Source organism: Dermochelys coriacea, chromosome 3 (genome assembly GCF_009764565.3).
Source record: "Dermochelys coriacea isolate rDerCor1 chromosome 3, rDerCor1.pri.v4, whole genome shotgun sequence".
Classification (NCBI taxonomy): domain Eukaryota; kingdom Metazoa; phylum Chordata; order Testudines; family Dermochelyidae; genus Dermochelys; species Dermochelys coriacea.
The window spans coordinates 30,893,582-30,965,670 of record NC_050070.1 but is presented as its reverse complement, the minus strand read 5'-3'; the positions used below and the strand labels follow the sequence as shown (position 1 = coordinate 30,965,670).

The 72,089-nt window shown below is 43.4% G+C and overlaps 1 protein-coding gene and 1 long non-coding RNA gene across 3 annotated transcripts; both read left to right on the top strand.

Moving 5' to 3' along the window:
* The first annotated feature begins 24,786 nt into the window (after positions 1–24,786).
* Positions 24,787–42,301, top strand: LOC122459222. Of its 2 annotated transcripts, none has more exons than XR_006279756.1 (3): positions 24,787–25,229; positions 40,496–40,649; positions 41,355–42,301. It is a non-coding gene; the product is annotated as an uncharacterized LOC122459222 (long non-coding RNA). The 2 variants fall into 2 exon arrangements; XR_006279757.1 differs by lacking the exon at positions 24,787–25,229 and adding an exon at positions 40,247–40,404.
* Positions 42,302–42,409: 108 nt separating this feature from the next.
* RRM2 (ribonucleotide reductase regulatory subunit M2) lies at positions 42,410–51,131 on the top strand. Its single transcript, XM_038397498.2, has 10 exons — positions 42,410–42,770; positions 42,854–42,931; positions 43,425–43,580; positions 44,352–44,468; positions 45,460–45,593; positions 47,626–47,720; positions 48,465–48,598; positions 49,015–49,119; positions 49,611–49,724; positions 50,217–51,131. Exons 1-10 carry the CDS (start codon positions 42,678–42,680, stop codon positions 50,367–50,369), a joined length of 1,179 nt encoding a protein of 392 aa, XP_038253426.1. The 5' UTR covers positions 42,410–42,677; the 3' UTR covers positions 50,370–51,131.
* Positions 51,132–72,089: the final 20,958 nt, after the last annotated feature.

Sequence of the window (72,089 nt, the reverse complement as noted above, 5' to 3'; positions counted from 1 at the left end):
CGTGACAGTTTCCACTTTTGGAGCAGCAGCATTAGTGAATTGTGGGGTCTCATTTTGGCCAGTGTAGATAAGAATAACTGGGAGTTCGCCTGAATAACAACAGAGACAGCAAGCACCACAGGTATTGGCCCATTGGAAACACAGCTGAAACTAACATTGAAGGGCACATATTTGATTTTCTACTGTTCGGGTGCTGAACACAGAGGGGATTTCCCCCCCAGAATTATTCCAAATATTTCAGTTTTAATGATCACTTATCTATTTGTATTCCCATAGTGTTCAAAGGCTCCGCTAAGAATTCTAACCCCATTGTGCTGGGCTCAGTACAAACTCTTTGGGTCCTTGCCCCAAAGATGTCCTTGAGGGGGAATCTGATGTGGGCCTCTTTTAAGACAAGACAAAATAGGCAGGTGTAATAAACAAATGGAGAAGGGACAAGGGTAAGAATGATAGGAACATGCTGTAACCTAGACTAACTGCATACACTGGTAGATGTTTCTGCAATAGTAATTGTTTCTCTATATTATTCTCTATATTAATAAAAATATCATTATGTCAGCAATCCATCAATTACTCTATTTCACATGTTCATTGGATTTCACCAGTTGCCACACAAGATGTCTTTTAGATGTATCTCTTTAAGAAGTATTACCCACTGTGTGTGAGTTTAAATAAAAATCATTTCACGTCCTTGCAGTTGCTCCCAAATCACTGTGGCTAAATAAGCAAATGATTGTCACCATAGCAATTGGGTAATTATTCACTGTAAAACCCAATGTGTTTAACTAACAACATTTGGGTAAGATCATAGATTCATAGATATTAAGTTTAGAAGGGACCATTGTGATCATCTAGTCTGACCTCCTGCACAACGCAGGCCACAGAATTTCACCCACCCACTCCTGCGAAAAACCTCTCACCTATGTCTGAGCTATTGAAGTCCTCAAATCGTGGTTTAAAAACTTCAAGGAGCAGAGAATCCTCCATCAAGTGACCCATGCCCCATGCTACAGAGGAAGGCAAAAAACCTCCAGGGCCTCTTCCAATCTGCCCTCGAGGAAAATTGCTTCCTGACCCCAAATATGGCGATCAGCTAAACCCTGAGCATATGGGCAAGATTCACCTGCCAGATTTAATAATGTTATTAAGATAATGTTGAACTAAAAAGAAAACGGTATAGAGTTTAGGCATAGAAGTTTCTGGTTATCAGGGAATAAGGTACAGATTATCAAGGGGTGCGAAGTTCGGTTTAGGAGCGGGTGGCATAAGGAATACATAATCTGCAATCTCCCCAATTGGGGGTAAAAGTTTAACAGGTCAAAGTACAGATATTGAGATTTGGGGGTATGTTGTCCATATAATGGCTATGCTCAGGTGTGGAATATAATGAGCGGATACCATGATGACGATGGATCTACCCTCATTTGGTGGGATTTGATGTTCAGTGAGTTTATGGTTCCAGTTCATATGGTCCAATGGAAAAAGTCTCTCAGTCCCTTTCCCATAGTTAATGCACGATGTTGTACCGGCTCACACCTCCTGGTACTGTCAGTGGCCGGTGATGTGTTCGATGTAGATGTCCCTGGACCATCGGATTGTGTCTGAGACCATGAGGCGCCGCATGAGCCGCGCGTAGCGTTGACCAATCCACAGGTCCGCAGCACACGCTCGTTGCAGGGGTCCCAAGCGCCCAGGGCTCCAACAATCAGGGCATCCATCTGCATCTTGTAGCCCTTTGCTCTCAGGGTGTCTGCCGGGGGGTATATTTTTCGAGCTTACGAGCTCAGGATTCGCAGAAGGCCGGGTTCCTGTTCTCGAAGGGGACCGTGATGTCGACGAGGATGATCTTTTTCTGGGCCTTGTCGATGACTACCACGTCAGGTTGCAACTGGCTGTCAGTACCGGGGATGGCGCAGTTTACGGCGACCTCCCCCAGGCACGGTGCGATGGCTTTCACCAGGCGATTCTGGATGGCGTTGTGGCGCAGCTGCCAGGCTCTGGAGTGGGGCTTGCAGCTGCACAGGACGTGGGGCAGGGTCTCGTTGGAGTAGCTGCACTTCCCGCAACGCTTGTCTCGGTTCCCGTGGTGGACGGCTCCGTTGAGCGGGATGCAGTTGAGCCGGGCGCGGTGGATGAACCCCCAGTCGGTGAAACGGGTGAAGCCGCCCCCGGCGAGGAAGTGGTTGCTGGCTTCCCACTTGCTGGTCAGTTCGAAGGCTTTACTCTGGTCCGGTTTATGCTTCAGAGTTTCCATGTACAGTGAGTGGATGGCTGCCTTCAGGATCCTCTCCAGCATACTCCTGGCGCTTGGGGTGATGATGGTGTTGTCGTCAGATCTGATCTGCGGCACCAGGACTCCCAGCACCTGGCGCTCCTCGCACCACTCCCAGCGGCAGCTGATGCGCTTCCCCGAGCGACGCGTGGCATTGTGAGCGCGGAACCACAGTGAAGCGATGTCGCCACTATCCCATCCAAATTCGCCATCCAGAGAACCGCTCAGGAATCTGGCGGTGTCTTGGTTGGAGGTGGCTCTGCCGATCCACTTCTTTGTTGCGTCATGGAGGGCGTTTGCTGCGATGTTCCTTACCATGACGTCGGGACACGTCAGCAGGCGGAAGGTGTGGGTGATCACTGCGATGTCACACAGGTCACCCATGCGGGGGACATTGGCACCGCCATGCCTGTGGGCGATATAGACAGCTCGTTGCTGGTTCTCTGGGGAAGGAACAGCCACTTCTTCACCAGCTGCTGGACGATCTTGTCTGCCTTGTTGAGGGGTACCTTCACCATGGTGGATCCCCTTAGGATGAACGAGATGTACTACAGAAAATTCTTTCCTGGGTAACTCAGATCCCTCCCAGGAGGCTTGTCAAATGGATCACTTGCATCTTCTTGCAGGCAAACTACAATGCATTATTCAGCTCAGTAATGGACTCGAGCTATCTGATTGAAGTAATCTGTTTGGCCCTTTGGATTAGCAGTAGCACACAATTCTAGGAGTGATTTTCTCTAAATGCTAACAGACAAGCTGTTGTTGTCTAGGCTGGTCTTCAGATGTGAAAAAACAAAGAATGGGTAAAATAGTTTTATGAGACAAAGGCCTAAGGGAAAGGAATGCATTTTCTTTGCAACATCTTGGTGCTACAGACTGGAAGGTCCTTTCTGCCCTTACAGAAGAAATTGTGCTACCAGTGCCACATTTTTAAGCCTGGTTTTGGCCAATAGGGGAACAGCGTGTTTTCCCTGACCATTCACTGTGGCACACGGACACTGTGGGCATGAGTGTGCTACGAAAGTGTAGACAGAGATGAGCCTGAACTGGCACACAGAATTTGAACCTCCTCCAAGTCTGGGAATGTTCACACCTGTATTATTACTATTATTTGTATTTTTAATCGCAGTGACGCTTAGCAATGTCAATCAAAGGCAGGAGCAGCAAAGCTCTCTAAAAATAGGGGGGCCCCCCCACAGGCCCATTCCCACCACCTTCTCCCAAGGCCCTGCCCTAGCGCAGCTCCTTCCCCTCTCAGCCACACCCCTGCACTGCCTCTTCCCCCCAAGACCCCGCCCCTCCTCACTCCTCTCTGCCTCCACCCCTCCATCAATCACCCTTACAGCTGGTAAAAAGTGGAAGGGCCATGGCCCCCTGGCCCCACCTGTTCTGGCACCCCTGATCAAAGGTCAGGCACTGTATGGAACCATAACAGAGAAGACAGGGGAATCTGGGTGTTCCAGTGGATAGGCACTGGACTGGGAGTCAGAAGACCTACATTTTATTCGCAGGACTGCCACTGACCAGCTGTTTGGCTTTGGGCAATTCTGTGCCTCTGTTTCCCTTCTGCCTATTCAGATTGTAAGCTCTTCAAGGCAGGGATTGTCTTTCACTATGTATGTGTATGGTGCCTAGCACAATGGGGCCCTTATCTTGGTTGGGCTGTAAGGCACCATTGTATTTTTAATAATAATAAAGTGTCCCTGCCCCGTGTGTCAGACAGGATGTGACTTTTCTCAGGCCCATCATCTATATGCTAGATCTAAACCAGGCCCAAACTCTGGGGAAGTTCAGTTGCAGTTCTAAACTTCTTGGCTGAGGCCAGCTCCAGGGCAGCCTACCCAAACCTCCTCAAGCCTTGGGGAAGTTCAGATCTGGATCCGAACACCTCAACTGAGCCTCTGTCTAGTTATGCAAGCTAAAAACCCTACCCACTCCATTCTGGGAAGCCCAGCTAGCATCAATGGGGATTCATCTCACTTATAGACAGCATGGTTGCAGTCAGAAGGATGGAGGAGTAACAATTGTAAGCTGTTTTTCTTATACAAATAACAGAGATGAGCCTGAATCTGAGTTTCCTACAAGTCCAAAGGAGTTTAATCCTGTATTCTGGTTCTGCTCCATTGCTAGTTAATAATACAATACTACAGAAAAAATTTGCAGAACCCACTCTCTAAATCAGGTTGTAAATCCTGGAACCTGAAAGGAATGTATGAAGGAATCACAAAACGTCATACTGTAAGTAATTTTTATTTACAGGGGAGGTTGAAGTCCGGCCTTCCAGCACTCCTAGCATGCACTATAACGTTGGCCAAATTTCAAATGGGCAGCCATCCACACAACAGCTACATCTCCAGCACAGAACTAGCCAGGCGTGCAATCACTGGGCTCCATGTTCTGCTGTTGTCATAAATCAGTAAGGACAGATGCAAGAGGCAGTCCCAGCACAAAGAATAATCATTAAGATGTTTCACGTTTGGCAGGAGATCTAGACTGATTGGGCAAGTCAGGGCTGGCCATGCTGAAAATAGCAACCTGAGTGTAGAAGAATGCGGTGCCTTCATACAGATAGAATTCCAGCTGCCAGGGGGGTCAACTGCACAGAACGAACTGTCTTGGGATCAGTGGCACATAGTGCCTGAAATCTGGGGGAGGAGAAGCATACAAAGAATGGACTTTAATGGTGGAGTTGGAGTATCCAGCTACCTTCAAATAAAGATGCAGTTACAAAGCCCTGGAAAGAAGGTGTAAGGCACTACTACTGGGATTGAATCCGAGGGAGAAAAGATGCCCCCACCCCTGAAAATGTAGTGGCAAAAGAAATGTGCCAGATTTCCTTCTCATGTTCTACTTTATCTTCATGCTCAGACACAGCTCCTTCTCTTCTCTCTCTCTCCTTGACCCTCATCTTCCAGGGGTCTTCACTCTCCAGAACTGCGGTGTCATCCTTGACTTTGAACCCTTTTTTCCTCCCAAAGACCAATGTATATAAATCTGCCTCTCACCAACCCTGCAACATTGTCCATGGACAATGCTGCCTCAACTCCAGCTCTGCAAAAATCCTCATCCATGCCCGTTCCTCTTCTCACCATGGACCCTGGTAATTCTTTAGCTGTTGCTAGCATGGTTTCAACCATAATCTGGACAGGGCCTCCAAGGATCAGTCCCTTGCAACCTTTTGAATTAAAGAGTTGTCTGCAGAATAAACCCTCCTAACATTTGGGAACAAATTCCAGGAATGTGGGACATGAACATCAAGTCTTTCTAGCACTTGAACAAACTGTCAGCACTAGTCAACGGAAGCAAATTTTTGTTCTGAAGATTTCTGTTTGCCAGAAACTGGGAATGAGCGACAGGGGATGGATCACTTGATGATTACCTGTTATGTTCATTCCCTCTGGGGCACTGGGCACTGGCCACTGTCGGAAGACAGGATACTGGGCTAGGTGGACCCTTGGTCTGACCCAGTAGGGCCACTCTTATGTTCTTATGGTTTTGATTTAATGTGCCCTAACATTTCAGGTGAGGTTAATGCTTCACCTATAATAACATTGGGCTATGTCACAGAGTGGACTGGACCCTTTAAGAGGAAGCTGTGGTGGAGAGTGAGAAAGGTTCCTGCAGGGAAGACTCTGAGTCAGCAGGGAGTTTGGGGACAGTACCTCAGGGAGAAGGGTCTTTGCCCAATTTAAGGCTGAGGGGGAAGCTATTTTGTGTTTATTTTTAACTCCTTGCTAATAAAACCAGATCCTAAGAAGGGTTGTTACTGCCTGGAGAGAAGACTTTCGGTGAGTCATTGAGGCGTCCAAGGAAGGAAACTGAGGCAAGGTGCCACAGAGCCACCCCAGGCCAGGAGTCAGTGCTCAGGTGGCAGCTGGCCCTCTGACAAGCTAAAATTCATTCCTGGTGTAACTTGAATAAAGTATAGGTTGGAATTTGGGAAGAATTTGGCTCTTTCAAACACAATCTATTAAAGATTCTTTAGAACCAACATCCTCTCCCTTCTGGCCCTCTGACAAGCTAAAATTCATTCCTGGTGTAACTTGAATAAAGTATAGGTTGGAATTTGGGAAGAATTTGGCTCTTTCAAACACAATCTATTAAAGATTCTTTAGAACCAACATCCTCTCCCTTCTATCCATTATAAAACAGCTTAGATTAAAATTTATTTTGACGAGGGTTTAAAATCATAGAATCATAGAATAGAATCATAGAATATCAGGGTTGGAAGGGACCCCAGAAGGTCATCTAGTCCAACCCCCTGCTCAAAGCAGGACCAAGTCCCAGTTAAATCATCCTAGCCAGGGCTTTGTCAAGCCTGACCTTAAAAACCTCTAAGGAAGGAGATTCTACCACCTCCCTAGGTAACGCATTCCAGTGTTTCACCACCCTCTTAGTGAAAAAGTTTTTCCTAATATCCAATCTAAACCTCCCCCATTGCAACTTGAGACCATTACTCCTCGTTCTGTCATCTGCTACCATTGAGAACAGTCTAGAGCCATCCTCTTTGAAACCCCCTTTCAGGTAGTTGAAAGCAGCTATCAAATCCCCCCTCATTCTTCTCTTCTGCAGACTAAACAATCCCAGCTCCCTCAGCCTCTCCTCGTAAGTCATGTGCTCTAGACCCCTAATCATTTTTGTTGCCCTTCGCTGTACTCTTTCCAATTTATCCACATCCTTCTTGTAGTGTGGGGCCCAAAACTGGACACAGTACTCCAGATGAGGCCTCACCAGTGTCGAATAGAGGGGAACGATCACGTCCCTCGATCTGCTCGCTATGCCCCTACTTATACATCCCAAAATGCCATTGGCCTTCTTGGCAACAAGGGCACACTGCTGACTCATATCCAGCTTCTCGTCCACTGTCACCCCTAGGTCCTTTTCCGCAGAACTGCTGCCGAGCCATTCGGTCCCTAGTCTGTAGCGGTGCATTGGATTCTTCCATCCTAAGTGCAGGACCCTGCACTTATCCTTATTGAACCTCATTAGATTTCTTTTGGCCCAATCTTCCAATTTGTCTAGGTCCTTCTGTATCCTATCCCTCCCCTCCAGCGTATCTACCACTCCTCCCAGTTTAGTATCATCCGCAAATTTGCTGAGAGTGCAATCCACACCATCCTCCAGATCATTTATGAAGATATTGAACAAAACGGGCCCCAGGACCGACCCCTGGGGCACTCCACTTGACACCGGCTGCCAACTAGACATGGAGCCATTGATCACTACCCGTTGAGCCCGACAATCTAGCCAGCTTTCTACCCACCTTATAGTGCATTCATCCAGCCCATACTTCCTTAACTTGCTGACAAGAATGCTGTGGGAGACCGTGTCAAAAGCTTTGCTAAAGTCAAGAAACAATACATCCACTGCTTTCCCTTCATCCACAGAACCAGTAATCTCATCATAAAAGGCGATTAGATTAGTCAGGCATGACCTTCCCTTGGTGAATCCATGCTGACTGTTCCTGATCACTTTCCTCTCCTCTAAGTGCTTCAGGATTGATTCTTTGAGGACCTGCTCCATGATTTTTCCAGGGACTGAGGTGAGGCTGACCGGCCTGTAGTTCCCAGGATCCTCCTTCTTCCCTTTTTTAAAGATGGGCACTACATTAGCCTTTTTCCAGTCATCCAGGACTTCACCCGTTCGCCACGAGTTTTCAAAGATAATGGCCAAGGGCTCTGCAATCACAGCCGCCAATTCCCTCAGCACTCTCGGATGCAATTCGTCCGGCCCCATGGACTTGTGCACGTCCAGCTTTTCTAAATAGTCCCTAACCACCTCTATCTCTACAGAGGGCTGGCCATCTCTTCCCCATTTTGTGATGCCCAGCACAGCAGTCTGGGAGCTGACCTTGTTAGTGAAAACAGAGGCAAAAAAAGCATTGAGTACATTAGCTTTTTCCATATCCTCTGTCACTAGCTTGCCTCCCTCATTCAGTAAGGGGCCCACACTTTCCTTGGCTTTCTTCTTGTTGCCAACATACCTGAAGAAACCCTTCTTGTTACTCTTGACATCTCTTGCTAGCTGCAGCTCCAGGTGCGATTTGGCCCTCCTGATATCTTTCCTACATGCCCGAGCAATATTTTTATACTCTTCCCTGGTCATATGTCCAACCTTCCACTTCTTGTAAGCTTCTTTTTTATGTTTAAGATCCGCTAAGATTTCACCATTAAGCCAAGCTGGTCGCCTGCCATATTTACTATTCTTTCGACTCATCGGGATGGTTTGTCCCTGTAACCTCAACAGGGATTCCTTGAAATACAGCCAGCTCTCCTGGACTCCCTTCCCTTTCATGTTAGTCCCCCAGGGGATCCTGGCCATCTGTTCCCTGAGGGAGTCAAAGTCTGCTTTCCTGAAGTCCAGGGTCCGTATCCTGCTGCTTACCTTTCTTCCCTGCGTCAGGATCCTGAACTCAACCAACTCATGGTCACTGCCTCCCAGATTCCCATCCACTTTTGCTTCCCCCACTAATTCTACCCGGTTTGTGAGCAGCAGGTCAAGAAAAGCGCTCCCCCTAGTTGGCTCCCCTAGCACTTGCACCAGGAAATTGTCCCCTACGCTTTCCAAAAACTTCCTGGATTGTCTATGCACCGCTGTATTGCTCTCCCAGCAGATATCAGGAAAATTAAAGTCACCCATGAGAATCAGGGCATGCGATCTAGTAGCTTCCGTGAGTTGCCGGAAGAAAGCCTCATCCACCTCATCCCCCTGGTCCGGTGGTCTATAGCAGACTCCCACCATGACATCACTCTTGTTGCACACACTTCTAAACTTAATCCAGAGACACTCAGGTTTTTCCACAGTTTCGTACCGGAGCTCTGAGCAGTCATACTGCTCCCTTACATACAGTGCTACTCCCCCACCTTTTCTGCCCTGCCTGTCCTTCCTGAACAGTTTATAACCATCCATGACTGTACTCCAGTCATGTGAGTTATCCCACCAAGTCTCTGTTATTCCAATCACGTCATAATTCCTTGACATCACCAGGACCTCCAGTTCTCCCTGCTTGTTTCCAAGGCTTTGTGCATTTGTATATAAGCACTTGAGATAACCTGTTGATCGCCCCTCATTCCCAGTATGAGGCAGGAGCCCTCCCCTCACAGACATTCCTGCCTGTGCTTCCTCCCGGTATCCCGCTTTCCCACTTACCTCAGGGCTTTGGTCTCCTTCCCCCGGTGAACCTAGTTTAAAGCCCTCCTCACTAGGTTAGCCAGCCTGCTGGCAAAGATGTTCTTCCCTCTCTTCGTAAGATGGAGCCCGTCTCTGCCCAGCACTCCTCCTTCATGGAACACCATCCCATGGTCAAAGAATCCAAAGCCTTCTCTCCGACACCACCTGCGTAGCCATTCGTTGACCTCCACGATTCGACGGTCCCTACCCAGGCCTTTTCCTTCCACGGGGAGGATGGACGAGAACACCACTTGCGCCTCCAACTCCTTTATCCTTCTTCCCAGAGCCACGTAGTCCGCAGTGATCCGCTCAAGGTCATTCTTGGCAGTATCATTGGTGCCCACGTGGAGAAGCAGGAAGGGGTAGCGATCCGAGGGCTTGATGAGTCTCGGCAGTCTCTCCGTCACATCACGAATCTTAGCCCCTGGCAAGCAGCAGACTTCTCGGTTTTCCCGGTCAGGGCGGCAGATAGATGACTCAGTCCCCCGGAGGAGAGAGTCCCCGACCACCACCACCCGCCTTCTCCTCTTGGGAGTGGTGGTCGTGGAACCCCCAACCTCAGGACATCGCATCTCATGCCTCCCAACCAGCGGAGTCTCCTTCTGCTTTCTCCCCCCAGACATATCATCTGGTCCACTCTCCGCATTGGTACCTGTGGAGAGAACATGAAAGCGGTTAGTTACCTGTGTCTGTGTTACTGGAACCCGGACATTCCGCTTACCTCTTCTGGAGGTCACATGTTGCCAAGCTTCTTCACTGGCCTCTTGGCTCCTCTGTGCAACCTGCTCTATATCTTTAGAGCTTTGTGCCCCTAGAAGGCTATCCTGAGTTTGGTCCAGAAAATCCTCAGTCTCTCGTATACAACGCAGGGTCGTTACCTGTTGCTCCAGACCTTCAATCTTCTCTTCCAATATGGAGACCAGCTTGCACTTTGTACAGACAAAGTCGCTTCTGTCCTGTGGAAGAAAGACAAACATGGCACATCCAGTGCAGGTCACAACAGCTGAACCCCCCCCTTCCATATCACCTACCTACTATGAGCTTCCTCAGAGACGTTGGCAAGATGTAAGCCTCACTGGGCTCACTCCAGGCGAACTCCCAGGCAAACTCCTGCTGTGAGCTGCTCTGCTGTCCCCGCTGCTCAGCTGGTTCGCGAGGCTCTGGCTATTTTTAAACAGCCAGGCTTCCCTGACGCAAACACACAGACACCCTAATGCCCGCCCCCTGCAGGCTAGCAGCCAATCAGACACTCACTCAGGCTCTCTCCCTGCCCTCCCAGCAAACACACGCTCGGATACTTCCTCAGCAAGCAAACACACACACTCGGATACTTACCAGTCCCAGGCAAACTCCTGCTGTGAGCTGCTCTGCTGTCCCCGCTGCTCCGCTGCCGCTCAGCTGGTTCGCGAGGCTCTGGCTATTTTTAAACAGCCAGGCTTCCCTGGTGGAGAGGTCTTTATATCAGGAAGCCATTCAGGAGATCCTAGGTCGGGTCTGACATTATGACTTATTTACCATGACCTGGTGGAGATAGAAGGCCTAGTCTAAAACCCTCTGAAGTGAAGGGAAGTCTTTCCCTTGACTTCAGTGGTCTTTGGTTCAGGCCCTGAGAGAATCACAGAAGTAATTTAAAATGACATAGTAGAAACATTGACCATGTTGATCAATCCTTGTACAAATACTTCAGCTTCAGAAGGCAGCTAATCATTTGTCCTCAAACACAAGTAGTAGTTCTTGGCTCCCAATCCTGTATTCAGACCGCTGATCTCTTGAATTATAGTAGTTCATTTATTTGTCAAACAGCACTCACCTGAAACAAAGACAGTTAAATAAAAGCCAGCAAGATACCTGCTGATCAGTGTGAGTGTGTAAAATGGTTACTTCACAGCAACCTTTCCTAAGAGTTGTATATGCACACTCATCTGTAGGAACACAGTGTGCAAGTATTAGATTGGCATAACCTCCTCATTGGTTTATCTGATGAGCTCTGGGATGTGCCATTTACAGCTTACATATTATCAAACTGAGACAACAGCATTTTGTAACTTGGTACTTGACATTCTGATCAATTACAAAAATAAACTATAATCATTAAACGCACTTTACTCATTAATAACATTGTTCAAACATTAGCTAATTAATCCACACAACACCCCAGGAAGTGAGTTGTTCTCTCTATTTTATAGGTGGCGAGAGACAGTGTTTAGGGGTAGATCGTCAAATGGTGTAAATTGTGATGGCGCCATTGATGTCACCCTATGCACATGATTGCACAATTGACTAGGTGTAATGTAGTTACAGTTACTGTAAATGATCATAGCTCCATTGTGTGGAAGAATTCCTTTCCACCCTTTCCAGGTGATCAACATGTAGTCTGAACCATGCAATATAGTAATCAGACTGCCTGCACACTTGACTGCAATTGTGAATAATGGGCCTAAAATGATCACGTCCTTTCTAAATTCCATACACAGCATTTGATATGACCTCCTGTGGCTGTGAATTCCATAGACTGAATATACAGGGTGAGAGGCAGTATTTCCACTTCTTTGTAACAAATGTATTATTTTATCTGAAAACATTTGGTTTTGGCCCAAAATTCATTTTTGCTCATTCATGATGCTTATATTATTAAACTTCTGGTCCCATCCACAAGCTACTAGGTATTTTGTAAGCACAGGGTCTGTCCCCAAGAGTTTACAGTAACTGAAATCCTGTAGCTTGTTCTTATCAAACAAGCCTACGCTTCACAGAAATGGCTTTGTCTTACTCCCATAGCCACAAAGGCAGTGTGGGAGAGGAGTACTTGTGGCACCTTAGAGACTAACAAATTTATTTGAGCATAAACTTTCGTGAGCTACAGCTCACTTCATCGGATGTGGGAGAGACTGTCTCTCCTCATGTTGGGCATAGCAATGTGTAGTTTTACAGGATGGCTCCTGGTAGGTAGGCCAGTAGGAATAAAGGGAACTTAGCTTCTTGTCTTATCACTTCATAGAGATCATGTAGGGTGACCAGATAGCCTGATTTTATAGGGACAGTCCTGATATTTGGGTTTTTGTCTTATATAGATGCCTATTACCCCCCATTCCCTGTCCCAATTTTTCACACTTGCTATCTGGTCATCCTAGGGTCATGTGAGGCCTTCATTAGTGATTGTCTGTAAAGCACTTTGAGATCTTTAGATGAAAGACCCTATAGAAATGCCTAGTATTATTATTGTCCTAGTATTACTGTCTCCTTTTACAGAGTTTGGTTCATAGGTATTGAGGTAACGTCTCAATGCCCACATGTAACACTTTAATGCTAATTGGAGATGTGCATGTGTCTACAATTTAACCTCCGATAGAACAAGGAATGGTTTCACAGAATGTTGATCCTCAACAACTAAGTGTGTTTATTCCATGATTATGGAGTAAAACTAAGAAAGAGGTACAGGATGGAAATGTGTGCAAAAAGTGCAGCAGCTCCTTAGTTCCAGAGAATCTAGCAAAAGAGAATCAAGCAAGAGACAAAAAGTCTGATTTTATCAAGAAGTGCTAAAACTGGGACAGAAATCTAGTTCTTTCAGATTAGATGGGTGATAAGAATTTTGCAGATTAGGATGCAGAGCTGAAGACTAGTAAAAATAATAGTATAATTGTTGTTAAATCTTTATGATCTTGTTTATGATACCTAATTATAATAACTGAGATAAAAAGTTGTAATTTTGTACTCCTGAACACATGAAGTAATAAATATAAATCAATTTAATGCCCAGGCAGCTTTAAACTGAATAGGCTAGTTAGATATGTTAAAAGAAAACTTTTCTGAATAGTCATTGGTATTTGAGAAGAAATATGATCTAATGGATAAACCAGTGGAGTGGGAGTTGGACCTGGATTCTATTCCTTACTCTGCCACTGACCTGGTGTGTGACCTTGGACAAATTACTTTACCTCTATTTTTTTCCCCATTTCTTATCTGTTTTGTTTGTAAGTTCTTTGGAGAAGGGATATTTATGGGTTTTGTGATACCAGTTCCATGCACTGACTTTGAGGAATGTTCATATGCTGAAGAATGTTCATACTGTTCAGAATGTTCAATATTTGAAGAATGTGCGTTAAAGAATGTTCATACTTCACTGTAAATCAAAATTATGCTGCTAAAAGTCTAATGGGTGTGTAGCTGAGTAAAAAAGGTTTTGATCTGAGTTCCTTTTCTCTAATGGATAGCTGGGTGCTGAATGTGATATAAATATCCAGGGGACAGAACCACAGCTGGTGTAAACGGGCATAGCTCCATTGAAGTCAATGAAGCTACACCATTTTACACCTGCTGAAGATCTGGCTCTAGATAGACAAAGTCCCAATCAGATGTCTCACAAGAAACAAGTGGCTGTATGAATTCTATGTTTAACAATATCTTTAAACTGTCTGCTGCTCCCCCAGATTTCAGTAATAGCAATTGTTGTTACTTAGTACTTACTGTAGTGTGTACACAGCACTCTTCTCAAATGGAGGCCAAAGCACATAGAACATATACCGTGACCAAGCAGGTCCATGGAGCTATCTCCATTGCAATGGAGAGATACACACAATTGAAAAAAGAGATGGATGCCCGCCCCCTTCCTAAAAAGTTTCACTTGAGCAGGTGTAAGTCTTCAAGAAGGGCTCCGTTGGATGTGGCTACACTGTACTGGTCTGGGTTACGGCACAACAAACTCTGCTAACTAGTCTTATTTTGTGAGGTTTTTCTTTCATGTAAATTAAAGGGGTGATCAATTTTGCTGATGTGGCTGGAGTTAGAAGAGAAATAAACACACTGGAAGACAGAACCAAACTGCAAAGTGATTTGGGTAGATAACAATAATCAGTCTCCAGAAGACATCAAAGAGCGTGCCACTTGAGGTCTGAGGTCTGTGTATAGCTCTAAATGAATACCCTTGTCCACAAATCTGAATTAAAACTGGCATCTGGCCTTCTTCACACAATGCATAATAAATAATGTCTTAAAAAATGGTTACTTGTCATTATTAATGACTTTTTAATAGGTCATTTTAATTCCTCATTTTAGGTGAAAGAATAATGTAATAATTTTTGTTCAGTGTGCTTTTATTAGGTATGCATGCTGCTAATGTCACCTTTACATACAATAGGAATTGAAATTTTTGTAAGTAAAAGACTAATACATTTTTAACAGCTACAGAGAAGCTACATTTACTCCACATAAAGGACCAAAATATTTCTTGTACATAGACATCAGTTTCTTACATATAAATAGCAAAGCAATCTCACTGGGTATCTCTCTTATTCCATGGTTCATTTATTATTAACAGAAGTATTGAGGTAGTGCCCAGAGTACTCAGTCAGGATGGGGGACCCACTGGGTATACAAACATGTCGAAAGAAACAGGGTATAGCTACATTTCAAGCTGGGAGTGTGTAACAGAGACAACTGCCACCTTCTGTCTCTAGAGCACCCCCTCATGGCTAGAGGTGCCCCTGCAGTGCTCTGCCTCTCTTTTCCCCGTCATCAGGGCTTCTTAAACAAACTCCACACCATCCAAAGGAAATTAAACCTTCTCTATCTAGGATCCAATTGATTCAGTTCTCTGGCCTACTGGACCTCCAAGCCCCAACCCCATCTTACTCTCTGCAGGCATAGCCACAGTTTCCTAGACTCCCCCATCCTGCAGCTTTCCGCTGCTTTTATACTGGAAACACCTGATTCCTTTGAAGTGGGACTCATTCAGTAATCAGGGTAGGGTTGGCAAGCCTCAGCCCTCTGGCCATAAAGTGTGAGCTACCCTGTAACAAGGTGTAATTCCCATCTTGAGGAGACATACCTGTGCTCATGCACTAAAAATAGAGTATAGCTGTGGCAGCAGGAGAGGCTAGCTGCCTGGATCACATCCCCATTCAAGACACTAGACATATAACTGGGTGGCCTGCCCCTTGTGCGGCCATGGCTACGCTCTATTTTTAGAGTGCTAGCTCAATGAGTGTTAGTGCGGGTATGTTTCCTTGAACTGGAAATTATCCCTTCACCTCAAAGCATAGACATACCCACAGTCTCTACCCTGAAGAGTAAGGACCTGCCAATACAATGGACTCCTGCTGGTAGATCCACCGCTACCATCTTTTGCCATGTTATCACAAGCCTCATGATATTTGGTGCTTTTTTAAAAGCCCCAGCTCCTTGAGTCATGTGATTATATGAGAATCTCAGCTTTCATTTAAAAATAAAAGTGTCTAGCCCCCATGGTTACAGAGACAGGTTTGAAACAGTGCAGCCTAAGGGCTGAAATACCAGAAACCAAATAAAAAATAACCAACATATATATATATATATATATTTTTTTTTTTTTTTAAATCTCATGATGTTGAAGCCAATCTCATGATTTTGGGGCCTCATTCATGAGTTCTGAATGCTTGGAGTTGGCAACACCATGAAACTCTGGTTTGCTCTGTTGGGTTCTAATTCTGCTTAGTTTTTGTTATATTATTAATGAATTAGCCTTTTAACCCTTGCCAGTGAAACCTGATCCTGTGAAATTCACATACTAATAAATGCATTCAGCCAATGATTTGCACATGCCCAAAGCAGGAGAGAGCCCAAGGGCTCTTTGCAGCAACTCAGAATGTTGCCATAGCAACAGCAGCATTACTTCTGAAAGAAGGAAATAGATTTTTGTTTTGTTTTTGTTCTGCATCTGTTCCAGGAAGAGTTCCCTCAAAAAGTTGTTTAAGTTTAAAATGAGAATCCAATCAGCTCATCAGACAAGATGCACATGGAAAGTAAATTTCTTGCCAGCAAGTCTTAAATTCATGCTATCTGCTGCTGGGCAAGTAAGAAACTGTGTTTGTGAAAAGCGCAGCAGAGGCTCAATGTCTTGATATATAGAACAAAAACGAATCACTTGGAGCTGTCATTTACACTTCTATGGTACCTGGAGAGCAGCTCTACAGTATAAGAGCCATGTGTAAAGAGAGAAGATGCCACATATATTGTGGACTCTTGACATTGAAACAAACACCAATTTTTTTTAACTGTAGTAGTAATTATAGATGGGCACAATTTTTTTGAATGAAAAAATGTTTCACCAAAAACTAGCTTTTTTTCCAAACTCAAAATGTTATGAATGAATTTTCTGTAAAGCCCTTTGAGATTCTTGGATGGAAAGTGTCATTGTTATACCTGGTGCTTGAACTGCATGCAAATGTAAATTAGTAGGCTCTGATGAGATATTTACTTTCTTGGTATGGAATTCTATAATACTTTGCTTTGCACTTGAACCATTTGTCCTGGGAGGAGCAGTGAATGTGGAATAACTGTAATAGGGTAAAAGGGTTTGTGTAGTCTACAGATTTATTGAGTCTGGTTTTATTGGAAGTGAGATTTTTCCCAGCTTCATTTAAGAGAAATATTTCAGAAATGTATATTGCTCTTGATCCAGGGGGAAAAGTTCACTTTTGAGTTATAAGCAGTCCACTCTCTAAAACATTATGTTGTAAAAGCATGCGAAGAACTGCTAAGTGCAGTGATGAGTAATCATATAAAATGTTACAGCTTCCTAATAAGTTATATTACGTGTTTTAAAGTGACTCACAAAGGATTTATTGACGAATGGGCTTTTATCTTTTTGTATGCTTTATGAGGTAAAAGGAAGTGTCTCTTTTTTTAAAAAAGAGGGAGAAAAGACTGGTTTTTTTACTGTAAAAAGACTGGTTTTTTTACTGTAGAAAAACCAGGAATGTCAAGTCTTGTCCTCTCTGGTTTTGCTGTAGGACTCCTTGAAGCTCTTGGATACATGGTCTCACTTCAACAAAGCAGATACTTTGTAGTTTGCCTTACGGATTACAGCTGTCAATAATTGTTCATATATTGAAATTTGGTCACTAATATAGCTGGGGCTTGATTCATTAAATGCTCAGAAATTTAGGACCAAAGCCTCAGTCTGGCATTGGAAGCTGTCTGGGAGTTAGTGGAGGGATTTGATTATGAAGCTGATGTGCTTATGGCAGCCTAAGCCACGGAGAAGGTGGGCAGCTGAATTCTGCATCATATATCACGTGTAAGTTGTTATTCTTCATGTCATCATAATTGTACATGTCAATGTCTGGACTATTAGAGTGGCTTTATTTTTGTTCTATCTCTTCAGAACCTACATATGAGCTGTTATTTTGTACTCTTAGTAAATAGGGGAATACAAATCCTATGTGTTTCCAGACAAAAATGAAAATGGAATGAAGGAATCAACAGAGAACACCACACTTCTGAGCAGCTGATGCCCCATGCTGCAGCCAGTTGTCTGAGTTAAATAAACTGTTTTTCTGGTAGATAAAATAATCTGCACAATCCATAGGAGTGGTCAGCTGGACACCAGTTGATTGGCTTGAAAAACTAAGTTTTTCAGGTCACTTACAGGCTATGGGCCTAATATATCCCTAATGTTCATTGACTTCCCTGGAATTTATTCACAATGAGGAATTTGGCCCAGTGCATTTTTGATTGTTGAACATTCAGCATCTTTTATACTGAGCCAATGGACAACTACACAGTGAAAGTGAAGAACTTTACTATGAGGAACCATAATTATATTTCTGTACTGTGAAAAGATCAGGAAACATGCTATGCCTGATCAGTTACTGATGTAACAGTGATGTTAAAAACTCAGTAATAGACTCCTGCTGATCCCATGCTCCTTAGCAAACGTCTGAAGCCCATTTGTGGAATTCTGTAATGCAGATGTAAATCATTATTGAACCGCTGCTGCAGGCTAAAAACCAGAGTGGAAATTCATTCATCTTGGTTTTTAGGAACACAGTGAAGACAGCTGGAAATACACAGACTAGACAAACTGATTCTCTCTAATATTTTGAAAATGTTGTTAGAGCAATAAAGGATTTGTTGGGTTTAAATCTTTTTTATTAGCACTTCCATATGATAGCAGCACAAACAAGTTACTAAAAGGCATGTTCTCCTCCCAGCACGGTAGTTGGTGGTGGTAACAGGAAATATTGTTCAGCCATAAGTCACTTCTTCATTTTCCCAATTACTAAGAGCATATCTACGCTACAAAGTTAAGTTGATGTAAGGCAGCTTATGTCAACCTAATTATGAAAGCATACACACTACAGTGTTCCACCCGCTGCTGTAACTTGCCTACTATGCCGACCTAGTAAATCCACCTCGACTAGAGGCATAAGGCTTAGATTGACATAGTTCTGGTGACGCTGTATCTGTATAGACACTGCGTTACTTGTGTCACCTGTTGGCTGTCAGGGTGGCTGACCAACGGAGTCATGAAATTGACAAGAATGTCAATGCCATTGCTGGTAGGGGCCCTGTTTTGAAATTGAACGGGGGGGGGGCTTGTTTGTTCCAGCTGTGAGCTACAGCAGTGCTGACATCTGGAACTTCGTGGCCTGGCACTGAGATCCCAGGCTGTGGACTCCCTGCAGAGTTCTCAGCTGCTGCCCGGTCTCAGCTCCCTGCTTCGCATGAAGCTCCCGAGTCCCTCCCATGGGTGGTGGGGAACTGAGAGCCTGGGTGGCTGCCAGGCTGCAGTGGGAGCTCTGCAGGGAGCAGGGAGTCAAGAGCCTGGGTTCTCAGCCCCCACACTGCTCCTCTTAAGTCAGTGCAAGCCAGGAGCGGTTATTCCCCTTGAGGCTCTGCTGTAGCATCGCCCCTTCTCCTCAAGTCCCCGCCCTTGCGCCTCCCATTCCGAGTCCCCACCCTTGCACTGCCCCTTCCCCTGAGGCCCCGCCCTCACACCACCCCTTTCCCCCACCCCCGCATTGCCTCTTCCGCCAAGACTCCCCTCCGCTCGCTCCTCTCCATCCCCTTCACCCCTGTCGCTCACCCTGCCTTATGGCCGGTAAGAAGTAGGAGGGCCGTGGCCCCCTGACTCCACCTGTTCTAGTTCCCCTGGTGCAAGCGCTCCTGGTGAGGACTCGCACCACCAGCAGGAGAGTTGTGTGGACATGAAAAGCCACAGTAATTTCTGCGGTGGCTGTAAGTTGACCTAACATAGGTTGACTTAACTGTGTAATGTAAACCTGGCCTAAATTTTTCAGAAAGAGGAACATGAGATTGACACTATCTTCCCCTCCCAAACACCAGGGATCTCTGCAGTGTACATAACTACTCCTAATGCCATCAAGGGGAGAATTAGCCCCTAAGGCTGTATCACTACTTCCATTGCAAATAAACTCCTCCCTTCTCAGATGCTTATAGCCCATCAATATGATTCAGCTTTAGTACTCCAGGTCTCTAGGCCAAAAGATTATAGAAGTCTTGGCTCTCTTGAAGTCAGTGGGAATCTTGCCATTAACATCAGTATAGCCAGGATTTCACCCTGTGGGTTTAAATACCATAGGAGATGTTGATCAGAGATGTGCAGGGAATTTCACTATGTTATGATGAAAAGTGCTAATGACTGCCATCAAGTGGGTCTTTGATCCAAAGACCATCACAGACCTGGTTAAATCCCGTGGGTGTGCTAACTCCTCTCTTTCAGGCTCAGTGGAAGGACCAGTTAAGCACCATTTACATAGTGAGATAGGTGGAAACAACAGAGGCCGCCACCCAGGGTGATGGGCTGCATGGTGAGGTCTGATCAGAGTTAAGCCGTGTGGGCCGAGGGCTTTGACTGAAAACACAAGGGCTAACAGTTTGGGTTCGCAGTGTGGGGGTGGTAGAGGCAGAATGAGTGACCCTGATAGGACGCAAAGAGAACTTTTTGAGTGCAGAACTTGCGGGTGAGGCAGACTTGGGGATTCCTGAGCAAGGAAACTGCTGCTGTTTGTTTCTAATGTGTTCAGGGAAGCAGTACTTTGAGTACATTCTTTGTTTATAAACAAGATTGCACCAAAGAATGTACCTGATTTGTATCATCAGTTTCTCCTCCTAGCAACCCTGTAAGGGCCTGCATATTGGCTAATTGCTCAGGCCAAAGACTGAGGCAACAAGTGGATAGTCATCAGTGGCATATGCTCCTCCCTTAAGTCATTATTGCAGAAAATGAGTAGACACTGATAGAGTCAAAGGTTTTGTGCAAGCTTAGCACATCAAGAGCATTCCAACACTTACAACACAACTGTCCCCCTCCTAATTTAGACTGTCACCAGCCTAGCAGATGAAAACTCACCCGCCCCTTCAACCATTGACAATTAAAATAATTCCCACTTTTATGCAATCTTTTAGGCTGCCCAATACACTAACATTTTAAACCCTTCCCTTCCCTCCCATATTCAAAAATAGCCATTTTTAAAAAAAGAAAAGGAGTACTTGTGGCACCTTAGAGACTAACAAATTTATTTGAGCATAAGCTTTCGTGAGCTACAGCTCATTTCATCGGATGCATCCGATGAAGTGAGCTGTAGCTCACGAAAGCTTATGCTCAAATAAATTTGTTAGTCTCTAAGGTGCCACAAGTACTCCTTTTCTTTTTGCGAATACAGACTAACACGGCTGCTACTCTGAAACCAGCCATTTTTAGTTGTTTCTAATTTAAATAACTGTAATAACCAAAACCCATTCTGCAAAAGTTACCAAGGATCACAAAAAGTTATATAAAAATATGAGCATGTGTTAGAAGCACTCAAAGCAAGGGTTTGCTAGCACTAAACATTTGACGGGGCTTTTGAAGATGAAAAATAAGGTCCCCAAAACACAATCTAAGAAATCAATTCCGCAAGGACTTCCTGAAAGATAGTGGAGTGCCCTCAAATTTCATTGACTTCAATGGGAGTTGTGAGTAATCAGTGTGTTGTCAGTCTTGTCTACAATTAGGTTTCTAAGGATGAGATTTCTATGGTAAATGTTGGTAAAAGTCAATTTCATCCCACACACACAACCCAAAGAAATTTTTTTTCCATTGATAACAATCAAAATGTACAGGTAGGCAAAGTAAGAAAACTGTTGCTTGAGAACTTATTAGAGTTTGATTTAAGGATATTTACACTCTATATTTTGACATGTGATGTTGAAAATTTGTGTAATGGTTATAAAGCTCTAACTTTTTGAATCTCTCTAGGTCTATTGTAATCAAATAATTATTGTCTCACTCATCTATTGACTAACATCCCACAACTGTGAACATTTAAATAAATAAAAATAGAGAAATATGCTTAAAAATAAACATTGATATTATCCGTCAAAATTATGAAAAAATAACAGTTGAATTCTACCAAGCCATCTATGATACGTCTGCTGCCTCTCAGGATCAGGCTGTAAAAGTACTTGACCCAAATCCAGCAGGAAACAAAATTCACAAACAGAACTGCATTCCAAGCCCCATCAGGAAGATGTGATTTTTGTGTCCATTGAAAGCTGTAAAGTTTCTTCAGTCTCTAGTTAAATTACAGACGCTTAATGGCAGTGGTGATGTTGCCACTGGGAGGTGACCCTGGTAACACTGGATTGAACTTCAAGAACACATGAAATGGACTTGGAGAGCACTGGTTAATGATTGCAGATGAAGATCACTGAGGCTGAAATACTTCACGTCTGGTTTTGTTTTCTGTTCCTTTCTACCTACTGGAGTTTCTTCTAATATTATTATTTTATTGTTACTGTAGCTCTTAGGAGCCCCAGTCATGGCTTAGGGCCCCACTGTATAGAATATGAAGAGATTTACAACTTGCAACTCATACAAGAATCCTTTTTTTACTGTCTGGGAATCATCACGAGGCTCTGTGTTTGGGAACACTGGTTTACAAACAGAAATTATGTAGCCTTCCCCCTATAACCTGGCCTAAATCCTCTTTGGCAAGATTGAAACCCTACACAAATATAGCAAATTTGATTAATGTACACACACAGTGACTTTTTAGGTTCCAATTCAACACAGCATTTAAGCATATTCTCAAATCCAATCCTATTCAGCAAAGCACTTAAGCACATTCTTAATTTTAAGCATGTGCTTAAATCCCAGTGAAGTCAATTGAAGTCAATGGGATTTAAACATGTGCTTATATGTCCTGCTGAATCAGGGCCTCACATAGTAAGTACAGGTTTCAGAGTCGCAGCCGTGTTAGTCTGTATTCGCAAAAAGAAAAGGAGTACTTGTGGCACCTTAGAGACTAACAAATTTATTAGAGCATAAGCTTTCGTGAGCTACAGCTCACTTCATCGGATGCATTACGACAGAAGAAGACGTAATATATAAAAATGTGATAGATTGTAACAGCAGTAAGCAACTACTAGCCTATATAGCCAACATTACCATTTCATTTCTGCTACCCTTTGGGGGCTATCATCGTAGTACAAGTGTATTACCGGGCCTAACTTGAGGCATTCAAGATCTCGATAGGAGAGAACAAATACCACGATCCCTTGCTGCCTGAAGCTTTACCTGTCAGCTAGGAAATCAGGATTTAAGCAGTTGGGAAGGCCTGGGAAAAGAAGTGTTTGTCTTGCAGTCATTTCTAAATGTGGCTTGGTTTGTGCTCAATCAAATTCCCCCAGAGCATGGCCTGGGAAGGTGCAAGCCCACTATTGAGAGTGCTTTCCCACTTCCCTCTACAGGATTCATATATGGAAAATCAAGGGCCTCAGATGGTATAATTCAGTGAGTTACCATTTATAGTGCAATACGGACTTATATCAACTGAAGAGCTGGCTCTCATTCTAGAATAATGAATAATAATGAATAATAGATCGTAGGGTGGGTCAGATCTGGGGGTTCTTAATGTTGTCTGGATCTGTACATTCTAGGGATTCATGTAAGGTATCAGGTAACACAAATCTTATCCAGCCAGTCAGTGCAGTGAGCAGAGAACAGGTGTGATGTGTTCACTTTGCCCTACCAACCTGTGGAACTCCTTGCCAGAGGATGTTGTGAAGGCCAAGGCTATAATAGGGTTCAAAAAAGAACTAGATTAAATTCATGGAGGATACGTCCATCAGTGGCTATTAGCCAGAATGGGCAGGGATGGTGTCCCTAGCCTTTATTTTCCAGAAGCTTGGAATAGGCGACAGGGGATGGATCACTTGATGATTACCTGTTCTGTTCATTCCCTCTGGGGCACCTGGCATTGGCCACTGTCAGAAGACAGGCTACTGGGCTAGATGGACCTTTGGTCTGACCCAGTATGGCCTATCTTAAGTTCTTATGTTTTTATGTAGGTGGCTGCATTCTGGGTGCTTCAGGGTGGCTTCTGCTAGGTGCTCAGCTAAAGCCTGTTCTAACAGCCTAGCTGAGAGGTTACAAAGGTGTGGAGGATCAAGGATAGATACAAATCAGAGTGGGAGGGTGCATTTTCTTTTGGAAGGGGAAAGAACTCTGATCTGGTGACTGATGTGCCTTGTGAACTTTGTAATTGTGTGGCATCTCATAAGACTCTCTAGATAATGGGGGTTAACCAAAAAAAAATCATTATTACCTTGCATGAGACAGCTTGTCAGAATTAGAAACTTTAAACTGGATCTGTTGTTCTTACCCTTGGCCAGGCGGGGTGCAGGGACATGGCTACACCAGAGTACACTACTGAGAAGGGGAGTGAAGGGAGCTACTGTGAAAACAGAGCACTTTATTTTTACACCATTTATGATGCAAGCACTGGCTTCTATCCACTTTAATTCAACTGTTTCTTCTCCACCAGGTGGCAGTGTTACCAAACACACCATTAGGTTCCAGAGTTCGTTGCACTCCTTGCATGTAATGACTTACTAGAGCTACCAGTTAAAGTATTGCTGTTTCTTTTACAACATGTTCATATTGCACACAACTGCAGACTGAGCTGCTTTGTTCTACCAGAGTGTCTCTCACTGCGTTCCCCCAATGCCCAAGAAGTACTCTACCAGGATACATCAAATGAATGCAGCACCAGACCCTGCCAGAACAACAAATGCAAAACCTGCAGCCACTGAGACAATGATCAATACCCCCACAACACACCTTTCAAGATGCCTGGGTCCTAGATGTAAGCAGGGTGTGAATGAGCTCTCTCCTGACATCTAGTGATGAGCTGGGGGAAAAGACTTCAGAAACAGACTTGTTTACACAGACATGCCCACTCTGCCTAGGTATACAGCATGATGAAGCTGCTTTTCCAAAATGATCACTTTAGGCTGGTGTTGGGTTACAAATCACTGTAGTTATTGAGTGTGGGGGTAATGACATGTTGTTATCCTTATTGAACGAGTTAAAGGGCAGCAGAACTGTACTTAATCTGTCCTGATTGAGGTCACCCTAAATTGAACATCACTTGCTAAGCAGGGGGAAGGGATGCCAAATCCCTGTGAGTATGTGATGTTTGTAGCTGGTGGTGGGAATGCTACTAAAAGAGTTCTAGATGTTATTTGACCTTTCCCTTTCCAGTGTGTATAGGCAGAGTAATTAGATTCAACTGAAAGCCATCACTGATAAAAAGGTTTTGGGATTATGCCTTTGACTTGGTGTTGTGGTGAAAGGAAAGACAATGCAGAGGTTGTTCTGATAGTGAGATTCTCTGCTACCCAGCAAACTCACTAAGAGCTGCAATCACTAAAGACCAGGGTGAAGGGGTAGAAACTTAGAACCCGGCATTGCAGAAGTGGCAGTGAGCATTCAGTGGTGGCAGCATGCAGCAGGCAGTGGCACAGCAAAGTGGTAGCAGCAAACATCCAGTTGCAGAGGTGCACAGTGAGCACAGAGACATTGCTTGATGCCCCCTCCCCCTTTTCTGGGGTGGGTGGTGAACCCCTGCAAACACATCTCTGAACTTCACTACCCAAGGACCGCCAACTGTGAGTGGGGTGCAGCAGAGGGAGCGATGTGCTAGAGGGACATTCATTTGTTGGACTTTCCCACTCCAAGGTGGGAAACTGAGGCAAAGGACACTGCTTAACATACAGTGGGGTTAGGTTTTGCTTATGGTGCATGCTTTTGAATGTGTTTGGAATGTTTTCCCAAACTAATGCTTGGTTCCCTTTCCCTTTTATTAAGCCTTCTCTTTTGTTACTCATAGACTCAATGCTTGTAAGAGGGGAAGTATTGCCTATTAGCTATGCCCAGGGCTGGTGTTTAGTTTTCCCAGATTACTGAGTTGGGGGCTGAGCTGGTTCTGTTTTGTATTGTTAAGAGGAGCCCCGAGATATTGAACCTGCCCTTTGTTAATGCTGACTCCACCTGGCAAAAGGGTTACTTACACATGCTTATCACAACGTGTGGTGTACCTCATCCAGTGCACTGAATGCCCCGATAACAACTATATGGGTGAAACCAGACAATCACTATGCTCTTGAATGAACTCACACAGAAAAATGATAAAAGACAAAAACACCACAACACCTGTGGGCAAGCTCTTTTCACAGAACAAAGATTGTTCCATATCTGACCACTCAGTCTCCATCCTTGAAACCTGCACAACACCTCCAAAAGATGAGCCTGGGAGCTTAAATTCATAACTCTGCTAGACACTAAAACTCACGTCTTCATAAAAATCCTGCATTTATGGCTTGTTGCAACAATCTGTTACCCATTAACCTCCCATATGACTGCAAAGGTGTTTTTGTCCAATGACTGCAGAGGTCCTATGACTGCAGTGGTGGCCACTTTCACCTTGAATGGTCCCTTACACTATGTGTTAATTACCTATGCTAAACAATCAGTTCCACCTTGTATTAGCTGTGACACTCTGTGGGCTACATTTGAAATGCTACAGCTGCACCACGGCTGAAGCACTTCTGTGTAGACACTACCTACGCCAATAGAAGGGGTCCCCCGGGTGCTGTAGGTAATCCACTTCCCTGAGAGACAGTAGGTAGATTAACAGAAGAATTCTTTTGTCAACCTAGCACTGCCTACACTGTGGGTTAGGTTGGCTTAACTATGCCACTCAGGGTTGTGGATTTTACACGCCCCGGAGTGACGTAGTTAAATTGACAATTTTCTAGTGTAAACCAGGCCTCAGTACCTTTCCCAGACCTGAAGAAGAGCGCTGTGTGGCTTGAGAGCTTGTCTCTCTCACCAACAGAAGTTGGTCCAATAAAAAATAAAAGGAGTACTTGTGGCACCTTAGAGACTAACAAATTTATGCTCAAATAAATTTGTTAGTCTCTAAGGTGCCATAAGTACTCCTTTTCTTTTTGTGAATACAGACTAACACGGCTGCTACTCTGAAACCAATAAAAAATATTACCTCACCCACCTTGTCTCTCTAACAAATGGGAAAATACCAAGCTTATAGCTATGAGTACAAAGAGGTGCTGGGAAATACCAATGACTGATAGGGAAGCTAAAGGTATCAGTGTAAAAAAAAATGTATGTCTAGTACGGTTAAGGACAATAAGAAAGAATTCTTTACATATATCAGGAACAAACAAACAAATCCTAGCAATGGTACTGGGCCAGTACTAAGAGAGAATGGTAAAATGGTCCGTCATGATGCAGAAAAGGCAAAAGTATTCAATAAGCATTTCTTTTTTCTGTATTTGGAAAGACATAGTATAATGTCTTCAGATCTGACAATGAAATAGTTCCCATTCCATCAGTAACTAGGGATGATGTTAAATAGCAACTACCTGTATTAAAACAAATCTTTTAAAATCAGCAGAAGTGGATAACTTGCCACCCTGGAGTGTAAAAAGAATTTGCTGAGAAGCTCTGAAGCATGAATGCTATTTTAAACAAATCTTGGAAACCTGGAGACGTTCCAGAGGAATGGAACAAAGCTAATGTCTATAAAGGGTAAATGTCAGCAGTTAATATGGTTTCAAATGCAGTTTAGCCTATGCCTTAAATCTTTCATTCATGTTGACTTGACTTGATTCAGCTAACACAACTGAAACTTAGAACCTTTTTGCCCATCCAGGCAGGACTGTAGGGACTTGGTGTGGGACTTAGGAGACCTGGTTTCTATTCCTAAGTCTGACTTAGTCTGTGGCTTTGGGAAAGTTATTGATCTCTGTCTCAGTTTCCCCCATGGAAATAATAGTATTTGACCTCCTTTGTAAAGTGCTTTGAAATCAGTGCAAATTATTGAAATAAGATCGGGAGAGGGTTGGTTTTATTCACTAGCCTTTTGCCAGTGCTGCACCCCAGCTGCCTGAACTAGCTGGGACCATTTTAGTCTTAACCTACCTCTTCTGATCCTGAAAGGTAACGGGATTCCTGAATTACTGCCCTGGTGAATCTGAGCAAAATAGCAATACTGCTTTTTCTCCTCCTAAAGAATGACAACAAGTTTGTCAGCATCAGCCTTGTCTCCTCTTTGTGCTCAGTGCAAGAGCTCTGCACGACTGGGCATGGCCCTTACTAAAAACCCTACAAACTCCTACTCAATAATTTGCACTGTGTAAAAGTCAGCCAAACCCTGGCATGCATGGTGTCTGATCAGGATCTAAAGCCAGAGAGCCCCTTCTGGTGACTGTACATGGCAAAACTGTTTTAAAAGAGAGGTTACTATCAGAGAAGTGATTGTAGATATGACACTTCCTGGATGTGGTCGAGTTATAGCTGCTGACTTTATTGACAGAAATAAGATTTCACTGCTCTTCATTCCTCTTGGCTGATTCTCCAGGGCTCAGAGAGGAAGAGCTGGGTTCTATTCCAATGTGTGCATCATCCGTGGAATTACTCAAGGGCCTAGTCCAAAAGCCCACAGAAGTCAATGGGAGTCTTCCCATTGACCCCCAATTTCCAATTGCAGGGCCAAACGCTGCCATTAGTTACACCCATGCATCTGCATTGCACACCGCTGCAACTGAGGGAAGAACCCAAAGACAATGTGACTACGAGGGCTGATCTTGGCCTGCAACATCCTAATTACTGGTGTTGGTGAGCACACTAGAAAGCACTGAAGCAGGAATCTAAAAGCTAAATGGAAGGCTTGGTTCTAACTGCCCCTATGTTGGAGCCCTTTCCTTCTCCATCCCCCGGCTGGTGCACTTGCTCAGGAAAAGGCCAGAATCCTGTTTTTGCACTCCTTGTGCACAAGGTGCAAGGAGTGATAGCACTGATTGGCATTATGCACACTAGAAACACCAGGGACTAGACCCTGCCATGCCCTCCCCCTCTCCTACTAGCTGGTGTTGTAAGGATGTTACGAGATGAAAAATAGGGGAAGGAACTAAGCACATTTTCCCCCAGTACCACAGAAGACATCCTGACAATCTGCTTCTTGCCACTGCTGCGGATGGCTGGACCTCTGCACCCTCTTCCAACCAGGGCTGTGGGCTTTAAAAACAATTGAATGTACATTTAGAAAATCCAGCTTTTTCCTTGGAATAATGAGCAATTTGACCAGGAAGTAACAGACACAAACATGCAAAGACATTTATAATTTCACACATAGAACCCCAGAATACCTGTGTAGAGCTACCCCAGGAAATTGCCAGTTATACATAAGGTGCACTGGAGATATTTGATCAGTGTTTCTGCTCAGCTTGCCTGGTCTTCTGAGAGAGTGCACAATATATGATCATTATGACCAGTTCCTTTCATCTGCTTACTCATATGATGTCGAGTTGTTTGGATAATGAGACTTCTGAGTCCAACCCTTGACAGGAAGGAGGGGAGTGAGGGAGTGCTAGATTTGTGTGTGTTCGTGTTATGGTATCTACGTGACTGGGTAAGCATGCATTCAATTACACTGGGAGGGATCAAACTGAGGTATGCTAATAAGGATGCTAGGATTATAAAACCTAAACAGCAAAGATTCTCTGGCCTCTGTCTCCCCCTTCTCCCTTGCACTGTGCTGTTTTGAACTCAACGTTTCTGCTCATTAGCCTTGTTCTGCCTTGGATTCTACTGAGCCCAGCTGAGAGCAGATGATTGAAGACCGGGGAGTTCTGATAATTTTTGATCACAGCCTCGGGAAATGTTGAACCCTGGAAGACTTTCTTGTCAAGCAAGTTGCTTATGGCATGTAAAGAGCAAATACCTTGTACTAGGGTTGATGTGGTCAATAGGGGAGAGGAAGGATACAAAGAGAAAGTGCCAATTGAACCAAGCTATTGTTTGCTTTCAAATTCATGTGAAAACATTGCAGGGGCAGAAATAGATAGTTGGAATCATTACAGAGGAAAAATCAGATCTGTTAGAAAGGAGGAATGGACAACTGAGGTGAGAGCAACCGTTGCAGAAGACCAGGTAGGTGATATACTGCATTCAAGTAGTACAGCAAATTAAAGGCCACCTAAAAACTTCACCATGACCACTATTTCACCCTACGACCACTCAGAATATCACAGCAACTCCGCTGCGCGGCTCCACTAATTAGGTGGGTGGCCCTTCGTTCTATTGTGTGTGGCCGCCCAGGCGCGCACCTTAGAGGGAACTATCCATGAATGGAGCTCGTGGAGCACTGGTGGTCCACGGACCACAGTTTGAGAACCTCTGCTCTAGAGGACAATTGAACATATACACACTAGCCAATTCATTATCATATATTAACAAAGAATGAATATGACTTTTACTATTAAGCCTCTGGAAAATAGATGCCTGAAGCATACTCACCATGTGCATGTGAAGCTTATCATAGCATCTAAGTAACCTTCAGCCAGAATTTTGATTTTCATGCCTGTGATATTGGTTCAAATAATGTTGCAAAAGCCAAGGATGCTGCATGCAGGGCATGACTGGACTAGTTTCCTGTACAGGATGTATTGTAACTTTTCACCTTCGGGTCATCCATGCTCTGCAACTAGCTTTACACCCAGAATGTAGACTTTGTAATGAGAGAGATTTCGCAGACCCTAATATAAATATAACTGCTTTTATATTTTTGTCAATAAATTCGGTTTAGGTCTCATCTAACCTTCTGCTGCTGATGCAAACAGGACTCTGCCAGGGAAGAAGAATACCATGACACTGACTAGAAATAGAAGTGAAAGTGAACTGCACTGACAAGAATTGGCTTTTATTATTCTTTCAATTGCGTTATTCTAAGACGTTAGTACAGAAGTAAGAAAATAAACAACATTAGTATTGACAGTGTGTGTCAACACAGATAGCTACATCAGGAATATGCCAATGACACAAACCTTTATGGATCATTTTCATCCAGGATAGACAGCTCTGACTAATGGATATCCCTGTGCATAAAGGAGCTGGACCTGGAAGAATATTAGCTACCTCAGTCTGGACTGAAAAAACAGGCGTTATTCTAAATTGGAAGAGCAAACCACAGCAGTGACTATCTCCAATGAAGCAAATACATTGTGTGTCAGCTGATTGCCTTTTATTCTTTGATTTTTTCATGTGAATCTGTGTGAGACACTAAAAATAGTGGTTTTTTTTTGTTTTTTTGTTTGTTTTTTACCAAAATGTAATTAAAACATTATTTTGCAATTTTTTTTGGTGCTTTTTATTTTCTGGGGCTGTCATGGGGCAGGAATGGCCACAGCTGGCAGAAACTGAACACCCTCTGTGGGAGCTCTTGGGCCTGTAGGCAACTGCTAAGTGAGTGGTTGGACAGTGGTGAGAATGAGTCATAGATATTTAGGTCAGAGGGGATCATTGTGGTTATCCAGTCTGGATAACATAAAACATCACACACTACTTTCTGCGTCAAACTCATAACATCTGCTTGAGCTAGAGCATATCTTGTAGAAAGAGATCCAGTCTTGATTTAAAGACTTCAGCTGATGGAGAATTCACCATGTCTCTAAGTAAATTGTTCCAATGGTCAGTTGCCCCTGCTGTTAAAAATCTGAACCTTATTTCAAGTTTGAATTTGTCTAGCTTCAATTTCCAACCATTTGATCTCATTAGGCCTTTTTCTGTTATATTCAAAAGCCATCTATGATCAGAAATCTCTTCTTCATGTAGGGCTGGGTTGCGACCAAGTCACCTCTTAAACAGCTCTTGGATGAGCTGGAGAGCAGCAGCTGCTGGCCGGGCACCTACTCTGAAGGCAGCACCGCTGCCAGTAGCAGCACAGAAGTAAGGGCAGCACTACCACAACCCCACTACAACAGACAGATTTCCCAGTCCGTGAATTTAATAGGGCCCTATCCATGAGACAAAAAGGAGGGAGCAAGCTGGGACTCGTATTATGGGGAACTTGAAGCTGAAATGGTTTGGGGGCTGTTGAAAGGAGATGAAGCCATCAAAAACGAGATGCTGGGGGTGGGGGGAGCTGAATACTGGGAGTGTTGTATAAGGAATGCTAGAGCTGGAGGAAGCATGGAGCTAGTAAATCAAGAGACGGCTAGTGACATTTGTCACGCAAAAATGGCCCAATAGCGCATGAGGCCAGCAAACCATTATGGTGACAGAAGGAGGAAGTGGGAGTGGGGATGAGGCCCATACATCACCACATCAACTGGGAAAAACTGCTGTCAACCCAGTTGAGGAGAAGCTGGTATCCCAAGGCACAATCAGGCTGTGAGCTACACTTCCAACAGGATGCCTAGAGTCCTTACATCAAGCTTAACTGGTCAGTTTGCAAATACCATTTAGCTTCTGATTTATTCACTGTCTCCAAAAGTAGGGAGATAGGAGAGAACATGAGCTCTGCCTTTTAACTGCCTGAGTCAACTACGGGACATTCCAGCCCCACCAGTCTCACTGGCCACCAGAGGATGCAGGGTAACGGGTGCCTTTGGATTCAACCCAAAGGGCTCCGTTGGATCCAATTCTGATTGTGCACTCACTAAATAGCAGTCAACCAATACAAATTATGTTATGGAGAGAAAAATCATCAGGTTAAGAGTCTGTATTTTAAATCATATGACTATTTAACTTTTATTTAAGAACTTTAGTTCGCTACCATAAAGGGCCTGATCCCACACCAGTAAAATTTGCATTGCCTTCAGTATGGGATCAGTCCTGAACTACCCATTGTCCAAATTCCCAATTTACATGAGCAGCTCCATGGACTGCAGCAGAGTGAAACTACATTTACAGTGAGGAACAGGGATAAAAACTTGACACTATGCCATCAGAAAGGGCTCTGCACTAACAATTTTAGCTGGCCGTTAAGGAAGCTAAATAGGTGGAAGCCATGTCTAAACAAACAAAACAACACAACAAAAAAACAAAAAACACCCCACTCCACCCCCGGAGTGTTTGTAAGGGTCTGTCTGTTTGCTGACAAAGATTATTTCAGTAGCTGTTCATTAACTACTGAGAGTCTCACACTTTGTCTTCCAGTAATCAGGTTATAGAATTGCTAATGAGAAAGGATTTGATTTAATGTATTAATGGGCCACACTTCTAAACACAATATCAACCTCAAATCTAGTTAATATAGAATGTTTTGTTCCGGCTTAGATTTCTCAGCTGAGGTTTATTAAAACAAATCATTGCTAATTTAAACAACATGACTGCACTCCTGCCAAAACAGTCACTACAGAGGCCTTGTAATTTATTTTGTATGGAGTTCTGTCTCAGGTAAGAAACATTGCAGTGAAAGTCAGACAGATCTCCATCTCTCAGCAATTACTAATGAAAATGGGGAGCCAAATCCTGGAATTACTACACATGCAAAATTCTCATTAAAGTCAATGAAAGGCCTGCATAAGGCCTGAAGGTGTGGAATGATTCCCGTGTGGTGTGAGGCATTCTCAACTACAACAGAAGTTGATAGGAATTGAGGATGCTCAGCACCTTTAAAGTCCAGTTCTAAGTGAGATTTGCAGGATTTGGCCTGTGATGGGTGGGGTCACAGAAACCCCCTTGGGACTGCCACCTGATGTGCTGAGGCTACCTCTGGGCCCATTTTCCATGCCAGCTTGGGACTTCAGAACCCTGTCTTGCTGAGCCAGACACGCTAGCCTGCTGCAAACACAAACCCAGGTCTGAACCACGTCCCCCAAAGCTGCAGGCTTTAACTGAAAACCACTTAGCAGGTACTCCTGTCTCCAACACCCAGATAGCCAGTTCCCAATGGGGTCTAAACCCCAAATAAATCCGTTTTACTCTGTATAAAGCTTATACAGGATAAACTCTGCCCTCTATAACAGTGATAGAAAGATATGCACAGCTGTTTACTCCCCCAGGTGTTAATTACTTACTCTGGGTCAATTAATAAGCAAAAGTGATTTTTATTAAGTATCAAAAGTAGGATTTAAGTGGTTCCAAGTAATAACAGACAGAACAAAGTAAGTTAGCAAGCAAAATTAAACAAAACTCGCAAGTCTAAGCCTAATACAGTAGGAAACTGAATACAGATGAAATCTCACCCCCAGAAATGTTCCAATAAGCTTCTTTCACAGACTGGACTCCTTCCTACTCTGGGTCCAGCAATCACTCACACCCTCGTAGTTACTGTCCTTTGTTCCAGTTTCTTTCAGGCATCTCTTGGGGGTGGAGAGGCTATCTCTTAAGCCAGCTGAAGACAAAATGGAGAGACTTCCAGGGCCTTTTATATTCTCTCTCTTGTGGGTGAGGAAAAAGGAAGCCCTTTTGTTCCTCTGTGCAAAGTCACAGCAACAAGATGAATTTTGTAGCCACCTGGGCAAGTCACATGTCTATGAATGAATCAGCTTTTGCAGGCTAATGCCATTGTTTACATGTTAGTTTGAATGTTCCCAGGAAGGCTCAGATGTGGATTGGCATCTCCCAAAGTCCATTGTCAGTTAAGTGTTTCCTGATTGGGCACTTACTGAGAACAGTCCTTTCTCAAGAAGCTGACCAAATGCTTCACTGAAGCTACTTAGAATCAAACACATTGAGATACAAGTACATAGCCAATATTCATAACTTCAAATACAAAAACGAAACACACATACAGACAGCATAATCATAATCAGCAAATTACAACCTTTCCATAGACACCCTACTTGACCTCCTCTGTACAAGACCTGGGACAGCCATAGGACCCTGGTTGCAACAATGATCTATATGGTCACAGTTCATGTCAATAACATCACATGGCCTATGGTGAATCACATATACATCAGCTTCAGTACATGAATGGCATTTGTGTAGTAAACGCCAGGAGCTGGGAGTTCTGGTGTCACAGGTGAAGAAAACAGATCACACTATCATCACTCCGAGAGCTAGAACCATGCTGGAAAGGACCCTGAAGGATGCCATCCACTGCCAATACATGGAAAACCTGAGAAGGAAGCCAGACCAGGGTGAGGTGACATGCAAGTGGGACGCCAGCAACCTCTTCCTCCCCGGGGCAAGCTTCACCCGATTTGCCGACTGGAAGTTCATCCACTGGGCCCGGCTCAATTGCGTCCCACTGAATGGAGCGTCTGCCATGGGAATTGGGACAAGTGATGCAGGAAGTGTGGCTATGCCAACAAGACACTACCCCACGTCCTGTGTAGCTGCAAGCCCCAATCAAGAGCTTGGCAGCTTTGACACAAAGCCATCGCCTGGCCAGAGCCATCCCGCCACCTGTAGAGAAGGTTGCCGTAAATTCCGCCATCCCCAGAACCAACAGCAACTGGACATCATCATCACTAACGAGGACCGGAAGAAGATCATCATGGTGGATATCACAGTGCCGTTCGAAAACAGGATCCCGGCCTTCCATGATGCCCGAGTTCGAAAAGTAGAGAAATATGCCTCTCTGGCTGAAACCTCGAGAGCTAAGGGTTATCAGGTCCAGAAACACGCACTGATCATTGGAGCCTTAGGCGCATGGGACCCCAGTAATGAGCAAGTGCTGAGAGAATGCAGAATCGGTCAACGCTACACTCAGCTGATGCGGCAACTCATGGTGTCTGACGCCATCAGGGGGTCGAGGGACATCTACATAGAACACATCACCGGACATTGGCAATACCAGGAGGGATGAGCTGGAGTTCGGATGAGAAGAACAGTCAGGAAAGTAACTGAAATACTTTCCTCATGGATTGTATTTTCTAAATGAACAACCTACCTAATTTTCAATTATTGAGGAACAATCTCCACTCATTGACGTATTTTGCTTTCCACAACCAAATCTCTGTACAACTTTTCATGAGTGATGTACCCGAGTATTCAGATTCTAATATCTAAACTATATTGTTAAATATATTCACCTAAATTTGGATTATGGCTGATTATGTACTCTATGTATCATATGACTTTTAAAAACTAACTTTATATTTGTGGATAATCTTAGTACTATACACAGATGTACAGACACTCTTTTCCCAACCTATGTATTATATAATTTTTTCAACATTAGCTTTAATAAAATGTTTAATTATGTTGAGGCACTGATTGGTTTATGCTAGCTGGGGGCATGTATGCAAATCTCCTTTCCAGAATCAAGCAAAAAAGAAACTGAAACAAATGCCCATCATCAGCTAGTGATAAATCATCTGAGAATCAGACTGAAAAAAAGCAGCCACACCTAATTTAACTATTTGACTTGTTAACTGTAAATATACATATACAACCAATGACCCCATACATTCAGCAGTGAATTTACAGTAAAACAGGGAAAAAAACATATCTGTGAAATTTGCTCTCATCTGTGTCTCCCACGCAGCAAGAACTGCTTTCTCAAATTGCTTGCCCTCTGAATGAGAGCCATTGCCCAATAGCTCAACATAGGTAGGTTCAGAACAAAACTGACACCTATTATTAACTAAAACACAATAGGTGGATTGTAAGTAAAGGTTCATTTGCCAGGTCATAAGTTAAGAACATGCCTTTTTCCCCCCGTAAAGATAAGGCATCTTGCAACAGACTTTGAAGCTTACGAAGTCCAGGATTACCGAGTCACCTTTGTCTTAGGGTAGGTCTACACTAAGGGCTTGTCTACACTTACATTTTATAGCGCTTTAACTTGCTGGCTCAGGAGTGTGAAAAATCACCCCCCCCCAAGTGCAGCAGCTTTGAGAGCTTTAACGCACTAGTGTGGGCAGGCTCCGAGTGCTGGGAGCCGCGCTCCCAGTGCTTGGAGCTATTCCCCTCGTGGGGGTGGATTACCAGGAGCACTGGGAGAGCTCTCCCCCAGCACTCGCGCGTGACCACACTCACACTTCAAAGCGCTGCCATGGGAGCACTGCCACAGCAGCACTTTAAAGTTTCCTGTATAGATGTAGCCTAAAAACTTGCATCAGCGCAGCAGCAGCTGTTGGTGCTTCTGGTAAAGATGCTCTATGCTGACAGGAGAGTGCTCTCCCATCGGCTTAATAACTCCGTCTCTGTGAGAGGCGATATCTATGTTGGTGGGAGAAGCTCTCCCATGGACATAACACTGTCTACAGGGGGAGTTAAGGTCGGTATAACTACGTCACGCAGGGGTGTGGATTTTTCACACCCCCAGGGCGACGTAGTTATATAGAAGTGTGTAGTGTAGACTTGGCTTTAGAGACCTACAGAAGTAATGGAGAATTTCAGCCTTTTCTTTCTTAAATAAGAGCTAGTCTACATGTGAAAATGTGCTGGAATAGTTAAACTGCTCTAGTTATATTGGTATAACTCCCTGTGTAGATACTCTTATTCTACAAGAAGTTTTTTTTTTTCTCATAAGCTAACCTGGAAAAAGGAACTCTTCTTACAGAAAGTGTGTCCACAGGGGAGTTATACCAACATAACTAGAACAGTTTAACTATACTGATAAAATTCCCTATGTAGAGCAACCCTACATTTCTAAGACCTTTTTTCTTGCAGAGATAGTGAGACAATGTAGGGCCTGATTGTATACCAATAAAATAAAAACCAGCAGGATCTTATTAAAGGGGAAAAGGCAAAATGCCACATTTATTGTGAATACCGAAAGAATCATAGTGAGCAGTTAGTTCTAGCTATAACATTCCATTCAATTTCATATTTATTCACACATTCATTCATACACACACGCACACAGGTTCTGCAAGGTTGTTATCATAGTTACCAGCCTTAGAGTTGCGCATGCCAAGCCACTGGCTAGGTGGCCTGGACATGAGGAGGGAGCAGGGCCTTGTCAGATGCTCATCTGATGCTCCTGGAAGTTGGTTTGCAGAATCAGACCCCAAAGTTCTCACTTTCTAGAGTCCACTTTTATAGGAATTTCTTCCTACGCCAATCTGTGGGAATTGCTTCATCATGCTGTTGCTGAATCAATCAGCAAATGGCACATTCCTGACGGCTCCGTGCTGCCAGATGTTATCTTGTTCTTTGGTTCTCCCATTCTTGAGGCTGTTGGGTGGATTCCAGTCTGTCCTCCGGGGGTCCTCTGGTTATTTCCACTTGATGCCTTCTTCAGCCGATGGACACTAGATTCTTAGGCTGGTACCTCCCTGATCATTCAGTTATTATCCACACCAAGCATCCATCCACATATATCCTCTATCTCTATTTTAATCACAATTATTAACAAAGCAAGATGAATACAACAAAAGGGCAGGGAGTCTCTGGGTGCTGTTTCTGTTGTTACAGAGTATTGCTTTGAGTCTCTCTCTGTGTGAGTAGTTGTTGTTACAAAGAATTGCTTTGAGAACAGACTCTGTCTTAGAATGTACTAACACAATTAGCAGCTTGCAAGTTTCACACAGAGAGGGAGAGAAACAGTACCAGAAACCAAGAGACCTCTTAATTAGCAATACCCTGGAATTTAAACTATGGGGAATCAAACTCATTTGTGATTTTAATACAAACTTCTTTAATATGATCCAACATAATCACGTGCCATTGATTTTAAAGTATAGCAAACTGATTGCTGAACATCACTACAATTAAACCATTTATTATCCTCACAGCTGCCAGGGCTGGCCTCCAGGACTCATTAAAACCCCTGGGCTTAAGCCCCTGGGTGTTTGGGAGGAGTGCAGACCACTTTGGTTGCAGCAGAGACTGATGATTTCTGAGCTATTGTTAGTGGTGCTAGGTCTACTGCAAGTTCCTTCCTAGAAGATAATGGGGTGGATTGGAGCTTCTGTGCATTACGGAGGTGGCAGTAGATAGTATTATGGAGAGAGGCTGTATATTTTATGCTAGTTCCTAGTGTGATAACGTTACTTGTTTGGAGATTTCTGGAATCACTGAGGTTGGGGACAGGGAAGAGCTAAAAACACAGAAATATCTGACGTCAGTTAAAACTCAAATCATGCAGTTGGAGAGGGGTGGAAAGGGAGGACTCTTCTGTTTCTCCCCAAATCTAGTGGGACATGTTTAAGTACCAAGATGCCCTGCTTACTGTCTAGTGACACCATTAATCTTTTTTAGAGTTGTGACAAGCAAGTCATCAGCCCCAACTTTCTCAGTCAGCAGACCACTGTGTAAGGGAGAGACTCCCTCTCCATTGATCCACCCAGGGCTGTCCCTAGCTATTCTGGGGCCCAACACAGCTCCCCGCACGGAGGGGGGTTTGGGGCCCCAGGCCTCCATGGGGGTGGGGCGAGGCTGGCTTAAGGGACAGGGGGGAACCACCTCCCAGCACTCACCAGTGGCACAGCTGGGGCTGGGCCTCTGCACTTCCTGCCGCCAGTGAGTGCAGGCCCAGCCTTTCTACACTCCTCAGGGGAGTGGGGGCAGGGCTGGGGCAAAGCAGGGGTGGGAAGGGACGGGGTGGGGGTGAAGCAGGGCAGGGGCTTTGGGGGAGGGGTGGAGTGGGGCCGAGGCTGGGGTGGAGCAGGGGTGGGAAGAGGCGGAGCGGGGCGGAGGCCATGGGGAAGAAGTGGAGCCGGAGTGGGAAGGAGTGGGATGGGAGCGGAGCAGGGCAGGGGCTTTGGGGAAGGGGCAGGGGCTTTGGGGAAGGGGTGGAGTGGGGATGGAGCAGGGGTGCGAAGAGGCGGGGCTGGGGTAGAGGCTATGGGGAAGAGGAGGAGCAGGGGCTGGAGTAGCAAGCAGCTGCGCAGGGCACCAGGAAATTTGGTGCCCCAAATTTCCTGGTGTCCTACACAGCTGCGTACCTTGCATATGGGTAAAGACGGCCCTGGATCCATGTGTCTGGGCAGTCCCCTTTGCTTGTTTCTTAAAACATTTGTCTCATTTACCAAGGTGTTCTTTGGCCCACAGACCTTAGTCTGAGAATCACTCTCTTTAAAGCAGTGCTACATCCCATATTAGCGAAGAAATTGTTTTCAGAGGTCTGTGGTTGTGGGCTCAATCCTGTGAGGTACTGAGCGCTCTAAGCTCCCATCAACTTCACTGGGTGTTTAAGATCCTGAGCACTTCACAGTCGTCACATAGCACAACACAGGATTGGGCCCTTAGACCTGTGGCCCCCATTCAGGCAAGCACTTAAGCCCGTGCTTAGGTACCAGTGACATTAATAGCATTTCAGAGCACTCTGTGTCTCCCAGAACTGGGTCCACAGACACTAAACACAATTTCACTACATTTAAAGTTTAATTAAAGTTGACCCTGTGTTTAAGAGCTTTGCTGAATTATATAAGCCAGATTCATCGCTACTGTAACTCCATTGACACTGACAGGAGGATGTTTGAGTGCTATAGATTTTTATGACTTTCTGTAAAACAATAATCATCATCATACAGCATATACTGTTTTGCTTACTGTAGTATAGCGGCCCAAGATTCTTTACCTTCGTGACAAAAACACACCTAAATGATTTTATTGTCATAGAGAAAAACGCAAGTTTTTGTAATAACTCTAAATCCCAAAAAGAAAAGGAGTACTTGTGGCACCTTAGAGACTAACAAATTTATTAGAGCATAAGCTTTCGTGAGCTACAGCTCACTTCATCGGATGCATTTGGTGGAAAAAACAGAGTAGAGATTTATATACACACACACAGAGAACATGAAACAATGGGTTTATCATACACACTTTTTGAGAATACAGACTAACACGGCTGCTACTCTGACACCTCTAAATCCCAAAGCATACACATATATTCTAACTCTTCTTGGAATCTAGCTGCATTTACATTAATTCGGAACTCTTGCAGGACTGACACACCCCTTCTTTCACATTTGGAAACCACGACAAGCCACATCCTGTCTATGCTTATTTATTTAAATTTTCTGCAAGTCATAGTGAGCTAAGTACATTCAAGTTGGGGGAGGGGTAAGGAGAAGAAAGTGATGCCGCCGTTTAAATAATAAGAGCATCCTGCATTTAATGTAAAACAATGCTGCATACACTTCTGTTCATTTTTTTATACAGCTGAGTGTGATCATGTATTGTGTCACGAAAAGAGGGGAAAAAGGTCAGCAGCAGCTAGCGTTTTAGAAGCTTTGGGCTAGGCTGTTTTACACAGTTGTGCAACTGACTGAAAAACTTGCTTTAATTTCCTCTAGAGGGAGAAAAACAACGTGTCTGGAAAAATGCACTTCCCAATGCCAAGCAACATAGCAGCTGCAGCAGGTGTCTTGTTATCTAGTCTATTCCCATGAGGAAGCAAGTGAGAGTCATTGTTCTGAGAGCTCATCCTGTTCAAACTTGTCCAACAAGGTATATGTAATCACCTCCTCCCTTGTTATTATTGCATGAGTTGACACTGTACTAAATGTCACATAACACTCAGGGGCTATCAGCTCATTTACTAATAACACATTATCATTAATCTTAATTATTGACTGTCAATTTCAAACTCCTTTTCTTCAACCTTCCTGCAAGGCTCTGCAGTTGGTTCTTCCTCCCCTCCTACAATTCATCTTCTACCTACTCCTCTATGGACTGTTTCCTTTGTTTTCTCCTCCCACTTGTGACTCTCCTTTTTTTCTTTCTCATACTACCCCTCTTAACTTTAGAAGAGTCTTCCACTTCCTCTGTTCTGAAAATACCTTCATCAATCACCTCCTTCAAATCTCTATTTCTTTCAATTAATTTTCTACTTTTCTCATGCCTGACCATTTGACAAAAGAAGAAATGTATGAAATCAAGTGGCGTACATAATTTGTTTTCCAGGAAAGTCAATGCTCCCTCAAAAGTACCAAGTGTGTATGTGTGTGTGTGTGAAAATAAATGGCGATACTCTACCAAGCTCCATCCTAAACACAAATTTTGGCCATGTGATACCAAAATCTGAGATGAAACTCACAGTAGATGTACAGATTTTTCTCATATGCCCCTGATCCTGCAAAGATTTAAGCACATATATAACACATATTAAGACTCTTCCCATGGATGAAGTTATGCACGTTTAAATCTTTGCAGGATCTGGGCTTTTGACCTGGTCTACACCAGAAGAGAAGGTGTAGATGAGAGAAGATGTGATAGAGCGATACAAAATAATAAATTGCACAGAGATGGTCAATAGGCCTCTCCTGTTTTACCTTTTGAATTATATCTGAACAAGAGGACATTCAATGGGAAGGTAAGATATATAGCATTTATAAAAGGAAATACTTTACACAGAGCATAACTAATTGGTAGAACTCACTGCCACAAGATATATTTGAGGCATTCAATTTAGGAGGATTCAAGAAATATATTTATATAGAAAATGTGAACATCCATTATATTAGGTGGGCTACATTTTTACAGAAGACCATTATGTTTCAGGATGTAAAACATCACTAACTCAGGGGGAGTAAAAGAAGAGCGAGTAAAATGCCCTGCTCGGGCATTTGAGCCAATGGGAGTATAGCAGAAAGGTTTAATCTTCACTGGTTCCTAAACAGCTGACACTTGGGATTTTGGGACCCTCCACCAAGGGAGTAGAATTGCTTCTTCCGTGGTTCTTGGGCTCTTCTACTGCCTGGTGGTGGTAGAGGGGCAGTCTGTGACAAGGCCCTGATTTTCAACTTGTGGGTCACGGACCCCTGGGTGTCCCCTGACTATGCCTAAGATTTCTAAAGGGGGCTATACCGCTACTCAATTTTTTTAGGGGTCTGCAAATGAAAAAAAGGTTAAAAACCACTGCTCTATGGGGATCAGCAGCTCTGGGGAGACAGCACTCCAAGGCAGCCCCTCTGCCCCTCCTTATCCATTTGTCCGGAGTCTGCAAACACCCCATGCGGTCACCCGCCCGCGCTTTAAATGAGGGTGGGGTCAGGAAAGACGGTCCTGTTCCCGGTGGGCGCGGGGCAACGCAACAAAGGGCGCGAGGGGGAGGGGGCCCAAGCGCAGGGGATGGAATCTCGGGGGAACAATCCAGGGGCGTGTCCTGCTGGGGCTCTGGCCAATGGAAGCGTCCAGGCGGAGGGCAGGGAATTTAGGCTGATTCCAATTTGTGTAAAACTGAGGGGCGGGTGGCGAGGCGCTGGCCAATAGAAGGGCGGAGCGGCGGGAATTTTTTGGCGGCTCCCGCGTCGGTGACAAGGGGGAGCGCGGCGCGGCCAATGGGAGCGCAGCGGGGACGGCCCCGTTCGGGATTGGCGCAGTGCCTGGCGCTGTGATTGGGCAGCCTGGCGTTCTGGCGCCAAGTTCGAAGGGAATATAAAGAGTCCCCGGGAGCGCGGCAGCCCCACCGTCGTCTTTGCCTGCGAGAGCCGGAGCCGTCGCCGCCTGTCTCTGCCCCTGCCCGCCATCGCCGCCATGATCCCCGCCCGGGCCCCGTTCTCCGTCCGCAACGAGCAGACCCGCCTGTCGCCCATGAAAAACCTGGTCCTGACCGACAAGGAGAACACGGTGAGTGTCCCTTCCCCCGGCTCCGGGCGCGGCCCCCGGCCCCTGCCGGCTCCGCTCACCAGCCGCTGTCTGTGTCTCCACAGCCCCCCGCGCTCAGCGCCACGCGCGTCCTGGCCACCAAGGCCGCTCGGAAGATCTTCCAGGAGGCGGACGCGAAGCCGGTGAGTCCTGGGGAGGGGGTGGAAAGGAGAGTGGGCGGCCAGCCGGGCTGGGGATGGCGGGGCGATGGGGCCGCCGGCGGGCGGTGACAGGCTGAGTGCGCGCGGGCCGAGCTGGGCGGCTGCAGGTGGCGGCCCCCCCCTCCTCCCCCCGGCCGCTTTTTGTTTTGGCGCCAAATGCTACTGTCCGCCAGCGCGCGGGCGGCTCCACCCACCCTTTCTCCCCCCCCCCCTTTGGGCTCTGCCTCCCCCCCGCCCTCTTCCCCTACCCCCCCTTAGTCCGGGGAACCCCAGCTCGCCCCTCTTTGGGCTCTGCCTCCTCGGCAATTCCCTGTCCTTCTTCTTTTTTTTTTTTTTTTCTGCCCATCTCAGGTGCTTCCTGCCTCTTCTTCCTCCTCCTCCTCCTCCTCCTCCCCACCCTCATCCCATCCTGGGGATGGGATGTCTCCAATACTGGGGATGTTGAACTCAAGTTTTCCTGTTGTGCCTCCTTTAGCTGAAACCCAAAGCAGTGACACAAGCTCCTAGCAATGTGGAAGATGAGCCCCTCCTACGGGAAAATCCCCACCGGTTTGTCATGTTCCCCATCCAGTACCATGATATCTGGCAGATGTACAAGAAAGCAGAGGCCTCCTTCTGGACAGCTGAAGAGGTGAGGGGCTCCCATTAGTCTATCCCTGCTCTGGCTGCTTCAGTGGACAAACCCACCTGGCATTAGCAGTTCAGCCCAGCTCATAAGGGAGCATGTTTTCCCAGTAGTGTTAATTTATTTGCATTGCAATAAAGCCTAGAAGCTTCAGTCATGAATCAGGACCCTATTGTACTAGGTGCTGTACAAACACAATAAAGATGGTCCATGACCCAAAGAGCTTACAGTCAAAGGGTACGTCTTTGCTTGAAACTGTGCCCTTGTAGTGCTTTTGTGTAGAACTACCTGTGCTGATTGGAAGGGTTCTCTTTTTAGTGTACATAAACCACCTCCCTAAGGTGAGGATTTAGGTCCATGCATGAATTCTTCCTTGACTTAGTGCTGTCATGGGGACTTAAGTTGCCCTATGCTGGGCAGGGGTGTGGATTTTTTGCACTCCTGGCCAATATAGTTAAACCAATCTAACTTTCTAGTGTTGATATGGCCTAAGTTTGGTAAGAGCCAGCAGTGACTGCTTGTGTATTAAGTGTAGTGTTGCCTTCAAAAGATTAATGTATGATTAAATCGCTTTGAAAAAAGTGACATAAAACAAGCACAGCTTTCTGTGGTTCTAGGAACCTATTAAACTTCATTTATTGCAGTGGTATTTTAGTTCACAGATCATTGAGAAAATGGGATGTTTAATGCACAGTATAACATTGCTCTAAATATCTATCTGGAAGTACATTCTTTAGTACCATGATAAAATTTTAAGTGTCTGCTTTTGTTCTTCAGGTTGATCTTTCCAAAGATATTCAACACTGGGAGTCCCTGAAGCCTGAGGAGAAATACTTCATTTCACATGTCCTAGCCTTCTTTGCAGCAAGTGATGGCATTGTAAATGAGAATTTGGTAAGCACACAAGAGCAATCCTAAAATGGAAATCATTCTGCTAATAAAGTTGTCCAAATAAAACTCATATTAATGAGATGTGCACCTGTTGAGCTACTTCAGCTGTAAAACCTATTAAATCTATAATCCATTTTTTGGTGAGGGAGAGGGTAGGGAAGCTGCATTTAGTAAATCAGGGATTGCCCTGTAAAATAGGACTCTTGTGGACTTTTTCAGAAACTAAGCTTTCCTTCTTGGGAGGAAAGAGGATGGTTTTGTAAGAATACATGATCTGGGAGTCTGGTGACCTGGCTCTGATGTGACTGCACTTTTTTGGGGGTGGGGGGAGGAATGAATCACTTCCACGATCTTTCAGAGTAGCAGCCGTGTTAGTCTGTATTCACAAAAAGAAAAGGAGTACTTGTGGCACCTTAGACTAACAAATTTATTTGAGCATAAGCTTTCGTGAGCTACAGCTCACTTCATCGGTGAAGTGAGCTGTAGCTCACGAAAGCTTATGCTCAAATAAATTTTGGTCTCTACGGTGCCACATGTACTCCTTTTCTTTCCACGATCTTGTTTGCTTCATCTAAACTGGTGGCAGTATTTGCCCATCTTATAGGGCAGTTGAGACTGAAGTAACATTTGTACTGTAATTTAAAATCCTTGTTCATTAGCTGCAGGAGTGCAAAATATTACTATACTTCTGTCAATGCTCCACTTTCCTGCCCTGGATAAAGCAGAGATGGGAAAACTGTGCAGTGTTACCTTATGGCCAAATACTCAAGGAGTTAAGATGAGATCAAGCCAGAACTTATGATTCCTGACACTAAGGAGGAGCTTGTTCTAATGCACTACACTAGGCTTAGCTTTTGAACATGAAAACATTTGTCAAACCATAGGGGGTGGAGAGCAAAACTGGAGATACTTGTGGGGGTTTAATAGCAAAAAAACTGCAACATGTTAGGTGGGTAATGCTTTCTGCAACAGTCATTTTTGGTTTCTCCTCTAGGTGGAGCGATTCAGCCAAGAAGTACAGGTAACAGAAGCTCGCTGTTTCTATGGCTTCCAGATTGCTATGGAAAACATACATTCAGAAATGTACAGTCTGCTCATAGATACTTACATTAAAGAGCCAAAACAGAGGTCAGTATCACATAATGAAATGTTCAAGTTGCTGTAAAGTCCTGGTGGAATCTAGTAGTGATACTTTTTTGTTTTAAGTCACTTCTGTATTAAGATTGAGAATTTAATTTAGACTGGTGAACATGCCATGGAGAACTCTGCAGGCATAGGGCCCTACCAATTTCAAGTCTGTGAAAGTGTCACAGACCATGAAATCAGCCCTCCCCTGTGAAATCTGATCTCCCCTCCTGCTGGGCTCCTAGCTGCTAGTCCAGCCATGCAGGGGTGGGATAGGATTTGTCCATCCCCTGCATCGCTGCTCTTAGTGGGGAGATCAGACCCACCCCCAGAGGCAGTGCAGAAATGAGGTTGGTGTACCATCACTTCTGCGCTTGCAGAAGCTCAGGTCCAAGCTTTGTCTTCTCTTGCCCCCCCCCCCCCGGCCGGATCCTGCCACAACTCCAGATCCTGATGCTGAGCTTGGAGCTTCCTCCCACAGCGGCTTCTGCCAGGCTGGAGGCTTTTGATTCTGGCAGCTGCAGCTGGGGCATTCTTGGTGTCTGTGTGCCCCCCTCCATGGCTCCAGTGCCCAGCCTAGGGGTTCCTCCTCCCATGTGGGCTTCTGCGCCTGGCTTTTGCCCCCTGCTGCTTAAGCTGGGGGTTGGAGAGCTTCTTCCTCTGGGGTTGGGGCACCCATTTGTCCTGGGCTACAAATTGGCTGGGGCTACAAATTGGCTGGAGCTCCTCCCTTAATTTGTCCCTGGCGTGGACTAGCAGATGGGAGCACCCGACTGGGGTGCTCCCAACAGCAAGGGGGAAGATCCTACCCACGCCCATCTCCAGGAACATCCTCTAACTCTACAGGGAGCTACGAGGGTGCTACTTTCAGAAGGCAGCCCAGAAGTGAGGGTGGCAATCTTGGGACCCCCATTACAACAACTTTGTAAACCCACCTCATGATCCCATTTTGGTTCAGACCCCAGCACTGACATTTCAGATATGAACTGAAATTGACCAATTTTAAAACCATGAAATTGACCAGAATGGACCATGAATTTGGTAGGGCCCTATATATTACAAACAGTAAGGTGCAACAAACTGTACCAGAGGCTGGACTTTGAGATTAAAAGCAAAACAGGTTTAACTTTTTAATAAGTGATAAATGAGGGGTTGAAACAAAGTATGTAACAGGTGACATAGTCAATCTATATAGATACTTAAAATTGGACTACACTCTAATACGAGAGGCCCTTGCATTGGCAGTTGATAAGCTAGGTGACCTAGAACAGTTTCTATGGGAACCATTATAAGCTTGTTTCTTTTTGACTTGTACACTGAAATCTCAGGTTTAAAACTCTGTGCATCTTCCCATGTAATGGTTGTCTATGCTTGCTGTGTGGTTAAACTGAAATTATGTACTACCATTGTCAGCAAGTCATAACTATTTCTCAACCAGTCTTTTCTAATGTAGTAAACCATGCTCATTTCTGATAGCTACAGATACACAAAGCTGGATGCTTTAAAACTTTGCTTTGAGTTATTAAAACACTAGTGCTAAAACTGTCAACATTAAAAACAAACTAAACCTTAACTTGGGCTGATGTAAACCTATCAAAGTGAGCCTGAAAGATGATTTTCAGAATTAAGTATGTGAAAATAAGGTTTATGGATTAGCTCTACAGCTTTTTTTAGAAAGCTTATCACAAGAAGACTTTGAAACCTGCAGTTTGTGCACCAAAATGTTTGAAAGGCCATGAGTACACTTCAGACTACAACAGGGATTGATGCACTGGAATTCTGGAACAGTGGTGGTGGGCTGATATAATGGATAAATAGCACAGATGCAGTGTCTATGCTGGGATTAGCACCAGTGTCTACACAGGTGATAATCCTTAATGTAGACAAGTTTTTAAATACTGGTTTCAAAATGTGCTGGGTAGTTGCAGGTAATTCAGGTTAATCAATGACACATCTGTTATGACAGCTAGTTGCAAATACCTACTGCACTGGTGTGTTGACTTCTTCCCCTTCTAATGTACTATACGCTTTCCAGGGAATTCCTTTTCAATGCCATTGAAACGCTGCCATGTGTTAAAAAGAAGGCTGACTGGGCCATGCAGTGGATTGGGGACAAACAAGCAACATTTGGTGAGTGCATTTCTGAACTGTGCATTTACTGGATGCTAAATGTTTCCTTTCCTAGCAAGAGTGAAGCTTTCGATAGCTATGCTTCCCCACATACAAAGGATAGTGTGGCCAAAGGGCAAGTGACTTGCCTTATTTCTGGAAGAAGGTTGTAGTCTCAGATAAAGCAAATTATTCTCCCTTCTGAAGAGGCTCCCTTTTGCCCTGATTGCATTTTTAGTTCCAACTGGTCCCTTATGACAAGTGTCTCTAGTTGGCAGTATGTTTTCTGTAGCTGCTTTGAAGCATGTATAGTTATTCCTCCTAAGGAATTATGCTTCTGTTGAAGGATAAATATTTCATCTGCTTTATGGATTCTTGATTGCCTCACTTGGCAGGTAGGAGGCAATTGAAATTCCCATTATCCCTTGAGTATTAAATCTTTGCTCATATGTTCTCGGACCAGTCTGGGTTCTGACTTGCAGGATGTCAAAACAGACTAAAATTTATCAGAATTTTAGTGTAACGTGGTAACATTTCAGGCCATGGCTACATCAGAAAAGAGGTGTTGAGGAAATCCTGGCTTACTATTTTCTTACAGCCTTGCACATGGGTTATTTAATGCTTGTTTTTTGTAGTGAAGAAAAAGCCATAGTTTCAGTTCCAGAGAGAATCTCATGAATGGAAAACTCTCTTGGTATGCTTTGAATTTTAAGGCTAAGTAAACATTTGCTTCAGTGCAGAACTTACACTAACGTTTCCTGACAGGAGAACGTGTAGTAGCTTTTGCAGCAGTGGAAGGAATCTTCTTCTCTGGCTCCTTTGCATCCATCTTTTGGTTGAAGAAGAGAGGGTTAATGCCTGGACTCACTTTTTCTAACGAACTCATCAGCAGAGATGAGGTAAGAGAACATTGTAACAATCTTATTAGTGCTCCACAGGGTACAAATGACCTTGTTTCAAAACAACTATTTATAATTCTTATGAATTGTCTGGTGCTAAATTAAATGGGTAAACAATATCTGGAAATAAGACTTGAATTGAGGTGGTGAGTGTATAAACTGTTTCTGCTACAATGGTGATTGGAGGGGAAAGGCTAGTAAGAAGGCTGCCTACTGAATTGTGTACTTTGCTTCTCCATTCAAAAGCCAAGATGGAAACTACAAAGTGACCCATTTCCTCCAGGGAAAATCATTCTGGGATTTGGAGTACTAAGATGGTATCTGGTTCATGGGCTTTTAAAATCAGAGGCACATTTGAAGAGGTGGCACATCTAATCAATGTTCCTGAAATAATATCTATATATTCACCTTTTCAGGGTTTGCACTGTGACTTTGCCTGCCTAATGTTCAAGCACTTGATTCACAAACCATCTGAGGAAAGAGTAAGAGAAGTAATTACCAATGCTGTCAGGATAGAGCAGGTGAGCAGGTGTTCCTTGTTTTGGGTAGTAAATGCTCACATTTTAGCTTAAAAGGCAGAGAACTATCAGGCCATGAAACTATTTTAGTTCAGTGGTTCTCAGAACGTTTTCTGCAGACCACTTGAAAATTGCTGAGGATGGACCACCTAATCTTTCCAAATGTTTGTACTGTTGTAATGCGCTTTGGATAAAAGCGCTATATTTTAAAAAAGTTTTTGTTCTACAAATAAAAACACACAACTCTGATTTTAATATCAGTAGTCTTACCTTTCTAATGTGATGGATGTGCCCTCTGCACAGCACCACTAATTAGATGGGTGGCCCTTCATTTTCTCATGTGCAACCAACCCAGGCGCACACCTTAGAGGGAACTATCTTTGGTCCACCTGAATAGTGGTCTGTGGACCACAGTTTGAGAACCACTGTTCTAGATAACAAAATGTTTGTATGCCGAGGCCTTCTGTACTAACCTTCCCTCTTAATACCTGCAGGAATTCTTGACAGAGGCGCTACCTGTAAAGCTGATTGGCATGAATTGCACTTTAATGAAACAGTACATCGAATTTGTAGCAGACCGACTTATGTTGGAGCTGGGATTTAGCAAGGTATGTTTTATAAGCAGTGCCTTTCATAGGAAAAGGGCTGCATTCATTTGATATTTCCTATGAATCTTTAAATAAATGGTGGAAGCCATTTTACATATTCATGTGACAGTCTTCAGCTCCTAAGCAATAGCCAAGATCCTTCCAGCCAGTTGGTTGTTTCCACTGATCTTATGCACGCTGCCCTGGATGGAGACCTACATGATACATATTGACAGTCAAATAAGCAGTGATGGAAAGAGGGCAATTGCAAGAACCGATGTGCTTCCTCCTTTCTTTAGGAGAGCAGCAGATGAAAAGGCATACAGAAGTACAGCATCAAAGACATGGGAGTGAGAGGGGTTTCACATGCCAGATAGTAAACTGAATTACTTTGCATTAAGTAAACTTAAACTGGCTTTCCCACTCCTAGTCCTCACTTCCCAGTTGATTCTTTGTTTTCATTTCACTCCCAGATGTGAAAACGCATTTGTGATTAGAAGTCTTCTTTTACAGATATTCAAAGCAGAGAATCCATTTGACTTCATGGAGAATATCTCACTGGAAGGCAAGACTAACTTCTTTGAGAAGCGAGTAGGAGAATACCAGAAGATGGGAGTAATGTCAAAACCCACAGATAACTCTTTTACTTTGGATGCAGACTTTTAAATGAACTGAGACCACTTAAGATATGGTGCGCATGCTGTTTGAATGAAACGTTGCTTTCAATATGAATTCACATTGTGACTTGATATTATACTAAAATCCCACTCTTGAACAGTGCGGGATATGGTACTGATTTGAGTAGGCTAGTATAGCTACAGCAGTGAAGTTCTTTCATTAGATATTGCCAATGGTGTTAATTCATAGAATGCTTAGATGGAGAAACTTGTGTTATAAAATCATTTCCTGAAAAATCCTCAATTCTTGAAGTGATCTCAAATGCCATCCCTTGCAACAGGGAGATTATACACAGATATCACTAGTTTCTGGAATTTCTATCTCAAAGCTGGAAGTGCTTGAGAAATGGTCTTAAATTAGATTTGAGAGATTTGGTTCTCAGATACTGCAGGGGAAGCTACATGACCTCACTGCTTCTTAGCAGGTTTTAAGTTTACTTTTTATTATTTGTAATAGTTTGTACATAAACCTGGCACTTTAATATTAAAGAACTCTGACATGTAGTATTTTTGGAAACATTAATATTGAAGCTTGAGTTTATACTATGCTTTTAGACATAGCATTGCATGATAACCTTTTTTGTTTTTATGCGTATTTACTTGTATGCAACTTAAAATGATAAAGCTTTGAATCAGACCTGCTGGTTATCCTGACAGATTTGTAAAAACTTCTGGAAAAGTGTACAAATACAAACTATATGGAAGTTGAGAAGCTTATTAAAGTCCAGTGTTCTAGATACTGGGGGAAAAACCTTATGCTGCTGGCCTCTGTTTGAAATTAAAGTTTTCTTTCTTTTAGGAAATACTGTTTCATAAGGTTTTTTGCCTGTTTTAGTAACTCAAATTCTAGAGTTCAGTCACAGGCAACACTCTTCACTGGATACACTGATCTGAAGGGCAAAGCTGTGAACCACTTCCTTGCAATATGGCATTAATCCATAAAAACATCTTTGTTCAAGGTAGCATGCAAAACAAAAGGACCGTGGCCATTCAGGGGCTAGAATGCCAAACCCACTGCTTGTATCTTAGCTTTGGCATCTCACACCTAATGGATGCAATGATGCTTTAATTTAAACTACTTTAGATTCAAATTCATTTCATTTGTTACCACTTATTCAAATTAGAGCTCACTGAGTAGTCAAAGCTGAAATTGGACACATGCACTTAAATAAACATATGGGTTTCTAGAGGGAATAGGGCTTTTGTCCATATAGCTATTTACTCAATGGCAGAGTTTGGTCAACTGTCTTAATGCACTTTCTACAATAGTCATTACTTTAAAGAAAGCAACTGTTCCAGCTATTCTCTGGCTTAGAGCATGGTGTAGTGCTCTGAAGTAAGTCACTTAAAATGACTCTTAGGTGGAGATGAGTGCCCATCAAGGCTGATTCCCCACTCTGGCACTTCAAGTGCAGAAGGTGGGGGCTCTCAAGGACTCTAAAAATTAATACTTGCTGCTCTGGGCTTGTATTTCCAAGGTTACAACTTTTCTCTGACCTTGAACTGGTAGAGGCTGTCACCACCCAAGTACAGAACCCCTTTGAGAGCCCAGGAAGGTGCACTTGAGGGTACCCCACAGGAAGAAATTCTCAAGTCCTTTCAAACCCCCACTCCAGGGAAGAGCTGAGAAAGGAGGGGGGAAAAAAGAAATCTGCTGTTGCAACCAGCTAATTATGTGCACAAACCTCTTAAGACACAGAAAACCAATCCTGTTCTTAAAGGTAAACGTTATTAAATAAAAATCTGGAAACTTACTCTATTGCAAGTAACTTCAAGGATAAAAATAAAGAATAGTTTTCTTGAGGTCCAGTTTAAAGGTTACAAGCAAAACAAAAGCACCTGGGGTTAGCACAGAGGAGTCAAAAAACCGTAAAGAGAAACCTAATCACATCTTCCTAGACACTTCTTGATCTACTTACATATCTGGGGTTTCAAATGAGTAGTTTCTAGGTATGATACTGAAGAAGTGGGTAGACTAGAGTTTACTGGTGGGTTGGGTAGTTAACAGCAACTTTGTTTCCTGTATTGCACACCTAATAAGTCCCTATGGGAAAGTGAGATGTGAGCCCTTCGTTAAGGAGGGTGGTTTTGCAAGAAGCTTCTCGCATCCTGCTTTTTAGTAGGAAATCTCGCTGATAGCACCTCTGTTTGCAGCGAAAGAATCTGTAGTATGTTTTTCTTGGAAGAGAACTTCCCATGTTGAAACTTTAGAGCCCAAGAATAACTGGCAGAGGCATCCAGCTGGGGGCCCCCATTGGGTCTGCAGACTTGCAAATTAACTGAGTGAATGATTACACTGAAGTGAGTGTGTGACTGTTCTCCCTCTGGGACCCTGAAACCAGCAAGATGGGCACTTTGAGGCTATCCTGGTGAGCAAAATCATGAATAAATAAATAGAGCAGGGTTTGTGATTCAAAACCCCAAGGCAGCAAGACTCTTAATGGGTGGCTTCAGCCACAGCAATATTGATAACGGGGGTCAGTGGTTGGAGTCGTCCAAGAATGGTTGGAGATGGGAACAAGGAGAGGTTGGGTGAGTAATCAGTTGCAGCATCTTGAGTGGTTACTTGCAGTAGTTATTCCACCCTGTGCTCATTTGTGTAGCTGTGGTTTTTTTAGGCAGAAAGTGCAGATGTCCTTGCTGAATACTGACAGCAAGTTTCCTTTGGCATTCAGGATGGACTTAAGCTCAGTAGCCAGTAAGACTTTGGTTTAGGCTGGTTCAGGATAAGGCTCCTACAGGAACCTACTGGTAGTCTAACCATGACCATGTTGTGGTCTAAATGCAAAACCTAGTTCTAATAAGGCTTCCCCTAGAAATGCTACGTTGCGAGCTCCGTAATTGGAGACTGCATGAGAATAAAGGCAAGCAAAGGTCTCTTTTCTTGCCTTCTGGTAGGTCTGTGTGATGTCAGAGAACCCTCCACTATGTTATTGTGGCAGTGGGAATTAGGACATTTGTGTCTTGAAATCCCCAAGCTGAAAACACTGAAGCCTGAGAACAATGTATTCTGAGTAGAAGTCTCAGCTTTGAGATTCCCTACCACCAAGGATAGGATAAATCCAAACCTCTGTAGGGAACCAAAATAGGAGTCCTCCATTTCAATGGCTGTAATGATGGCTGCAGAATGGGTTAGTACTATTTTTTTTTCCATCAAGACAACCAAAAAGAACAATGTCACTTAATGGATCTAAAATGATTGACTGGAAAAGCATCAATGTTACTCTTCATTACTAATCCAGTGTTTAGATGGTATGGGTATGCCTGCAGAGATTAGATAGAAATTTGATCACTTCTCTTGTCTGCCTAAACGTGAGCAAGAATCCATATGGTTAGTTTTGCTGCTACTGGGGCAGCATTGGATTCAGTATTTTTTTTTCTTGCTGTAATGCAAATCAGTACATCTTGGGGTGGTGCATACTAAATGTTTACCCTCGGGAGGATAAGCCCTTACATTCTTCTAACTTTTCACTTTCTACAAGTGCTGACATATTTTCCTTCTGCTGCTTAGCTCAAAGAGATCCATGCCCAAGTTCTGATCTTCCCCCTGCTTGCTTGAAACACCACTGTAAGGAGATTGCTTTGTAATAAATGTCTAGAACCACAATGGTCCATTGTGGCCTTGAAGTCTATGAGTCTGACAACTGAATGCCTTTTTTTAAAAAAAGCAGACTAGATATCTAGAAAAATTTAGCTTGACTAACACTTTTCTTGATGCTTCTGCATAGTTTGGAAGTGAGTTTAAAGAAACAGCAGAGTTGTGAAGGAGTGCGATGAAAGCTGTAGTTTCTTTTTTGGGTGTGAATTGAAATATCTGGTAGGGGTTCTGGCAGAGTAATCACTTCAATAGACAGTTGATGAGCATGGTGGAGGAGAAATACTTAAAAATTAAAAAATATGAACCACTAGTCAGGGTGCTAACATTTGAAGTAATCATTCATTTATCCTGAAGAATTGATCCTTAAGTTAAAATATGCAAATCCTCCATTTTTTTAATCTTAGTTCAAAAATTAATAGTTTACTAGTAGCACAAAATTGAAAGCAATGACTTTTAAGCCCACTTTCTTGTATAATAGAAAGCATTCTTTTTTGGTAATATTTCCTATTTTTAATTTATAAATTATGCTTTAAGGGTGCATGTAAGAAAATTTCTAAATTTTTTAATAAGCACATCTTTCTCAAGTGAGATACTGAACCTTAGGGGATGTGGAGGAGTAACTCCAGAAATCCATCAGCTTTGTCCTCAGGAAACGATTGTAACATTAAAATTTAATGATGGTGGGGGGAAATCCCCAGATTCCTCAAATTTCCTGGAGTGATTGTTGAAATTTGTGCACAGTAGAGGTCAAAGAACAGCAGCAGCTGTTTCATACTTGCTGCAGGGCACAGCAAGCCCTGAAAATCTACGGGCATATTAGGAAACTGATGCACTCCCTAATGGTAACCACTTCGTTTTCACCAATAAATGTTCTGAAACTTTTGCCTGTCTGAAAGAGCTGAATGAGGTTCACATTCAAAAACTGCTTTTCACTATCAGCAATGACTTTTTATGTTTTAATTAATTTAATTATCTTGCTTTTTTCCCCCTTTCTTTCCTCCTAGTGGGTTAGAGCGGAAAATGCTTTGGTTAGAAGTGGTTTTAGAGTTGGTGAATATCAAGTATGTCCTGAATCAGCTTAGAGGAAACTGATTTTTTGATAGTAAGTTACATATGTCACGTTGGTGTGTCATACTGTAGAAAACAGATTCCCAGTATTGATGAGAAAGAGGCCTATAATCTCACTGATACCATTCCTATTACAGGACAGAATGTCTCCACCTGAAGGTTAAACGGACATGGATTCTCTTCCCAAGTCTGGAGCGGGACAGAAATAATAACTCCAAGAGCTGTTAACTGCCTTCATTCATCTCAGTGGGGGTAATATCCAGAATCCTGATGAGGAAAACTTGTTGATATTAACTATTTCACTCTTTAGCAGAAACATGTGGCAACACTGAAATGAGGTTTTTAGGCAGAGCATTGATTCTCCCTCCCCTTTGCCCACTCCCTCTTTTAATCTGATCATTGTTGATATTAAACTGGGTTGCGATTTGGAACTATATGTGAAATTCTAGTTCTAATGTATTACAACAGAACTTTTAGCTGAGATGATGAGTAGCTTTGAAGATTTAGCTTTAATCAGATGACAGCTGGCTTTAACATTCAAGAAGTGTCATCAGCAGTGCCCACTAGAGGGCAGATGAAGCTGAAAATAATATTCTTCCTCTTTTAGCTCTCAATGTGGTGTGTTGATTTATTCCTAGGCCCTTCTTGTCTTTATGATACTATTCTTCATTCTTTGACCCTGTACATGGTGGGATCAGAGCTACATTAGTTATATCCATATTTTAAACATGTTTGTTGCAAGCAGGGTTCTGCTCCTATTTTCCTGATATTTTTCTTCTGAAAATTGTTCTAGTAGTGTTATAATCCATGTTGAACACGGTCTGTAACTTTGGGTCCCCTGGTGTTAAAACAGTTTTAGGTGATAGTGTAGAGCAGGCAAAACTGTTTTGCAAAATTAGTTCAGACACACATGATTCAGATCTGCTGGAAGTAAATCTGGCTGTAACAGCTTCAAATCAGTTTAGTCTGGTTCAAACTAGAATTTAAACTGATTCTTTTTCTCCTTGGTCAGGAGCCCTTCATGTTAAAAACCACATGGAACACTTTTTGGTGTTGACAAGGCCTAAAAATGTGTGTTTGACAGGTGGAACCCTAATAAAAGTACTACTGGAGCAATTCAAACCCATTCAACTTGCAATAGTACTAATGCAGTAGTTGGGCCTGTTGCTTTTGTAGTGTTTTTTTAACAAATGAAATGGACCCAGGACACATTTGCACATAATTGTGGAAAATGTGTGTGCAAATACTTATGAAATTCAGACTGGTCATTTATTTTCACCCTTTGCTTTAAGGGTTTGAGCTTGACTTCAGAAGTGCTGAATGTTCACATTTCCTCTCAAAGTCAATGGTAGCTTGTGTTCTTAGTATCTTTTAAATCAGGCTCTTAATTCTTTTTTAATAAAGTTTTAAAATAAAATAAATCATTGATATGAAGAACAGAATCTGTAATTACATCACCAAGGAAAAATTTACAAGGACTATAGAGCCTCTTGCTTCAGCTTATAAGCAGCTCCCCAAGTGGAGACAGGAGTATTTCTCACCATTGTATATTACTTAAGATCTAGGTTCACTATGGAGGATACTTTTGCAGCATATAGAGACAAGCTGGACAACTGGTCTGCTGTGAAACAGCAATGGTCTGCTCCTGCTCCTATTGAAGTCAATGGCCCAACTCCTGTTGCCTGCAATGAAGGCAAGATCAGACATGTAGTTATGTAAGGTGAGATTGTCAAAAGGGCTCAGTTTTGGCCTTACTTCACTCCCCTATTGAATCTCCTATTGAATTTAATGGGACCACCATTAGGTCAATAGCGAGTGCTTTGAAAATCCCTCCCTACAGCTATTGATAGTTGAAATGAATACAATGACATAGTGAAAAATGCTTCCATCATCTAGTTCTTTTCATCATCTCTGAAGCACTGAGAATCTCATGGATTGACCAGATTTCCTTGTGACTTAGCCAGGTCAATGAGGTATGTGCTCCTGCAGCATTACAGGTCTCAGAGTAGCAGCTGTGTTAGTCTGTATTCGCAAAAAGAAAAGGAGTATTTGTGGCACCTTAGAGACTAACATATTTATTTGAGCATAAGCTTTCGTGAGCTACAGCTCACTTCAACGGATGCATGTAGCTCACGAAAGCTTATGCTCAAATAAATTTGTTAGTCTCTAAGGTGCCACAAGTATTCCTTTTCTTTTTGCAGCATTATAGTACAGAATCTTATCATGAAAGCTCCACAGCAAGCTAAAATGGTGGGATCTATATTATTGTCCATCCATGTTATCACTAGTATATGTGGCTTTTTTTTAAAAAGTGATTGGGATGTGTGATCTTACTCTAATAAAAGTCAATGGCAAATCTTCCATTAACTTCATGAGAAGCAAGCTCAGTTCCCTTAAGCTGACTTTATCAAGGTGACAAAATAAAAATTAAAGAAATGTGCAGACAAAAATATCACATTCCTCTTGAATATACAGGCTTTGGTTACCAAACATATTCCCTGAAAGGCCAATAATCAATAATCAAGGGCTCATGTTTAATCAAGAGTTTCTATTTTGTATTTGTCAAAGTAGCTTTGAAATGCCAAGCACTTTAAAATACATTGTGTTCTTAATTATTTATAACTTGGCTCATAAGGACTAGGTTGTGTGTGTGTCAATTGTAGTTAGAGTTAAGATGAGTCAGAAAAGCAATTGCTGGTCTCATCAGAAGTACCTTGATATGTCCAAGAGGAAGTTTAATTATAAAATTGAATCACCCTTATATCACTTGTATTACCTACAAAAGTGATACCCAGAGAAGTATTATTAAGCTTGTTGTACTTTGTGGGGATGTGGCTGCCTTCACAAAAAAATGTTGCTATAGTGTTCAGTCTTGCTGGTGGCTCCTATGGTTGTACCTGCATTAGAGAACTGAACTGCTGATAACTGCACCTGTAGGCTAGTTCTGATGTAAGTACCAATGTTGCAATGTGTCTGTGCTAACCATGTTGTTGTAGGTGTGATTTTCTCTCCTGTGCACACCACATTCTTCTTTTGCAGTTACGCTGCTTTCTGGGTAACTATCCTACAGTTCTTGGCACTGCTTCCTGAAGCAATAGCTTCTGGGAAATTTCAAAAGGCTTATTGTGATTCAATGGGAATAGTGGAAGAAGAGCTCAAACTCCTCTACGTCTCCAGGAGCTGACACTGTTTTATATGCCTTTTTTCAAAATTTGAGCTGGGGATAACAAGAGAGGTGTCTGCTATTGCTTTTGAAGGGTAGCTATGAGGCATTTGATGTGAGGCAGTTGAAGATATTTTACAGTCCTTGCAGGCAGCTAGATGATGGAGTTTCTGCAGCAGCAGTTGTGCCCTTACAGTCCCTGGAGAAGTCCGCTCCACATGATAGTTGAGGATTATGTTCAATGAACGGTGTGCTGCTTTCAGGTCTGTACCATGCTTACGGACTGTGGAACTGAGTTGTTTTGAGACCTAAGATGGGTCTCTTAATTCCACAATGAAGGAAATCTATCTGTACCTCTGGGGTGAGCTACTCCCCATCATTTTAGTGCTAGACAATGGATGTAGTGTTACAGGTGTGCTAGAAGCACCATGTGATTGGTTGCCAAATTTCCCTGTTGTCAACAAGGCTTATGTCAGACATATAATGGTTATTGTTGATCTTAAGAATTCATCACTCACTGTACAAATCAGGAAAAAATCATTGTATTGAACATACATAGAATGAAGAATGAGAACTCATTGGTTTGAGTGCCACAATATATGAATATAAAATAGCTGTTTTTGGTATTCAGTCACTAGAGGAACTGTTTACTTAGCTCAAAATATTCTCATGACGTATCAAGTGCACAGGTATCTCTCTTCTGTTATCTCTCTGTTCTTGTCCTTTCCTCTCCTTCTCTTCACTTCTATTTTTGTTTCTTCTCTTTCATTTCCATGTACCCTACCCTGGCTCTGCTCTGTCCTTCCCCCTGCTCTGATTTTCCAGAACTAGCCCCATTGCTCTGTTCTACCTGGAATAAGAGCAGATAAAAAATTACAAACTCCATTTTTTTAACTTTTCTGTCCTTCTCTTACATGGATACAGCAGCAGAAGGGGTGTGGAGAAGAATTTCTAAGCACCTCAGGTCAGAAGGTTATGCAGGCTACCTTCTGGAATGCACTGCTGGGGTCCTCAGCTCCATAGAAAACAGACACATAACCTTTAGGAAACATGCTCTGTAAACATAATATTCCTATTAAGAAATAGAAAAAGAACTAGAGAGACTTAAAACCAAAATTGAGTCACTTTATATTAAGGTTCCATTTATAAAGGGTTAATAAATGATTACTTGATGTTACAGACCTGAGTAGTACCCGTTGCAGATAGTTAGAAGCCCTTGAGTAATAGGTATTATAAATGGCTATAAGCAACCTATTTAGCCGTTGGACTTTAACAATTGATGAACCATTTATTCAAACATCGAGTAATCATTTATTAACCCTTTATTAAGGATTCGTTTGTAGTTTATGAAGTGTGACCCAACATTATATACTGAAGTGGCTTCCTTTGGGCTCTCCTAAAACAATGTACTGTACCATTATTGTATCACTCTCCCATTTTGGTGTTTACATTTGATTCCTCTCTCATGTCTGTGTGAAAGGATGAAAAAATCAGCAGTTAGTGTATTTCTCAGATCCTTGGAGGAAAGAAACTTAAAAAAATATGTGACTTTAACTTCAGTAGAAAGGGCTATTCATGTGGTCAAGACTGTCTCTTCTAATTGTATGGACGGCTCAGAAAATGTACTGCCTTCTGTCCCTTGGGGATTACCTTTATGGTACTTTCCACACAGGATTTAAATCCAAGACAATTAGGGGCCATTAATTAGCAAATTCAGTGCTATGTAACTACATAGACTTGTGCTGAGAGATGTAGGAGGACTTCTGCCACTTAACATGACAGGCATGTTCTGAGAGAGAAATTGATTATCCTGAGTAATTTAGCTGGGAGATGTGAGTTGAGGGAAGTGAGTGTAGAATTGAAGGCAGTATTGTGGCTTTGAAATTGAAAGCTTAGCAAACTTATTATCAAATTATTTTTGCAACAATTTTTTCCAGGCTAAAGAGATTTATCCTAATTATTTTAAGCAGTGGAAAATCAACTAAGAGTGGAATGCTGATAGAAGGAGCAGGCAAGTTTCACTCTGAGTGTAGTTGGGGGGGGGGAGAACTTAACACAATTAACACATTCATAATAAAGCTAAAAAAACCCAATTCCTTTTCTCTTATAGAATTAGCATGCTACTCCGACTGGTGTCTTAACCCCTCTCTGAGCAAAGTCCCATTTGTGAGAAGATGGTGTTCTTTTATAGTTAGTTCAGCTATCCCAGAATGCCCTGCTGTGGGGAAACATAACCTACTGGCCCAGTCTACTCCATGTATTACTCCATGTATGTGCTGTAAGAAGTATTCGGGTCAAGCTACCACTAACTGAAGCACCTACATTCACACATAGGTAAAGGGAATATTGAGTGTTCAGAGGAAGAGATTTTTTTCTCACTCTGTTTTCATCTGTCACAAAAGGTTTAAAGTTTCTCCATATAGAGAGGTAAGAGCTACAGATAAGCATTTAGGATTCTTACTCCATCTTAAGTTGGCTGATATTCTGGTTGTTATCAAAAATAATTATACAGACCTGCAAGAAGTAAGACTAAGAAAACAACCTAGTATTGGGAATCTTCTGTGTCAAATACCTACATACTGTCTAACAGGGAGCACATGAAAAATTATCTGTTTGATTATTGTGGGGGATAAAGACGCTAAGGACTTTGGAGGAAACACTTCTAGTTTTGTTATAGGAGGTTTACTCTAACCCTTCTGCTCATAGTTTAATTCTGGTGTTTGTCATTCTTTGATTGTGATCAGGAACTGTTTTGTTATTTACCTGTTTATTAGCGTTTGTTTAGAGGTGCCATGTTTGAGAGCACATTCACGGCTGACAGTGTAGTAACTGGTTATATTCAGCTCTATATGCAACAAAATTATATATTATTGTATAAAATCTGAAATCTGTTTGTCTACTGTGAGATGTCTATGTCCCCACCCAGAAGAGTTTAAAGGTCTCCAAGGCATTAATCCTACAATCAGATTCACACTGGCAGACCCCTGTACCCATGCAGAACCTGTTTAGGAGCACTCTGTTTTGGGGAGTGCCATCTTTCAGATAAGACATAACTATTTGGGATTATATTAAAGCAAGAGCAGTGTATTAGCTCCAGCATTCTGGCCAAATTCCAGTTAGGGCAACTCCATTTTGTATTTCTAAAACTCCTCTACTGTTTCATTGGATATAGTATTTGTGTTCACTTCTTGGCTTAGAGCTGTGTAGTACTGTGTGATATATTAAACAGCAGACACATTCCACCCTAGCAGTGGCAGCATTTCAGTGTATGGTGAATGAACTGCCTTATTTTTGGAGCTTATAAAAATGCTTTTGTGAGCCAAGGTTATATTAATCTGTCTAGTGACTGTGAAGATTTTTGGCCAGCATTGAACTAGATAAGTCCATTTGATAATGGTTCTGTAATACACTAATAAAGCAACTAAAGAAAACTAATCACAGAGACTATTCACAAATTTTAGTGTTGCGATGAAACAATTCAAAGTAATACCCGGATTAATAAAACCAAATAACAACAAAAAACTCCCAGCTATCCCAGTTGCTTTAACAGGACAATTAACTAGTGTAGTTGAAAGTAAAATAAGCCTGTAAGTCAAATGTTCTATGCTCGCTCTCTACATTTTATAAAGAGACTTGCCTTGGAATATAGCTCCAGTCAGTGTAAAATGCAGAATGTAAGCAAACACAATCATGTTTTATTCAGTATAAGCATAGGCAAGCTTTGAAATACAGAGGCTTGAATTCTGAATCTAAAATTCTGGATGCTCCAAATCCTAAGTAAAGTATGATTTAATATCCTATACTGCATAGTGATAGTCCATCACTCACAGTCCACACCCAATGCTTTTTAAAATTGCATTCCAGGATTAATTTGATTCAGTTTATCCCAGTCGTCTTTCTGTAGATGAGGTCCAAGCCAAGCTGAGAAAATTTAACCAAATTTAACCATTACCTTGTGAAAAATGTTTGCAAAATATACCTTTGAACACAGAGAGATTCTAAAGTGTAGCACTAAAAACTGTTTTCAGACACGATGGATGTCTGACACAAGATGAAGTCATGTCTGGCAGAAAATATTTGTATAAATATGCAAATGTACTGAGAATTTAAAAAATTTAAAAAAAGCATTGCTGCTCCCAGGATTTCAGCCAGGCTCAGTTAGTGTCTCTCATTAGGCCCTTTTGCACTGGGTCCCTGCTTAGCTGCTCCTGTTTCCCCATAAATCTCACAAGGATTTCCCCCCAGGATTTCACAAGCGTCTAGACATAATCAGCCAAGTCTAACTTATGCTTTTACTCATTTATTCAGAATCTGACCAATAATGCTGTGTTTTGTGAAGGAGGTGGTATTGAATGAAAGATTGCATATAACTGCAGAGTTATAGTTTCTTTGTGTAAACCACAGCTTTGAATTAAAGCCTGAGCATAAGCCTACCTGTTGCTATAAGATAAAGATTTGAGGAAACCTACAGGTGTGTGGTTCCCAAACTTTTTGAGCACTGTACCTTACCTGTGCTTGTCACTTTCCACTCAGCTGATCATATTCTAACCCCGCTCTTGGAGAAGGATAGTGACAAAGAATTGGGTCCAGTACTAATAGCCTAGAGTGCCTGTCAGTAAAGGCCTGAGGTAGCAGCTGCACATGGTAGTAGATGGGAAGTACCTCATTGCGTGCATCTATATTGGGAAATTTTGGAAATGTTTTTTCTCTCCTGAAACTTCCCCTACTGACAGTAGAAAGTTATAATGTAGACAGGATGTGCACTGAAGCAGAAAAATTCTTACAAATGTTTCCAGTGGAGACAAGACCTTCATGACACAGACTAGAGAGGCAGTTAAACTGAAATATAATGTGTATTCTACAAGTTCTGATAGTAACTTTCGGTCTCCATTTCTAATTAGAGCAACGTGGTTTGCTTTAATGACCTTGCTGTAAATGGCAAGTCACTTGGAGAACAATTAATGTTGATATCAAATGCAGAGTCTGAGAGCCCTCAGAGCTAACCAACAGCAAAATCCACCCAAAAAGCTTTGTGGACCAAGAACTAGACAACTAGCCAGAGCCTTCTTGACACACACCCTCTCCACCTTCTTCCCCATTGAACGTCAGTGGCCACCACAGCATTAGTCAAACTCAATCCCATCCAAAAATGATGTTATTCTTTCTGCCAATTCTGTTGTTTCAATCAATTAATTTTTTTCTCATATTAAAGATGCAATCAAGAAAGAAGGATATAGACTGCAAGTGTACAGCTATGGTTTTATACATGGAAAGAATAAGGGCTTATCCTTTTGTATGTCATCTGCATGCCTTTCAGAAATGTAGGCCTTGCATATATTGCCACTTTTGTTGGTATTGCTTATGTCACTCAGGGGTGTAAAAAAACCCACCCCCTGAGCAGCATAAGTTTCAGAAGTGCTGGTGTGAACGCACTATGTTGGCGGTGGAGCTTCTCCTGCTACTGCCGCTTGTGGAGGTGGTTTTATTATGTCGATGGGAGAGCTCTCTTGCGTCGGCTTAGAGTGGCTACACGAGTAATCTTACAGCGGCGCAATTGCATCAGTACAGCTGTGCTGCTATAAGCTTGCTGGTGTAGACATGGCCTTAGTCTTCTCCAGGGTTGCATGAAATAGTTCTCCCTATCGAATATACCTTGTAGCACTATAACTGCCCCTTTACAGGTACTCAAAAAGTTAGATAATACAACGGGGTAATTAACTTGCACTTCTATAGTCCTTTCAGCCAAGGCTAGAGTTACTTTAGATTGTAAATTCATTAGGGAGGGGACTGTCTCTTTATATGGATAGTGGGGCCTTAATATAGGTGCTACCATGGGTGGCGGGTGGAGCCCCCCTCTGGGGAGGCTAGCACCCAGCTCCACCCCTTCTGCCCATGCCTTCCCCCTGCCCAGAGAGCCCCCCTCTGGCTGCAGGAGCCCTGAGCCTCCCCGCCCCTGTCCGGAGGAGCCTAGCCAGGCTGGCCAAAGCCCCAAATGCTCCCCTGCCCGGAGGAGCCTGGGGCTTGCCCCAGCCACGCCGTGCCTCCCCTCCCCATACCCAGTCCACCCACCAGCCGGGGGAAAGCGTCTGTAGAAGACACTTTTGATAAGTCCCGTGCAGTTCTGGGGCGGCTGAGGAGATGGTATGTGCCCCCTCAGCTGCCCTGGAGCCTGCATGGGCATAATAAAAGCAAAAACTTCGCTGCCAAACCCCGCCACCGGTGGTCTGGCGGCCACGGCTGTGCTGTGGGAGGCAGCGCCCAGGGGTGAAAGTGAGCCAGTGGGGGCCGGTACTGTGTACCAGTAAGAACCCGCACCGGCCCATAGCCAGCCCACATTAAAGTTTATCTTTAATGTCCCTGCCCCTTTTGCCTCCCCTGTCGGTGGCCCTGATGGTGGGGCCCCCGTCGGCGGGGGGGAAGGCGCAGCAATGTTAAAGTGCTGCAGCGGCAAAGGACCCTGCAGTGCTTTAACGTTCCTGCCCCTTTTGGCCCGCCCTGGCCGCCGACGGATGGGGGAGGGCAAAGGGAGCAACTACTCTGGGGCCGGCGATTTAAAAGGGCCCGGGGCTCCGGATGCCGCTGCCCATATGGCAGCAGCAGCGTCCAGAGCCCCGGGCCCTTTAAATCAACATGGGAGCTCTGGGCAGTGCGGGCCAGCTGGACTGGAAGGGCTGGTGGGGGGATGCTGACCCCGCGAGCCCTGCCCCTTCCACCTGAGGCCCTGCCCCTTCTGGGGGTCGGAGCCGCCCCTCCCCCTACTGGTAAGTGGCCTCAGTTACTTTCACCCTTGGCAGCGCCTCCCCTGGCCATTGTACCCACTGCCCATGGTGCTACTGCAGTAGATATAAGTGTAAGCAGAGTCAGGATGAGCTCTACCTGGACATCTGGTGGTGAGTCATGGTGGGTTGTGGAAAACAACTTCAGGGGCTGGTCTCATTTGCATAGGCACACCCACCCTGCCTAGATGGTCACTTTGGCTGCTGTAGGAGCCCCAGTTTTTCTATTATTGGGGCAGGAAGAATAAACTGCTATTATCCTGATTATATGAATCAAGGACAGTGGAACTGTTTGGCCTTTTGTTATGATGGAGGGACTCACCATCAATTAAGCAGCACTTGCTAGGCAAGAGTCATGGGTTCCAAAACCTAGTGAATTGAGAGGGAGGGATTGGATTAAATTAAATTTAATGCTTGGTTGTATGGGTCTCTGGTGAGGGTCCTACATGCTAATTGCACCTTCTTTTCTCTCCACTGTGGAATATCAGAGCTAGTTTTGATTCCACTAGGAGTCTAGTTACAGGCTGCTGCGCTGAATTCACTTTGGGCCAATGGTGCACCAGCACTGAGGCTCCCCCCCACAAGCTGAAATTACTAAGAGCTGAAATCACTGAGTGTTGTGTTAAGTAGTGGGGGGGCCTGAAGATATATTGCGGAGCAGTTCGTGGGAGGGCTGGAGTGGCTCATGGGAGGGCTGGCGGAGCGGAGCAGTTTGTGGGACAGCTGGTGGAGCGGAGCAGAGCAGAGCCCCATGGAGAGGTGGGGCAGTCGGCTTCAGACCACGTAAGGTGCCCCTTAACCCCTCCTCCCCATTTCCACCCAGGTTGGGAGGTAAACTCTGCAGATAAACTTTTGAACTCTGGGGCTGCACAGACCAGGGAAAAAGACTTTTGGGTTGTTGAACTTTTGGGACTTTGGGTTGCTGGACTCAATAACCAAAGGGAAAGGACATGGCTCAATTTGCTTGGGGTGGGTTTTTGCTCATGGGTTGTGTTATGAATCCTGTTGGTGGTGTTTCTCTAACATAATGCCACATTGTTTCTGTATGTTATTAAAAGGCTTTTGCTACACTCAGACTCTGTGCTTGTGAGAGGGGAAGTATTGCCTCTTAGAGGTGCCCAGCGGGAGTGGTATATATTTGTCCCAGGTCACTGGGGGTGGGGGCTCGAGCCGGTTTTGCACTGTGTTATTGGAATGGAACCCCTAGATACTGAACCCGGCCCTTGTTGCTGCCAACTCAGATGGGCAGGAGGGTTACGTAAGTAATGATGCTAACTGGTCAGACACTAATTCTCACCCCACCCTGTGAGAGATGGTCACTGTTAATTTACCTGTATCTTAAATTTATAAATTAAGGTTCAGAGATTAAGTGAATTTGCCTTAGGTCATGCAGCGTGATGGTAGTTGAGCCCTGGATTTTACTGACTCCCAGGCCATGCTCTGTAGTGATAAACATGTGTCTAATGGGGATCTGGGTTAGGCACCAAAAACTGTTCTTTCAGTGACACAGCGGCTATTTATTAGCACAAGCCAAAACATCCCGTCCTACTGACTACCTGGCTCTAACAGATTCTCTTTACGCTTTTTGGACACTTGGTTCAGCCATTTACTGGTGCAGTGATTTGACCTCGCCAAACACAACAGCCAATAATAAGTTCTTTGCAATGCAAATACACTAGAATTGGGGCCATAGTTTAAACATTTACAAAGCAATAAGAGACATAATTTTTACCAATATCTGCACACACAAACAAGGTGAGGGAAGAACAAATGAGCTGAAGAGATGCTTTTAGAGCTGTGACCTCATGAACTTGGGTCTTGTTGCAACACTTTCAATGGTTTGCTTTTTCTCTCAGGGAGGTCACCAGTGAAAGCCTTTCTCTAGGCTTAGCTTGTACATATCATCTTTCCAGGTGGGAGAGGCTTGTTGACATGACAACTCCATCCAGAAGCTTTGAAAAAGTAATGTCCTAATACAGAGAGAGAGGTTTTGAAATCTTATGGAATATGATTTATTTGCAAAGCAGATTTGTTTGTGAAATCACAGTAACTGCACAAAGAAATGTAGACATACAATTTCCCATCACTCTCACAGATCTTGGGAGACAGGCCAGTCCTTGCTTACAGACAGCCCCCAAACCTGAAGCAAATACTCACCAGCAACCACACACCACACAACAGAACCACTAACCCAGGAACCTATCCTTGCAACAAAGCCCGTTGCCAACTCTGTCCACATATCTATTCAGGGGACACCATCATAGGGCCTAATCACATCAGCCACACTATCAGAGGCTCGTTCACCTGCGCATCTACCAATGTGATATATGCCATCATGTGCCAGCAATGCCCCTCTGCCATGTACATTGGCCAAACTGGACAGTCTCTACGTAAAAGAATGAATGGACACAAATCAGACGTCAAGAATTATAACATTCAAAAACCAGTTGGAGAACACTTCAATCTCTCTGGTCACTCGATTACAGACCTGAGGGTGGCTATCCTTCAACAAAAAAGCTTCAAAAACAGACTCCAACGAGAGACTGCTGAATTGGAATTAATTTGCAAACTGGATACAATTAACTTAGGCTTGAATAGAGACTGGGAATGGATGAGTCATTACACAAAGTAAAACTATTTCCCCATGTTATTTCTACCCCCCACCCCACCCCCCATTGTTCCTCAGATGTTCTTGTTAACTGCTGGAAATAGCCTACCTTGCTTGTCACCATGAAAGGTTTTCCTCCTTTCCCCCCCGTGCTGCTGGTGATGGCTCATCTTAAGTGATCACTCTCCTTACAGTGTGTATGATAAAACCCATTGTTTCATGTTCTCTGTGTGTGTATATAAATCTTCCCTCTGTATTTTCCACCAAATGCATCCGATGAAGTGAGCTGTAGCTCATGAAAGCTTATGCTCAAATAAATTTGTTAGTCTCTAAGGTGCCACAAGTACTCCTTTTCTTTAGACATGCAAGAAGCCCTTCTTATTTTGAAAGAAATTGTCTCTTAATGTTTTAAAACTGTGTGTGTTAAACAGTAACATTCTTCAGACTATTAGACCAGCATGGAAAACAGCTTGTGTTTCTGATATTAGGACCTCATGTAAGTCAAAAACGTAATATGTCTAGATGCAATCTAGTGGCTCCAAGCATAGGGTGGAGAGCTAGGAACTCCTGTGCACTGATCTGATTTCTCCACAGCCTTGGAAAAGTCACTTAATCTCTGCCTCAGTTTCCTCATATATAATGCATACTAATTGCATCCCCAGGATAGAGAGCTTTAATTACTGTTGTGAAGCCAAATGAAAATTAAAGTGCTATATAAATGGTAAGTATTAGGATGATGCGAGTCTTCGGCAGAATGGGAACTACCAGCAGGAGGCTCAGAAATGCAAGTTTTAATTATACATTAATTTGGAAAGCAATTTGCAGTTGATACAAAGGTGCTATTTTTTTCCAGGATGCTGTGCTGAACAAATTGATTGCAGCTTTCACTAAGCTATGCTGTTTATTTTTTCCTGCTCTAAACAATTGCATTTGTAATTTTGTAAATTTTTGACTGCCACTCTGTGAATAAATTGGAACAGTAAAATGAACAAACACAGGAAGATAATCCGTCTTGACATTTAGGTACCTTTTAATGTGGTACAGATGTAACCTACAGTGGTAACCTGGAAAGTGACATTTTTAAATTTAATTGTATATTTATCAGTCATTCATCTAAAGTTTTTAAAGAAACCAGCGAGCCAGACATCACAATTTAAAATAGTAAATTGATTTGGCTTTTCAGGGGACACTGTCTGGAAATACTGAAATAGAAGAGGAGAATTTTATGTCCACCTCATAATTTCAGATTTCTAGACTCCCCAGTGAGTCACTGAATTCAAGATGAGCAGATGATCAATAAAGCCTAATCTCTTGCCTCTGAGTTCAAATCCAATTCTGGTTGCACTTGCTAGTGATGTATTTTTTTGTTTGGGCTCAGTGTTGACTATAGAATTGTTCAAATTGCAAAACTCAGGATCATGCATCATTTCTGTAGCTGTTCAGTTGAAGTCAGGAACTCTCTGCAGATTGCTTTAGTGGATATCGATAGGTATTTGCAGAATCCAGAAGTACTTTGCCTTCTCTGACTGTACTATTCCACCTGGGGGGGGCGGGAGGGGAGATGCTTTAAATGTTGCCTCATATTTGATAAGCCTCAAGTTCACTATGCTGCCCTACTAAAAGAATAAACTAGTAACAAATGTTAGAATATCAAAAATGAATTTGGCCCAACATCTATTATGTTGGAGTTGGTGGAGATGAAATGGGCCTTAGAGTTTTGTTGTTATTTGAGATTCGGAGGTAGATCTGGTTTAATATATGATACAATTTTTCACAGAACAATTTATTCAATGAATAACTTTATTAGTCGGAGAGGTACTTTAGATGGTTTGTATGTGACTAGCTCTGTCAGAAGTGTGAGAAGCACAAGGGACCTCTCACTGGATTGAGACTTCTACATCCGATTTGCTGCTCAGCCACTGACAAGCTGTGTGATCTCGAGCAGGTTACTTCACCTGCTCCTGCCTCAATTTCTCCTTCTAGCAAAATGGAGATGACAACCTTTGCCTTCCTTGTTGGGAAGCTGTGAGAAGTAATGAGCATTTGAAAAGCTCTCTGATTCTCAACTGGAAGGTGTATTGTTATAAAGTATTAGTAGCACTTGCTTGTTGGTGCCTTAGTCTGATTATTCCTCTTGCAGATGCACAAACAGCACCACTTTAATGTTTCCATAAGATAATTTCCATTTGCTGTCCATTGTCAGTATTGCCCAAGTAGCTCATATTGATAATCTTTGGTTGATTACTTCTTTGTGCCTTACATTTTCTCCAGGCTCTGGTCTCATTGGGCATAGCTGCTGTCATTTAGCTCTGGCTGTCAAAAATGAGATGAGTACATAATTCCTCTGAGTGCTAAATGCTTTTGACACAACAATGCAAATTTTTCTAACGACTTGCATCTTAATTTCTCAGCTCCTGCACTCAAACGAACTGCTGGAGCAGTGGACACAATGGCGTCACATAGCCCAGAAAACACAGAAACCCTGGAAATCTTGTCACTGTAATTCTTCAGTTTAAAGTCCTTTTCCCTCAGATATCAGATGAGAGTTTGTATCCATCTTCCCTTTGACCCAGAGAGTGCGTAGACAAGGGTATACAATGAATCGCTTACCAGTTCAGGACTGTGTTGTTTCAGAGTCTTATTCTGAAATTCTACAGCATTAGAACATTGCAGTTTATTGTAAACCTTGGCATTCAGTGCTCTGAGCTGTGTCAATGCTAGATTTCTTTTGAGAAGTGCACCACTGGTGCAGCTCCAACAGTAAGAGCCCTTTCTGGAGAGCTAGCATGGCTAGGGCGTTGGCATTTTTCCATTGTGTCCTGTAATACTGCTCAGATCAGAACTAGACAACATCATGGTCCAAACAGATCAGGTCAAATCCTTTCCCGCATTAGCACTCCCACCGTGGCTATCACTGGGGGAGCTGTGTCGGTGGCAGTGAATCTTGAGGAAATTTGCCCAAAAAGTTCAGTGTAAATAAGGCCAAAGTCTAACCCTATACTCTGAAGCTTCAGCACACAAGTTGCGGTGATGTATATAAGCCAAAATATGTATGTAGATAGTGTAGATTCTCCTTTGCTTAAGGCATTATTCACTCTAGTCCCGCCACTAGCCAGTGACAGTCACTTGAGCAGGTCTAACATTCCATAAAGAACAAGGCAGAGGTACACATACACACTTAGGGCATGGCCATAGGTCAGTGGGAGTTTTGTCATTGACTTGACTGGGGCAGGATCAGGTCTTATCCAGCCATCACTCATTCACTGAAAACTTTTCATGTCAGAAATTCTTCAGTCAGCCATAACCATTGGCACTGAAGTCAGCATACAATTTCTATCCCTGTGTGAAAAGATATTATTACTACACTTGATAGTAGAGCTGATTTTTTTTATTAGAGGCAGGCAAACAAAATGTTATGCTGGTCATGGTTGAAAATTTTCCTATGGCAAAGTTTTGCTTAAGAACTTGAATCCTATTTATTTATAATGTGGCTCATGTCCTTTCAGTATGTTAAACATGCAAGTCACTAAAACTCGGATACAGCTCATCCTGTATGTAGCAATTGTTTGCAGTTGCTCAGTCAATGTGTAGTAACCACATACTTGATCCATATTGGGTACTAACTAGGGTCTGATCTTGCAAGCTCTCCTAATTGAATTTCACTTGTAGCACAGCAATCAGCCATTTTGCAGGATTAGGCCCACAGAATGACTCTGATGTCTCTCTCTCTCTTAAAACTGTCTATGGAATAATACAGATTACTAAGGCTATACTATGAAATGATCCATCTCTTTAATGGTTCTATACCACTACGGCATGATACTCATATATAGCCCCCTCATGCCAGTGTATGTAAATTCCAAGCTTTCCATTTTTTTATGAAGAAGTCCTAGAGGATTTAATAGAGATGAAAACAATGGAGTTCCTTGGAAATTTAAATAAAACTATAGAATTTAACAGAGTTTTGTCCTTTCTGTAGGTTATCTATAGAAAGTGCATAGTTCTCTCTTCAATTCTAAAGGAAGGTAAAAACCCTAGACTGCGGTCATAACTTTCTATTAAATTCTGTAGGACATTTTCATCAGGGATGAATGGATATTGTAACTGAACTTAATGATCTGCATGATTCAGTCTCAATATTACATTGTCGTTTTACATAATGGCACACAGCTGGAGCTAGATTCTGGCAGTTCCTCTACACAGGCAGCTGCACCAGGCACAGGAGCACGGAGCAGATGTTGGATGCCCCAAACATGATGTCCCACAAATCATGCAGTGATGCTACTCCACAGGAGTTTCACTATTAGTATGGTAGAGGGCAAGTTCTGGACTGGGCTACAGCAAAATTTCCTGGGAGGTCTAAGGATTTGAATCCCCCTCCTTGTCCAAGACTCCTTTATGCAGCGCAGATTAAGCTCAGTCCATAAGAAATTAACCAAACTGAACATCTAGGAAACGCAGATAGCCTCCAGTGCATCCCATCGATTAGATTTTAG

Bases quoted from the DNA above. Each gene is read 5' to 3' on its own strand.
- RRM2 (XM_038397498.2), top strand. From the start codon at position 42,678: ATGATCCCCGCCCGGGCCCCGTTCTCCGTCCGCAACGAGCAGACCCGC. The intron at 44,469-45,459 runs GTAAGCACACAA...TTTCTCCTCTAG, and splicing joins GCATTGTAAATGAGAATTTG to GTGGAGCGATTCAGCCAAGA. The intron at 47,721-48,464 runs GTGAGTGCATTT...GTTTCCTGACAG, and splicing joins GGACAAACAAGCAACATTTG to GAGAACGTGTAGTAGCTTTT.